General features: G+C 34.7%; 1 non-coding gene across 1 annotated transcript; it reads right to left on the bottom strand.

Annotated features, from left to right (window-relative positions):
- Positions 1-47,774: 47,774 nt before the first annotated feature.
- On the bottom strand, positions 47,775-47,881 carry LOC116154158 (U6 spliceosomal RNA). The gene has a single exon (XR_004138043.1). It is a non-coding gene; the product is annotated as a U6 spliceosomal RNA (small nuclear RNA).
- Positions 47,882-72,089: the final 24,208 nt, after the last annotated feature.

Raw genomic sequence — 72,089 nt, 5'->3', positions numbered from 1 at the left:
ACTGCTGGCACTGCCCAGCCTGCCCTGGCCTCAGCATTGCCAGGTTTTAAATTTATTTCAAACTGTTCTTCCCAAGTCTGCCTAATTTTTTTTTGTCCAAATAGCAGCAACTCGCAGTTAGTGAACAAAGCTTTAGGATTTTTTTTTTACTTACAGCTAAATTTAACTTTACCCATCCAATAAAAAAGAAATAAGGGAGCCTTTATTATCTCCCTGGATTTCTGGGTATGATACCACATCATAGAGAAGTGGTTATTAGAGACAATGGCCTACCAAGGTGAAGTTTGTAATAAAGCCTATTATGTGGTTTCACCATTGACACTAATGGAATGTAACAGTGATTTAGAATGATTTAATGGTTCCCAGGTTGTGCTCTAATAGTGCTCTTTATATTATGATGTATATCACAAAACCTAATGTGGCTGTTGTGATATATTGACAGTATTCATGCTGTTTCATTTTTTTAGAGGAATTTAAAAAACTGTCAAAGAGGAAAATTAATAGCTGCAACTGCTTTATTTTCAAGGGTTCTGTTTTTTAAATGTATGTGCATAAATTTAGATTTGGTGCCACTCTTAGGCTAATAAATTCATTTGCATTTTTATTCTGAGGTAATAAAGAAGCATGCATGTGTGTATGTTTGTGTGTGTATTTATGCATTGCATAGCTATATGTATATATTTATGTTTGAAATCCGACTTGGAGAAGACAGCACTGTCATTTTATACTATGTTTACAAAATGGTTCTATTAGATTAAAATGAAGGAAGAGTACTGAAGGAATCATAGTTTTATTATGTAAGATAAAATTACTCACTTTGAATTGTGAAGCAGAAAGCTAGGGGTTTTAGTACCACTTCACTAAGAAAACGAAAACAAAAACCCTTAGACAGCTATCACGTGAGCTCTGAGATTCCTAAGTAAAAAGAGAATAGAATTATTCAAAAAACCAGAAATGAGGCAGCAATGATGCTCTTAAAGCTTGTAAGCATCACGACAATGCTTGATCTTTCAGTATGCAGGCATATTTTACTTAAACAGAAGGTAGACAACATTGCAAAATTTGAACCTATTATTTGCTGAAAGTTGTCAAACTAGAGGGTTGTAGATAAAGAAGTAAAAAGAGGGAGGGTTTTCAAGAGCCTCCATGTTCCACCTCTCTAACATTTTGATCACTGCTTCTTAATATCTGTTCAGTTTGTTCTCCTTTCTTTGGATGTCCTACTCTCCTCATTTCCACATAGTATTCATTTCTTAAGAAATCTAAAAGACTTTCTATAAATCCTACTTAATTTATGAAATCATCTTCCTTTTCAGCCCATAGCAATTTTCATGTCTCTGATCTCCTTTTACAGTCAGTTAATATCCAGTTTAGTCATTTGCTGTTTTTTAAGTATATTTTAGGTAAACACATGATAAGCATTCAGCACATACTTTCTAGATATTTGAGAGACTGATGCAATTGCATACAACTTCACCCAACTCCACTGCTCTCCAACCAGATGATGCCTTCCTATAGAAAAGGAGGCTACCATATCACAGTGGTTGAGCATGAGAGGCCTTCAGAAACTGGATTACATCAAAAAAAATACTTGATCATGACAAAAGCTTTTTTATTAGAGAAAATATACTCCCAAATTATATACTTATTACAAACTTATAACACATAGAAAAATATTACTTTTAATTTTTACTTGAGGTACTTAATTTTCTTCATGTTACTACTGGCATTGTATCTTAAATCCAATCATAGATATAACTGAGTACATATATAACTTTTACCTTGAATTCCTCCCTCCACCTGTATAAATATTATTAGCTATGCATACATCATACGCACATGGGTATATATGTACCTATGCATGGAAGTTGACTTCTGTTAAGTCAGGAGCATTAACTATAAAAGAAACAGTGTATTTTCATTTAATACATATAAGGCAATATATTTATACAAATGTATGTTAACTTCAGGGCATTTTTAAACTATAACATTTGTAAGTGCATGACATTCAATAATGAACCAGTTATTAAATTAGGCTTATCTGAAACTTTTCATTTGAAACCTAATAGTTATGTATCTAATTGACCATCTTTGCCAAATCTGACAAATTTTAAAATAAATATATAGGAAAGAAATAAAAAGAAAACTGGAATAAATGGGAAGACATCCTATTCTTGGCTGGGGACATTGAATAATGCAAAGAAGCCAATTTTCCCCCGAATTAATGTATAATATAAATTTAGTATTAGATTAGATGAATTTTGGTGAGAAATCAACAAAATGATAGTAAAGTTCACCCAGAGATGTTAATACTAAAAAGATATTTTTAAATTCTAGAAATACTTTGAGAGAAAAAAGAAACCACTATCAAGACACAATAAAAAACAAATTTAATTACAACAGTTTATAAATAGCATTGGAATAGATAGAAAGTTTTAATCAAGTGGAGAGTTCACAAATAAGTTCAAATACACATTGGAATTTAGTGAATGACAAAGGTGACAATTTAAATCAGTAGAGAATAGTGTATTAATTGAGAAATAGTATTTGGACAACTAGCTAGCCACCTGGGGAAAAGATGAAACAATAAATGACTGCAATATATTTACTCTAAAATAAATCCCCTGGATCAAAGATTCAATTTTAAAAGTTGAAACCATAAGAAACCTAGAAGAGATTGTCAACTAATTAAAAAAAACAATAATTTGTGGTGATGTGAGTAGAGAAGATCACTGTAAATATAGGTAAAACCCTAAAACCATGAAGAAAGAAGATTGATAAATTTGGCCACACAAAATGAAAAACTCTTGTATGGCTAAAGAAAGGATATACTAAATCAAAGAGTAAACTAGAGGAAATATTTGCCATAGACAAAAATCTTGGTAAATATGTAAGAATTTTTTAGAAACAAATAAAATGATCAACCCAATGGGAAAAAAATGATCAAAGACAGGAATATACATCACAAAAAAATAGCAAAAATGGTAAAAAAAAAAAAAAAACTATGCTCAAAGTCAATAACAAAAGAAACGCATCACAGTAATAATGTGATTTTTTTTGTTTGCACTTAAAACTTTGATAGTTCTCAGTGTTGTCGAGGGTGTGAGGAGATGTGCATTCTATACTGCTGATATCAGTGCAATGTTTTAAGGTGACTTGCAAAATCTACTGATACTACCCAGTAAACATTAAAATGTGCTTATCTTCATCAGTAACCATAGAAATACAAATTAAAACAACAATGAAATACTGTTTATGCACAAAAGAATGACTAAAATTAGTAAGACTGTAACAATGCTGACTACTACTAAGATATAACACGGCAGAAATTCTCTTATCCTATTGGTGGGGACATACGCTGGTACAACCAGTTTGAAAAACTGGCATCATTTTCTCAATTTGACATACGCCTGATTTATGACCCAGCAATTCAACTCCTAATTACGCACACAACCAAAAAAGTTCCATACATGCATTGTGCTTAAAACTGCATTATTTGTAATATTCCCAAACTGGAAAAGTGTTCACCTGCTATAGAACCGATAAATTAATCAAGTGGTATTCATAAAATGAATACTGTACAACAATGACATGACACAACTACTGATATAGATAACTACAATGAAGAATCCGTCAAATCTAATGTTAAGTGAAAGAAGCCAGCTACAAAAGTGAGTTCATGTATATAAAGCATAAAAACCAAACAAAATTAAATTTCAAAGTTCAAAGTCAGAATACTGGTTAACTTTGGGAGAGAGGGGAAAAAAAAAAGGTGGCAGTGAGTAGTAATTGTCAAAGGTCCAGAGGATGTTGTTGGATGGCTGCCAATTTTGTACATCTTGGTCTTGACCTGTCTGGTGGTTACTCAGATGCTCATTTGTGGTCATTCTTTGAGCTATATATTTATATGTTGTGCAAATGATCTGAATGTGTGCTACACTTTGCAATAAAAAGTTTATGAAACAAGAAAGGGCAGGTTAAAGAAAAGAGTAAGAATAAAGAGATACCATTCATAATTTTTTAATGCTCAAAAAAAACTCTGTAGGTTATCATAATGGCCCTTAATAAGAATAGTAGCTTCTAAGCCAGTAGCTTAAGAACAGAAATATAAATATAGATAAACTGGTTAGCAGACTAATCATGTATTGATTTTCAACCTGATGGTACAATTCTGCCTTTCAAGGTGGAATCGTTCAAGTCACAGAAAATAATGTTTACTTTTTCATACACACAAGTTTTCTGCCGCCTTCTCCTCATACTTTAATTATAAGTATGGAAGAAACCCTGATAAATATACACAGACCAAACATTTTGGTGGCCAATAAGCTTGATGGCTTTTCACAGCTTTGTACCTTGGTGGCATTATGTTCACTCTCTGGGAGTTGTTCTGGGTATTAATCCCTGAAGAAAATTACAGGCCTGAGAAGAATAAAGATGTCCTGTGTACCTATTTAACCAATTCAATGTTTATTAAACTCCTAGTATATTCTGGTTACCCTCAGAAATGAGACAGAGTTTTTGATCTCACGGCTTTAGAGATCAGTGTAATAGATGAGCCCACAAAGTGTTTTGCTTACACTGCATGGCATGGTTACCTCTGCAGTCTTCTTATCTTTCCTCAAAATGAAAAACAGAATTTCAGTTTGGAAAAGAATAAGGTGGCTTTCCTCACATGGGGGAATTATGCCACCTTTGCTCCTGCTAGGGAAAAGAGGCAGTCTTCCTGGGCGAGTGTGGGCCCCTGAGCCAGAAAGAACTTGTTTCAAATACAGTCACTGGCTTTGTAACAGGGTGATTTTCCTAAGCCTCAGTAAGGACAGATTAACAAATGAAAATAAGGATCTCGCAACCCTGTGTCCATTAATTGGAGTTCTGTAGGCTGACTGGTGAGCTATACGTGTAACTTGAGTTACATTCAACAGTGTGCTGTAGCAACTTGCCTAGTGTCTCACTTTCCATGTTGTTGTGTAAGCTTTCTGAAATTAGGGATCACATCTTCTTCTTTATACTCCTTATAGAGCTTGGCATAACACCATGAGCAGAACTGAAATTCCATATTTGCTGAAGGAATGAAAATTTTCAACCACATATTGACTATGAGAAATGAAGATATATGCCCTTAATTCTCCTGAAGCTAAGGGAGAACCTACTCAATTAACACAAACTGAATGATGCTTTACTCACATTCGTTCTAGAGAAAACTAAGTATGTATTTAACAGCTGTCATTAGGAACATGAGGTTATTATACAAAAAATAAAAAGGGACACTGATTTTTGTAAGGAGCTGGTAGGAAGAAGTAAGTTTCAACTCACTCAGGAAAGTTGTAACACACTGTGTAACTACAAGATTTAGTTTCTGTTTTGCTTGTAGACTCGTTATTTCTTTAGAGTCACACTGCTTTTTACAGATACATGTGATGCTACATTTTAGAATTTTATAAAATATACCCTCACCTGAAATAGCTTAGCTCCTTGACGCTGGGACAAAGAAGGAGTAGACAAATTAAAGCCAAGGTCCTTTAAAGCCATGATTCTTTGACCTATTTGGTTTTCTCTTCTACCTGACCTCTTAGGAAGGCTTTGAAAACTTTAAACAGATAATTAGACAACTAGTGAAAGAACTCTAAAACTGTCCAACTATTCCTCTTATTCTAGGATGGTACATCATAATGAAGAGTACCAATGTTCTAGGTGACAAAGGTCACATATATATGACACGTAATAATCTATCATTGTGTGTTAATAGCACACCGTATCCCATCCTACTGTATTTGAACTTTCCATGAAAACAATAGCCTGTGGTGAAACAGCTTGTCGTGTATCCTAATGAAAAATAGCCCGATGGGATTCCTCCTGTATTCATTCCGCCCCTGAGGTCTGGGAATTCACTGAACACAAAAGGAAGATTTTCCTCTATCTTTTATATTCTGGCAAAAATTGTACACAAATTCAGAGTATTTCAAGTGGGCAAAGTAGAGAACATGGGTAGAATGGTTTTGAGAATACAACTATGCACTGGTTAATTACGGGCTGAATGGCCAAAAGGACAGGTTGACGGAGAGGGAAGGTCATTTGTTTTTGACACTAAAGTTATTCCAAACTTACAAGCAAACAGACGTTCATGGTTGTTTCTCATTTTGTATAGTACCTTCCCTGTGGTTAATGGGGCAGATTTCTACACAACAGAAATAGGCAAAATGCCTCCCCCACGTAACCTTAATGTTCTCTAAAGATAATAGTGAGTTCTCATCACCGGAGCTTTCTCGTGCCAAGGGTTCTATACAGCAGGTTTGGAAAAGGAAATGAGGGAATGACTGAGAAATACAAAGACTCTTTGTAAGATAATAAAATAGGATTTGAATAATTATGATCCCATTTTGATTTTTCAACTTTAGCATCTCTCTCTATGTGGGTCAATTTTCTAGTGCCTTAATTAGCAAAATCAAAATCACAAAAAATGGCAATTTCCTGCACTCTCTCTTAGGTTTTTTTTTTTTTCATTTGCAGCCTGTAGCAATAATTATATTTTCTAAATGCAAAACACCTCATTTAAAATGCAAGCTTCCCAGAAGCTGGCCAACTCTTACATGCTCAAAGTGGCAGAAACAAGTAAATCTTTTTTTCTGACATCTTCCCCTGTTAAAACTCCTTTTGGCACATGCACTGAATATGAAGCAACCACCATGTAAATAAATTTCTGTGTCAATATTTTTTATTGTAAAATATTTTACCCATTGGAGTAAAAGAAGAACAAGGGTTCACAAATCAGATTACTAGCACACTTCTAATTTATACCTTGCACGGATAACCTTTAAGCCTCAGCTGACCTCTTATTTATATATATATTATATATATATATTAGCTGGAAACAATTCATCAAGTAAGTTACCCCCTTTCCTTTCAAATCCACTTGCATTACTAAAAGGTTGAGTAAAGACCTCTGGGGAACAAGGGCAATTTTTGACATGGGTCTCAACAGATTAAACTATGCAGGGACAATACAGAATACATTGGAGCAATAACATTATCACATCATAGGCTGATTGAGAGGCATTTCCTTGCATTTCTGTCCTTTTACTATAAGCCAATAGTAGCCACAGGCATTTGACTGGAGAGCCTGGAGGATTGACAGGCCTGGCAGTCATTACACGCTGGATTGAATACTAGATTACTCCAAAGTGGCTGAGGGTCAGGGATCAGTGTGTTCCCTTTTGGCACTAAATGACTTTAATATCCTTACTGTATTAGTCAATTACTTTAAAGCTGCTGCTCTCTGAGCTCTCACTGCCCCCCTGCAGTTTACTATGGACATTTGAATTGCTCCCATACTTAACCCCCACATCTGCTTTTAGCTGTCAAAAGAACAGTGCATCAGTGGAGCTATTGACAATATGAAAAGAACTGAGATACTTGCTGGAGGTGTCAAGTGCCTCTTTCTTTTGGCTGCTTAGTTTAAAAAAAATTTAAAAAAAATAAAACCTAAATAACTCCGTTACAAAGGTGGTCCTCAAAGCAAAGGAACTCAGAGTCTTTTAATCTACTGGCATGTATAGTGACCAATAGGGAAAAAATGATGGAGTTGATTCTCTTTTTCACTACTTACGTCCTTAAATTATGCATCTTCTCTGTGGGTTTTTATTAATTTTTGTGAATATAACTGTGAAAGAGTGTGCACCTGAGTGAGGACCTGTATCAAAGTCTTTTTCATTTCACGCCGGTGCCAGTGATAGTGCAGAATTATACTGCACTTCTCAATTTATTGGTGCAACACAGTGAAGAATTTTATATCACAGCCACTGAACTTTTAAAAGGTCTGGTGTGGGCTGGTGTTAAACCAACATGTCTAGATTAAATATGGACTAAGCTGATTTGAAATTTAAAACTACTTGAAAGTCATGCCTTCAGTGTTTCAGAAAAAGTGATATGATCCCCACACAAGAGCACATCTGTTGAGCGGGCCCTGACTTTCATGGTCGTGTATGCGTGTGTAGAGTCTGCCTGCTTGTGAGTGAGAGCATATGTAAGTCACAGCACTGCAACGATAATGACATCAAAAACTGCTAAAAGATTTTTAAGAGCTATTCCACACAGAAAATTTTTAAAATGAGACAGAAAGTTACAGAAAGGTTAACACATTGCCATTAGCTTACTTATACCATAATCTGAAAAAAACACTGATTTCCTACATATAGGGCTTCTTTTCAGGAAGACTGATTTCAGTAAGATCAGATATTATTTGATTGAAAAGTACTCAGCTATTTTGCTAAGTTTCCATTACAGATTTTGAATTTTGTGTATACTGAATTATATATAGATATAGCAATTCTTCACAGCCTAAAATTTAAGTAAAAGCTTAATTTTCTAAAATAATGATTAAATAAGCAAACACAGTGGAAAATTTTTTACTTGTTTCTAAAAATTTGAACCCATAAGCTATGATTTCAGGGACTATCCATATCTCTTGCTTAGAAAACAATCTTCTCAGATACGAAAACTTACCACAAAACACAATGTCAGCAGAAACATAATATAGCAAACTCAAGTCAAAAATGGTAAAGAAATTGCAAGTTTAGATTGTATCCACATCATTAAAGACGACAGTTTTTGTCATCACAGTGGCATTTTTAGGGTGATATAAAGGGGAAATGGCATGAAATTATAAGAATTGGAACTGTTCTGTATTATTTGCTAAACATAAAGATTTTGACTCAATTGTTGAAAATGACATCAACCTGATCCTAAAGATATAAATATATCTTTAAACTTCTAAATAATACAGGACAGTTTCCAAATCTTATAATTCAAGCCATTTGCTCTTTAATTAAAATGTAGGATTTTTTAAATTAGCCTAAACTTTATGATCATAGATCTTATAAGTAAACATTGAATAAACTACGTATACTTGGGACTTTAAAAGCTGATATGACTCCTACCATAGAAAAGACAGACCAGAAGATAGTATTATGTATTTCTTTCCAGTGGACATCTATTAAAAGTATAAGTATTATTGTCTTGGGAAATTAATTTCAGGATTTTGCTCATTTAAAATTTAGACAGCAAAGGACCTTTAAAAACTTAATACCTCTTGGCAATCATGCATCATTAGCACTCTCTATTCATTTATATTTTGTTGTGCTTTGGGAATTGAGTATTCTGGGGAAGAAAGGTAGCCTGACAAGAAAGTGACTTGAGTCAGCCCCCTTGATAGCTGAAATGACAGAAGGTGAAGAACTGTAGCTGCAGCTGACAACTTCTTTAAAATGAATCACTTATAAATATTTACAATTCATAATTCAACAATAACTCTATGGGTAGCACATAAACAGACATATTTGATGGTTTGTTTGGAATCCTGATCATTACTGTTTTGATAGGAGTGTTGTTTCTGTTAGGAAATGTTTTTCACCAATTCATCTGGAAAAGTCTAGTCTTTCCCCTTTTCTAGTCTCATCATTATTTCTAATAGATAACTTCCTCCTGCAGTTTACTTATCACATTTTATTTCTGTAAGAAACATACTCTCCATTTACCAAAGGTTAACTTCCTCTTCCATACTGTCATGATGTTTAGGTGGCATTTAAATTGTATTTCCACTAGAATATATTACAAAGTAAATTGAGTAATTTTTTTGCAACACCATACCCTAGTTTGCTTTTAAACATAAGAATGATCATCACTGTAAGATCTGCAAAGTAAAATACCATGAACCGTCTCATGAAATACAAAAATCTACAATAATCTGTAAGTGTAGCATCTAATTTTCATTTTCACAAATTTCATTATTGCTTCCCTAACATAACAAGGAGGATTTAAATAACCAACGGGGATGTGGGGGTGTATACTCCTTTCTTTCTGACTTACTGAGTAATGAGGTAGACAATCCCCTAACCTATTAGGCCGTCAATTGTGGAGTGGGAGTGCAGCTAACTTTCATAGCATAGAAGAAGGCACATATCATTTATGACAGTGAAAAAGAAAACATGTAGAGTTAAAAATTTATGTGTTTTAACATCTTTACTCAGTAATCACACAGAAAATTAACTAATGACGACAGTCGTTGAGTTTCCTCTCTGTTCTATGTTCTAGTACAAAACGTGAGTATTTCATTCACATGTTCAGTACATTGTTCAGTATCTTCTGATTTTAGAAAGTAGAACATGAACAGGTTTTGAAACAGAGAATATAGTTACTAGAGAATAACTGGTATTAAAAATAGATTCCCTTTAAGCAGTGACAAAAGTTTACTTTTTAAGTAGCAGAAATAAGGGTGAGAGAGCTTTCTGATAATGTGACCTTTTCTTTAACAACTATGTCCGAATGTTTCCCAATTTTCTTACGAAAATGTGTGTGTGTATATGTGTGCATGTTAGTAATTCTGATACAAAGGAATTGACAGTTGTTTAGGGAAGTATCATTAGAATTATTTAAAGTGTCTTATTTCCTTTTGAATTTGCTTCATACATCAACAATAAAAAAAAAAAAAAACTACGGAATCTGCTTGTCAAGTTTCATACTTCAGTATGTAAACAACTCACTGACTGCCTTTGCATGAGAGTAGGGCTCATAATTTTCAGTCTGAAAATGACATATACAAATAAAGGAACTAAAGCATGGAAAGTAACATATTTTGGTCTTGTGACTAATGGTAACCTGGTGCTATTGAATTACTGAACTGTGTCTGAGAACTAATGAGAAAATTTTCCCAGGGGAATCTTTATCCAGTGCACTCGGAGAGCACCTCAGGGATCTATTCCGAGTCTGTCACCTTCCCCGTCTCATTGACACTCCACTTCTTTACCACCATTACACTGTGCAACCATTTCACTTCACACCTCACGATTAGAATATTAAAAGGAGAGAATACTATACTATATGACTTGTTCCAGATAGCAGATTTGTTTTTGACACTTAGAATAGAAATTGTCACCAGAGTATCAAAAAGACATGAGAGTCTCCAACTAAGTAGAACATTCTAAAGCTTAAAGCTACTTTTTTAATAGCTAATGAAAACTTTCAAGAAATCTCTTAATGGCACATAACTCATTTACTCAGAATTATTTAAGGGCTGAATAATTTTAACCCAAAAAGAATAACTGTACTTTTAAAGTAAAAAACTAAAAATGATTCTGCCATAGAAAAATAGCTTGGTTCATTATTATATTGATCTTTGGTGGTTATTGTTGTTTGATCTTATGCATACTTGAAAAGACAGAGTGGCATTCTTGCACTCATCAGTGGTTACATTAGCACTCTTACTGTAGTGAATAAAGACAATGTTATTACTTCTAGAACTAACAGTGACATACTTAACAGGATACTCCTACATTCTGACACAAAGGAACAAAGAAGTTGGAAAGATAAGACCATTTAAGAATGTATTCCACTACTACAAGGCTTTATATATATATTTATATATATATATATATATAAAATATATATATATATATTTATACGTATTTTGTTTTAGCAATAAATTAGAGTAATTCTCTTCTGAAAACTAGGAATTCTTTTTTATCAGAAGCAAAGTCCCTGCAACTAAAAAGACACAATTAGTGTTGATCTGTTATTTTGTCCTTTCCTAAAGCATGAATATTGCCCCCTGTGGTTAGGCTTCACTACATCCCTGTAGCAGAACAAGCATTAATATTTCCATTGCTGATGTCAGCTTTTAAATTAAGAGCATTATACATTCATGCAAAAGACCCTCCCAAGCACATTTTGGGTGGAATTTATTAGTTCTTCAATGACCTTTGAGTTACCTATACATTTTGCAAAATATACTTTGCACAATAAACTCCCTTTAATAATAATAGCACTCTACATTTACATTTGCCCCAAATTAGATCTCTACACTTCTTAACTGATTAAATTCATATGCTCACATGGCCAAATGCAGACAAATATTATTGAAGATAAAATTCTACAAAATCATAAACTTCTAGTCATTCCCTTCCATAACAAAGTTTCTTTTTTATGTAGCTTTAGATGCTTCATTATCGGAATTTGTTTGGGCTAGAAAAGAATGTTGTCCTGGTTTGGTCATTCAGATTTTCACTGTGAACATACATGCTGGAATTTGATATTTTAAATTTTCATTCCCGAATTGACCTGGTATATTGGTGTTTCCCTTTCAGAACCTTACTGCAGAGCATAAAGGAATTAAAGCAAATTTTAAAGCTCCTTGGTTTCCTCCCGGACACACCCAGAAAGATTGATCCATCTGACAAAGGTAATATTGAAAACATTTCAAGTTCAGAGGACAGTGGGAAGTTTAAATGCTTGAAATCTATTTGTAATGGTGGGCATCTTGGATAAAATTATCTATGAAGAACTATCCATCTTGAGGTAAGTTTATCAGTCCAATATAGTAAGTCCAGGGAAAAGGAAAGAGATGAATGAGACTTGCGTCCTGGTGTCATTCATGATTTCGGTGTTCATTGAGCATCTGTGTTTTTGCTAATTCTGATCCATTTGATGTCATATGCTGGGATAAGAGCTCATCTTATCTCTCTGTATCATGGATTTTTCTTTCCATCACAAAAAAGATGTAAGAGCTGAATTTTGGCTCTTTTTCTCTGTTATGAATTCTAAAGAGTTATTCTTTTGATGTGCAATGTAGGTGTGTTACCATGTCTGTTAATTTAATGTGACAGAAGTCAACAGAAAGAGAACCAGAAAGCTCTAATTTCTGATATAATATTTGTACTTAAGTACTCAAGTATTAAAGTGATATTTGCCTGGTTAGTTTAGTTTAGAATGCTTTTTCACACGGGTATCTTGCGCTTAAGCAGATGAAACCTTGTGACTCTTGAGTGGTAATGATTCAAAACATAATTCACATGAGGGAGTTAAACACACACTCATAATAAGCCTACATGAGCCGTCTGTTACAAGAGTTTCCTTCATTTTCTATGCCAGAGTCACAAAATAACTTCAAACTTTGTCTCAGAGATGAAATCAAAAGTCCACCTCACAAACATGAAAAGGGCATCTCTATGGATTTAAACCAAGACCTGATTATTCAGGAGCAGCTTATGTGGCTCGTGGCTAAGTCAAAGTTTGCTACTTCTGGGCATGTTTGACTATAGGGAACTCGCCCTCATTTTCATCCAGTAGCCTGTTCTGAAGGATGTGAAAAACACATAACTTCATTTTTACTCATGTGGTTTTGAATGGGCTGTTATTTGACTCATCTTCTTTAGAAGTGGGGAAAAAATAAGAAAGCTTTTGTATGTGCAGGGATGTGGGGATTTATTCTCTTTCTTCTCTTTCCCATTTCTTTTTCCCCTTGACAGAATTTCTAGTCTTTAAGCATTTGTAAGGTCTCTGCTTCATTCTTTCAAACCAATCCCTGATATATGGGTGGGGAGATGGGGATATACGGAACAGGAAACTGATTTCTATCCATAGACAGCTTAAAACCTAGGGGACTGCAGGGCACCACCTCACACAGAACATTTCAGCTGGAAGTGCTTCAACACAGCTTAGGCCGACAGCCAAGTGAATGGCTCTATCTGATGTCAGTCACTGAGGTGCACCACCCTACCCTGGCACACCCCTCTTCCTTGCATACATTCTTAAAGCCCAGTTTTTCCTTCTTAACTTTGTTGCACCTGAACCTCCTCCAGCCCATCTGCAACTTAAGTTTTTTATTTTGGTTCTAAACTACCTGTACAAATGAGACTCTTTCTGGGCAAACAATAAACAAGAGAGGCACTCATCTCATCCAAGATCCAGATCACATCAGAAAAGCCACTCAGTACAAACAATGAGAGAGACACAATGCTACGGAACTCAGCAGAATCAATTAGGAACAACTACAAAATGGTTTCTACAAAGGATAAAAATATGAGTCAGTAGAAAAGGTGTGTGAAAACTTTAAAAACCCTTTTGACTCAGGACTGAATTTATGCAAAAAGAGCTAATTTGAACTTCACTTATCAATCAGTTCAATTCACAGTAAGATAATATTATAAAAGGGAGGGTCACACTTTTCATTGCTGTAAGTTTCATTACTATAAGTTTCCATTGCTATAAGTACATGAGTACTCTTGGTATTTTATTTTTAATGTCAAAGAACCTAGCTGACAGTTTGAATCAGAGTCAATTTATTTCAGCAAATACTATAAATTGATACCTGTTTTATATTTCTGTTGTTTTGATAATCCGTGGCTGAACTGATTTCCCCACACTATACTCGTAACTTTAAAAGTGTCATTTGAGAACAGAGGGGTATTACTTTCTCATGATCTTATGCAGTTGAAGAAAAAATTCTTTGAGGTATTTCTGAAGAGATTTTCTTTTGGCTATGTCTATACAGTGTCTAAACAAACGGTGAAAAGTTGAAAAGTTCAGTCAATTCCCTTTGCTATTGGCTTTCTAGACACCAAATAAGAATTTAACTCAAAATGATATCTAACTTGTTCAATTAAAGTAACCTGTCATTTCAGTCCCATTAGTCAAAATCTTTGTGCACACTGTTAAAGTCTTCTCTACTCAAAGACTGTAGCAAATTTACACATAGTTAGAGCCCCTGTATGAAAGGTAACTTCAGTACTACATGAGCCTCAGTGTAGTACTTTTCCCTGTTTGATTTTCTTAGTTTCCTCCATAAAATCTTAATACAAAATAGAAAAATGCAGAGTAACTGGACATTTTTCCCTTTAGTTTTTGATGGAAGTTTAAATTTGGGGCTATTTTTTCTGTGCAGATCACCAAATATTTAAGAGCAAGTTGCTGAGAAATGTAGATAAATAAGAAACTCTATCTACAATGAGTTTTTTTTTTTTTTGTATGAGGTGGAGGGAGACTGCCTCTAAAAGACAATAATAAATATGTTAAAGGAAATTAACTCAAACAGAGGTACAAACAACATTTTGGGAGAAGTACTAAGAGAATAAGGAAAACAGTTTATGGAAGAACGAGCAGGAGAGCCCAGATTTAAGGGATGAGATTTAAAATTTAGGGAAAGAGCATTTACACTAAAGAAACAGGATAAGTAAAATATTAACTTCCATGAGCAAGTGAGAGTGCACTGGTATAGACTGTGGGGGGGTTTTAATGGATATTTCAGAGCCTAAAGGGGGACAATGCATAAAATGATTACAATTTGTAATTATTTACCATAGGCTCTGAAGCAAGATATTATATAATCTTTTATTGTCAACAAAAAAATCCAAGTTTAAAGCTAGCAGTGTGTGGCTAGTCAATTCAATTTCACTCTCAGGTACAGTGAAGTATTTGTGTGCTGTAAATCACTCACTGGGAAGTCAAACTTGCCTGACTCAAACGATGGTGAAAAAACTTCAAGTGCCATAGCTGCATAAAAGTACCTGTGTTAAAACTTGGTTGTCTCATGTACCTAAAGAAAAGGGAGAAAAATATTACTCCACCAAATATAAGTATAGATGCATTATCCATTGTTCTTTTTGACAGTAAGGATCAGGAAATGGATTTCCCACAGCTAAGGACTTTAGGGAGGAATCACTAACGGTTCTCATTACTATTCCCAAAGTGTTTCCAATTCTCTGTGGTTCTGCTGGTGTTCTGGGACCATTTTGCTGGACAGACTGAAAGCATGCTTCAGCAATGTGCTTCCTGAATTCAGCCCATCTTCTGAGATTCAATGAGGAGAACCAAGGCAACTAATTTCAATCTTGGAACAGTATCTAAATTGTGAAGTCTTTGTTTATACGATTCTGGGCACATAGTCAGAGATGGAGATGAAACTGAATCCTTCTCAAAAAGTCCATCAAAACATTTCTTTCATCTGTGTGTGTTACTTTGTTGAAGAGAAGTTTCCAACCACAAGGATCATACTACACATATTCTCTGCCAAGCTTTTTAAGTAAGTAGCATCCAGATCATGGGATTCAGTCGAAGTTTTTCAAATTTGTCACAATTGTTTTTAGGTTTCAAGTTGGCATTCTTTGGAATCTTCAGTGAATCAGAGGGCTCTATTGATGGGGTTCCAAAATACACTGTAGAAACATGATATCCTCTCAAGAGAGGGGACAAGCTGTCCATCTGATTTGGTGATCCAGTTTTATGGTAAGACTGGAAGACAGCACTACAGCAGGGATACAAAGTCAAAAACACCCTCTGGAGAATAACAGAAGTTTGTATGTGCTGGCTCTCACTTTTCCATTTGTTTTTTGTTTTGTCTATTGTACATATGTAATCTTTTCGTAATGACTTAATTGAGAGCTTGGATAATCACATACAACAAATTTAAATTTGATTTTTAGAAATCCCTTTCTCATTTAACTGTCTGCCTTAAGGATTTTCACATTTGCCCCTTTCCACAGGCTCCAATCTTCAATCATGGCACTTTCCTCTTCGTTCTCTTCTTTGCTTTCTTCACATTTTTTTTTCCTATCTTGTTTCACAGCAAATATTCCCTTTAACACTGTCAAATTCTTAAATAGAGAAGTTAAAAGAACTTTGTATTTTGCTATCCCAATCTAGATAATGAAAACTTAAGGTTTCCTCATTCTTTTTTTTCAGCTTTACTGAGGTATAGTCGACAAAAATTATATATATTTAAGGTGCACAATGTGATGATTTCATATATTCATATATAAATACACACTGTGAAATGATCACCACAATCAAGCTAATTAGCATTCATTACCTCAGATTGTTACCTTTTCTTTCTCTTCATTCCCTCACGTCCCCTCCATTCTGACAACCAATTTGCTCTCTGCATCTTAGTCTGTTTCTGTTTTGTTATGTTTGATCATTTGTTTTGTTTTTTAGATCAAGTCCAACCATACAGTATTTGTCCTTCTCTGTTTGACTTATTTCACTTAGCATAATACCCTTTAGGTCCATCAATGTTGTCACAAATTCTCATTCCTTTTCAAATAGGTCCTTCCAACTCATTTCCTACTAAGATAGACTTCATATATGTCTTGGTGATTTAGCCCAAAAAGAACTATAAAAAAACAATGTACCACTTTGGAAATTTTAAAGTTTTCATCTGAAACTTTTCATCATTTTAATAAGTTTAAGTAGTTGTATATTATGCAATTTCTAATATATTCTAAACACCACAGTTTAAATAGAGCTTACACCAATTTAAATTTAGAATAGGATAATTTATACTATAAGTAAATTATGAGAAGCACATTGGGAATGGTGGGAAAAGGACTTCTAAAAAATCTGCTCCTCCACAGAAGCAAGGAGCACACTGGCAAGATTACTGAAATCAACTTTTTCAGAACCTTGGAAATTTAACCAAAGGCTCACAATAATTTAAGGAGAAACTTATCAAAAAAAAAAAAATGACTGAATCTCAGTAAGAACTGAGCTTTGTGGCATTTAAATTTTCCCTGTTCCTACCCTCCTCTTCCCAGGTCCACAGTACACTTGAAAAACAACAGCCTCACAACTATGATGACTATAAAAATTAGCAACCTAGTAGCCAGCAGAACAGACAGATGGGTTTGGAGATCCCCAAAGCCCCATTCCCAGAAAAACATCACAAGTTGGAAGCTCCCTGAAAAAGCTCCATTTTTAGTTTATCTTTATTTGCTCTGATTCAAAGTTTGCCCTGTGCAAACAGCCATATTTGTAGAGCATTTGCTGAAAGTAACCAGTGGCGATTATTCAACATCAAAGCAGTGTGAGGTGGAGTACTAGTCATTGCTAAATAAGAGGATAAACAAACATCTTAAAAGGAAAATCTGGGGAATGATATTTCCACCAATGGTGCTAGAAATCCACCCTGAGCTATTCTTGAGAATCCAGAATGCCAAGCATATATGCAGAGCTGTGCACATTTCAAGGAAAATCTGAAAACACCCCAATCACCTCTACCTGATCTTGAGGCTTTCCCAAGTAGGAATAGAAGGCTAAGGCAGAGTTGCAGCCTGCCTATTGGAGCATTGAAGCATGCCTTCAAATACACAGAGAACCACTTGGCAAAGGCTAGGAGATTGATTAATTCAAGACATGTAAGATAGTCTCTGTCCCATGATGACCACTCAGCTTAGTGAGCATACAGTGCCTGTATGACAAAAAATAGACTTTACAAACTTAGTCCAGTCAAGTCACTAAACAATAACAACAAACAAGGATGCCAAGGAAATTCAATGAGGAAAGAATGGTCTTTTTTAAAATTGGTACTGAGCAACTAGAAATCCACATGCAAAAGAATGAAACTATACCTCTAATTCACACAATATAGAAAAATTGACTCGAAAATATGCCATAGATCTAAATGGAAGCACCAAAACTCTAAAATACTTAGAAGAAAACTTAGGAGAAATCTTTACAACCTTGAATTTGACAATGCTTTCTTAGATATGACACCAAAAGCACGGATGACCAAAAAAACTGATAAATTAGATTTCATCAAAATTAAAACTTTTGTGCTTCATAAGACTCCCTCAAGATGATAAAAAGACAACCCACAGAATGAGAGAACACTTTTGCAGACCATATACCTAATAGGGGACTTGTATCTAGGACAGACTCTTATAGGTCAACAAAAAAAGAGACAACCCAATTTAAAAGTGGCACAGGATTTAAATAGACATTTCTCCAAAGAAGGTACACAAATGGTCAATAAGTATATGAAAAGACACTCAGTATCATTAGTCATTAGGAAAATGAAAATCAAAACCATAATTAAAGATCAATTTATAACCACTGGGATAACTAAAATTAAAGAGACATTAACAAATTTTGGCAAGGATGTGAAGAAGTTGGCATTCTCCTACAATGCTGGTGGGATTGTCAAAGGTGCAATCTCAGTGAAAAACACTTCAGTTGTTTCTCAAAATATTAAATATATCAATACTACTTAACTCAACAATTCCACTCCTAGATATATACCCAAGAGAACTGAAAACAAATGTCCACACAAAAATTTGTACATGGATGTGCACAGCAGCATTATTAATAATAGTCCAAAAAGTGAAAATGGAACAAATGTCCATCAACTGAATAACAGAAAAAGAAAATGTGAGAAGCCATAAAATGAAATATTTGGCCGTAAGTATGGAGCTCTGATTCATGATGCAACATGGATGAACCTTGAAAAACTGCCAAATGAAAGAAGCCAATAACAAAGACCACAATGGGTAATCTAGTTTTTTTGTTGTTGCATAGCATCCTTTCCCATACTTTAAAATTATTTTATAAAATAAAAAATATAATTTGGATAATTCTATTTCTAGGAAATGTTCAGAATAGGCAAATCTGAAGAGACAGAAAGTAGATTAGTGGTTCCAAAGGGGAGAAGAAAATACAGGATGATGCTAAGGGGTATGATTTTTCTCTTTGGGGTAAAAATGTGCTAAAATTAGATAGTGGTTATGGTTGCACAACTCTGTGAAAATACTAAAAAGTGGACTGAATGCTAAAAAAGGAGAAATTTTATGATGTGAATCATGTCTCAAGAAAGCTGATACTGTAAAAAGTAAATTAACAGGCTTTTTTCATTAATAGTCAGAAATCAGTCACTCAATCAACCTTTTTTTGAGGCAGGGAGGGTGCTGTATGATCGATTTAGCATTCACTGATTAAAAGTGAGGCTGAATAATTTTACAAGTGTTTATTAGACATCTGCATTTATTCTGATCATCTGTTTACTCATTAGGTTTCTTTTCACATTGTTTATTTTATTGTAACTAATGTGTAAGAATTGTCCATATAATAACATCAGTCATTGATCAAACATATTGAGAATACTTTTCCAATTTGTGCCTTTCCTTTTTGTTTCTAGTATTGATTTATATACAATACTTCATAGTTCTCTACATTGAAATCAATTCATTTTTCTTTTATGATTTCTTATTTCATTTTTATAAAGACCTTGCTGTTGTAAATCACAGTAATATTTGCTTAATTCTTCTTGCTCTTTGCAGATTCACATGCTGTATTTAACTCTCTAACCAATCTGGACTATATTTTGAAGCTTTAAAGTATGATATGTCATTGAGAATGTAATTATGGTTAAAATAATTGTCCTAGCACTATTTTCACTGGCTTAAAATACTATTTTTATTATCATATATTAGTGTTTTCATTGATACTTAGGTTTGATGGCTAAATCTTCTACTCCTTGTACTGGTATCTCCCTATTAATTACTGTAATTTTACAATGTATTTTAACATTTAAAAGCCAACTACAACATTAAATAAGCTTTATCTTTATAGAGTTCTCTTCGCTATTCTCATAGATTTAAACTTACATATGAAATTTAGAATCATTTGATAAAGTTTTCCATTTTTTATAGGGATCTTGAGTCACATTATATAGTGTTAAAGTGGGAAGATCTCAAATTGTACAGCCTGAGACAATTTTAATCCTGTGTTATCCACTTAACCTCTAAAAATCTGTTTCTTCATCTACAATAATAATAACAGATTATCTTAACCAATAAGATCTGTTAAGTCTTAAAAAAGCATGCATACTTATACATGTATTACTTAACATAATAACTACTTCAGAGTAAAGCATTTAAGAAAAGTTATACAGTGTTACTTTAAAAATTTAACTGGATTTATTAATTATGTGGGGGGATAATCAGTGTCTTGGATTTAGTATGTTTCTATTTCAGGAAAACAATTATTGAAGTGTGTTCTTTTTCTTTCCAAATTTTATAGGGGTGTTTCAAACAAGTTTGGAACATATTTTCACCTTAAAATCTTACAAGTATTACCTATTTTCATTGCTTAGTGAATGAGAATATTTGCTATTGTACTAAGTAAACTTTTATAGTGATATATTGTAAACTTACTGATTTTGTAACTGATTACATTATTGATCTTGCTCATTAGGGTGAACATTTTTAATCAATTAATTTGAGTTTCTAAACAATTATGTGATTTCTAGCAATGATAATTTTATCTTTCTTTCCAATAATAACATCTAATTTTTGTCTTCCTTTATTGTATTATCTAGAACTTTCAGAACCATCTTGTATAATAGCAATAATTGACAACCTTATGTTATTCCAGTTCCTAATTTTAAGAAAAATGTATTCAATGTTTCAAAGTCCAATAAAATTCTGGTTATTGCTAGAACACATTTTGTCACAGTATTTTTGTATTACTTTGTGCCAATCTTTTTTTAGATAGTGATACTGCATTTCATCATTTTTTTAAATATGACAAAATGATTTTTTTGGAATTATTGACTGATTCAACAATTTACTAAAATTCATCTATTTTGATGCATCTTTGCATTCTTGAAATAAAATGTTACACCATAAACACTGAAATCAGACTTCCTATGTTCCAACACTGACTCTGAAACTTATTAACAATATAATTTAAGGCCTATTAACCTCAGTTTCTTCATCTACAAAAAGGGAATAATAAGGTTGCTTTCCTCATGGGATTGTTTTGAAGCTTGAAGTGTTAATACATATCATGATGATTTTTTTTTAATATTCTTTTGGGTTTTCTCTAAATTTTGTAATGGTTGTTTCTAGATTTGGAAGTACATTGTACCATCTGTTGTTGTATACTTCACTGGCCAGATTTTAGAACCATTTCAGGAGATCTTGCATTCTTTCAAATTTTCAAAGGTATCAGCATTAAATTGCACTTAATCCAGCAAATTTAATCTCAGCCATACATATTTTATATTCAGCCTTATTTTTAATTCTTATGTGCCTTCTTCATTTATTAGCTGTATTAGTTTCCTCTTATCACTGTAACAAACTGTCACAAGCTTAGCACCTTAAAACAACACAATTATATAACAACTGTATTGTATATATAAAAACATAATTTTTATATCTATTGTTTTATCATACATAACATCTAACTTATTCTATATATAATATATATGCATATAAGTGGGATAATTATATCAGAAGTCTAAGATGTGTGCACAGGCTTTGTTCTTTTTGCAGGCTCTCATGAGATCCATTTCCTTGCCTTTCCCACTTTAAGAAGCTGCTCCTATAGCTTGGCTCATGGCCCCTTTCTCCATGTTCAAAGCCAGCAGTTTAACATATTTTCTGTTCTCTAACTTCTGTTCAGTCCTTACATCTCTCTGACACTAACTCTACTGCCTCCCCCTTTTTAAGACTCTTGTGATTACCTTGGGCACACCTGGATAATTCAGGATATTCTCTCCCCTTTTCAAGATCCTTAACTTAATCACATATCCAAAGTCATTTTCACTATCTAAGATAACATACTCACAAATTCCAGGATTAGGATGTGGCATTTTGGGGAAGCCTATCAGATTGTACCAGATTAGCTATACTGCAGATCTGCATATTTTAGTTTTCTTCAAAGAACATTATCTTGGAACTACTTGTTTATTTCTTTATTTTTAAGTTATTCCTTGTATTTTTCTGCTTTCTTCAACTCCAGTTATTTTCATTTGTCCAACTGTTTAAGTTAATATGTATTTATTTTATTTTTCTTATTTTTAAATGTAGGCATTTACATCTTGAATTTTTGTCTGATTACAGTTTTGGATGCACACCATACACTTTGTCTTATGATGCTCCCATTGTCATTTTAACAACTGATAATCTCAGGCTTGACATTCTCCTTGATCTTAGCATTATTCAGGAGAGAATTCTTTTTAGTGCAACTGACATTTTAAATTTCCACTTTTTAATTAATTTCTGGTTTTAACTGCATTGTGTTAAGATAACATCCTAGATACTTCATGCATTTTGAGATCTTTTTTAAGTTGCATCTGTGGCTTAATAAGTAACCAGCTTATATAAATTCAATTGTTATTTTTTGAAAGATTATATGATATTAATTTGCATTATTAACTTTATTTTATATCTACTATAGGGTTTATTTATCTTTGTCTCCTTTGTATAGTCTGTTACACTGCCACGGATTAAGAAATATGGTCATACTGTATAGGAGCACTGATACTGTTCTCAGAGAAGTTCTAAAAATTTTAGGTAAAAATTGAAACAAATATAAAAGTGGAAACAATTAAATATACATTTGTGGACCATAAAAATTAACTGCTTACGTGTATACTTCATTGATTTTTTTGTACATGTGCCTACCAAAGTACATTTAGGGAAAAGTGAAGCTTAAATTTAAAAGCATAAATAGATATTCTTTTCCTAATATGTCTATTTAATCTGTCTTGCTTTCTACCTATCTTTTGACCTTTTGAAAAAGCTTCTGACTTTGCCCATCCATAGTGGCATTAAAATCAACAAACAGTGACACTTATGGTATTAGCATTATAAAAACATGAACTTGCTTACGAAAGATAATTGCTGTCCCAACAAAAGTGCAATGTTGGTTTTAGCTAGCTTTTCTTTAACCTTCTGGATTTCAGCAGAGAGGTGATACTGAAACCATGTCTGCAAGTTCTAAACGAAATGAGTTTGATGGTGTCAGCTTAACTGGAGCCAAAATAATCCTACAGTATATGTTTATAGTCTCTGTTTTATACATGTCTAGAGCACAGGAACTATTGAAGTCAAATTACTTCTCACCCCTGGAGAGTGTAGTCCTTCAATGTCATGACAAAGGTCACTGGCAGGTCACTGTAGAGAAGACAGCTTCTGGATATCAGAGTCCAGTTTCTAAAACCTGTCAATTTTTCACTTTTACAAAAAAACAATTGTAAAAATATTTTCATAAGAAAAGGAACCCACACACATATATTTGTGCAGGTTTCCATGTTCAAATTTAAATACTTATTTTCTAAGTGTGTACAGAAAATTGTAAGTTGTACTTGAGAAATACTGCTGTATTTGGAAGCATTTTTCACTTTGAATTACATGAAATATGATTAGAAATAAGAAAACTTCACTTACGTATCAATGTTAAAAAATCATAGCTTTGCCCCAGTTAACAGTGAGCTTTATTGACAGGTGCCAGAAGCTGGTGAATCAAGTGTGAGGAATATAGTCCCCAGTTTAGAAGAACATTTTTCAAATCATTCAGCATACATAAAGGACATTTATTTTTATTTAAAGTGGTCATTACTTTAATTTTAAATTTCATTTCTTATCCTGCTCTCCACCCCACCCTTTTTGAGCAAAATGATCTTTCCAGAATGATATTCTTTAAAGGTAAGTATTATAAAGGTAAATTACTCAAAAGGGTTTTCTAGCCTAAATATGACAAATTTCATTTTAATGTTCAAGTTGCTGGTATCTGTAAATAATAAGTATGTGACCTAATGGTCCACCATCAGGATTGATCAACTGATCTATGTGATGTCTTGCTGCTGTTGCTATACTGACATCTGCAGGCTTCTGAAGTTGGGAACAATTGTTTAATTTGTGTGTAGCGCTGCTGGCCATTGTAGGGTAAAATAAAAGAGTTTATAGTCATTAAGGATTTGCACACTTTAAGAGTTACTGATGAGCTAAGATTCCTTTTTATTCTATATATACTCTATATATAGTAATTAACATATTCTATATGTTTTGAAGAATGGTTTCAAAACCAGTACTGGTTATTTTTGATTACTATATAACTTTCTTGTCCAACAAACCTACTTATGATGAAAAATCTCCCTTTAAAATTAATACTTTAAAAATACTCTGACTCTGATTCTATCCCATGTGCAGGTTAGTTCTATTTTTCCACCTGTTACTACTTAAGAAGCACTTTGACTTGCAAGTTAGGGAATCACCTGCAGACTTAACTGAAACTCATTAAATAAGTAAGATTATGGATTCTGAAATCAAATATTGTAACTAGTAAATAAGTTTTCTGAAATATCTATGCTGAATTCAATTTTATCAGGTAGAATTGTACATTACCTGTAAAAAGAAATCAGTCTGTTCTTCCCAGCTTAAGTCTTCTTACCCCACCATAGTTTGTTTCCAACATTTGTTTTTGCCCACTATAACTTCCCAATTAGTCTCTGACACTTCTTTTATACATTTGTAACTCATGGTCCAGTCTGGTTGATTTGCAGAGCAGTGCTCCAAACTTTATTTATGTTAGCAACAAAAGTATGTTGAACTGCAGCTCCATGTATGCCTATTTGTGGCTTAGCAAGTGACAAAATGCAGAATACTTAAAAATTTGGTTCTGGAAATGTATTTTTTGTCTGGTTTATGTTTTCCTTTGCTTTCCTTGCATTTACTGATTTTAGAAACTATTCCATCCGTATCCTATAGCTACACAGACAATTTTCTTAAAGAGATGTGGGGGATATTCAAGCAGTTTCCAGCTCTCCTTAAAGTTGTAAAATCATTTATGAAATAAACTTTTACTAATGCATCTTTGAAAATTGAATTGTGCTATGTTCTGCTACCTTCCCTCCATCTGCAAAACTACAGATCATACTGATTCTGTCATAGTTCATCTCTTCCTGGCTGCTGACAACTGAATCCTGTGTCCTAGAATTTAAATAGTCCAAAACTTTCATTATAAGCCACTACCATTTCAAATAGTGTATGTTTTAGCATTGACGTTAATAGTGTTTTGATTAGTTCAGCCAAAAAATGTACTTTTATATGAAATTTACATTTAAAGCTAGGGCAAAAGAGTGTCTTTAATCTATTATCTTGAGAATTTTGGCAAGAATAATTGGGAAATTTGGGAAAATTGTAATATTGACTAGGTACTGGAGAATCTTAAGGAATCACTTTTAATGTTTTATGTGTGTCCAGTTATGCTTCTAATAGGTCCTTATCTTATAGAGATACATGCTGAACTGTTTCCCGATGAAATTATATAATGTCTGGAATTTGCTTCAAAATATTCCAGTGGTAGTGTTGGGGTGGGGCAAGAAGTGGTTGGTGAAAATATCGAGGAAACAACACTGTCCTCAAAAACCTATGGGGGTGAATACCTGGAGGTTCACTATATTACTCTTTCTTTTTATGTTTGATTTTTTTCCAACAAAACTTTGAAAATAACAGTAATTAATTCACAGCTCTTCACAATCATTCAACTGAACCACCATCTCAAATCTGGGTCACTGAGGATCTTCCTGATCTATATATATATTTTTTTAATTCAAAAACTTATACACTGTAGATCTGGCCAGTTCCACACCCACCAATGAGCCTGCCTGTTCTCTCTTCTACTACATAATGCAGCATTTGATTTCCCAAATACACTGTACCATTCTGTTTCATGACTACACAGCTTAGCATGTCTCATTCCACCCCCTATTCCATTAATCTACTTCTCTTGTTCCTTCAAAAGTGAGGCTGGATATCACTTCTAAAAAAAAAAAAATTGATTTAGCTAAAACCTCAAAAAAATTAGCTAGTTATGCATTCCATTCTCTTTGTGTTACAGCTCTACTTTGTACTTTTTTTTATTGTTATACTTAATCACACACTGTATTTTATCAGTTTACACATATCTCACTGAAAGTAAGATTTTACTAAGTGTGCATAATGCATGAATCTTATTTCTAATTACATTTACTTCCTTACTGTTATTTATTCTCCCCTTCATCATTCTTACCTGTTTTTTTTTTTTTTCATGTCATGCTATTACAATGTATTTTTAAAGGTTGTTTTAAATTATTTTTGGTACATTTTGGAGTATGTATAAATGAGCCAACAAATAATCTTCCTTACTAATTATAAAACTCTTAAGGACTAACACCTCTTATTGATTTTTGTATACCCAGTAATACAGTTGTGTTCAGTTGAACTGAAACAACAAACAAACAAACAAACAAAAGATTTAAAAAAACAGTAATGTGTTTACTATAAAAGAAGAAAGACTTAGAAGGGAGACTGCTAGAATTATACAATTTGGAAAATGCTCTAAAATAAATTTAAAACTTTATTTTTGCATTTTACATTCTTCTAATGTATAAAGTTGTTACTTTTTAATACAAGATACTGGATGTACTTTTTGATTTGGGGCCTAGTTATTATCACCATTCATTATTCATTCATTGCAAATACATAGAATTCTTGTTGCCTTGCCCTAAAAAAACAACTATTTAATAGTTGTAGTGCTGGACCAAAGTACATATTACTTCATAGGTTTGTTTGTTTTTGATAAATCATAAGTTATCATGAGGATACATCTGGACACATGCTAACTCACAAACATATTTACAAAGCCAAGTATAGTTTTCATTTTAAACAACACATAGACTTTTATTTATAATGGTGAAATTAATCAACATACAAAAAGTAATGGGAGTGCTGAAGACAATTCTGCTCTTAAGTGTTTTCATATAATTTCAATTCCATTTTTTTGTTTTGTTTTGTTTTGCATTCTTTTTTATTGAAATATTGTTGAAGTACGATTTTATGTTTCAGGTGTACTGCTTAGTAATTTGACATGCATATGTTATGAAATGATCACCACAGTAAGTCTAATAACTATCTGTCCCCATACAAAGGTATCACCATATTATTGACCATATTCTTTACTCCTATGTATATGACACCCCCATAGCTTATTTATTTTACAATTAGTAGTTTGTACCTCTGGGTCCCCTTCACCTATTTCGTCCTTCCCATGTCCCTCCCCTCTGCAACACCACCCATTTGTTCTCTGTATATGTGATTCTGTTTTCATTTTGTTTTGTTCGTTTAGTTTTTTAGATTCACATACAAAAATAAACTCAAAATGAATTAAAGACTTAAATGTAAAATCTGAAACCATAAAACTCCTAGAAGAAAACAGGCAGGATGCTCTCTGAAATTGGGTATTTTTTTGGATCAGTCTCCGCAGGCAAGGGAAACAAAAGCAAAAATAAGCAATGTCACTACATCAAATTAAAAAGCTTTTGCAACGAGAAGGAAAAAAATCAACAAAACAATAAGGCAGCCTACTAAATGGATGAAGGTATCTGTAAATGATATATCTGATAAGGCGATAATATTCAAAATATATGCATAAAACTTAATATCAAAAAATAACAACCTGATTAAAAATGGACAGAGGACCTGAATAGACATTCTTCCAAAGAAGACATGCAGATGGCCACCAGACACACGAAAAGATTTTTAGCATCACTAATTATCAGGGAAATAGAAATTAAAACCACAATGAGATACCTCTTCACACCTGTCAGACTAGCTATCATCAGAAAGACCACAAATAACAAGTATTGGTGAGACTGGGAAGAAAAGAGAACCCTCATGTGCTGCTGGTGGGGTTGTAAATTGGTGTAGCCACTGTGGAAAACAGTATGGAGGTTCCTCAAAAAATTAAAAACAGAACTTCCATATGATTCAGCAATTTCACTTCTGGGTATTCACTTGAAGAAAACAAAACACTAATTCAAAAAGGTACAAGCACACCAATGTTCACAGCAGCATTATTTACAATAGTCAAGATATGGAAGCAACCCAAATGTCCATCAACAGATGAATGGATAGAGATGTGATATATACACACACACATAATGGAATATTAATCATCCATAAAAAAACTTCCTATTTGTGACAATATGGATGGATATAGAAGGTATTATGTTAAGTGAAGTAAGTCAGAAAGAAAGACAAATACCATATGATCTTACTTGTATGTGGAATCTAAAAATCAATTCCCTTTAAATAGTATTCCTGGATTATGAACAATTACAACTGTGAGGTATAAAATCTAAGCAACTTTATTAAAATTCATAAATTTTCAGAATAGGAGAATGCCATATGCAAATATTTTAATATAGTAGATCTTTATGGTAGCATTTAGTCTAAAATTCAGTAGAGTTATTAGATCATATTTAGGGTGTTAAACTGTCACAGGCACTTGTATAAATACCAACTGGAATAGACAAAACTTAGCTATAGAAAGGAATGGAAATATTACTATAATCCTCCTGTCCATGAAATTTACTTTTATACTAACAGTCTTTAACCATGAATGTAAATGGAAGCAATAGGTAGGCTTTATCACTGATAAGATCAAGGCACCTTAGGACTAAACAACTGAAGACCAGTTCAAAAACAGGTGTCCATGAGCTGCCCCCTCCCTTCCTTACCACTACTGTACAGGGATACTGCTGTGGCTTTCAGATCAGAAATTAATGAGGGAATCAAAAACTCCAGTATAAGAAATCATGTGGCAAGTTCAAGTTTCTCTCTCAAAACTGTTCCCAACTCCTTCCACAACATTATCATGGAGGTGGACCTGGGTAAGACCAAGGCGGCTCCCTTTATGCTCTGCTTCCCTCCTAAACTGGTTAGGAGTGGAATGTAGTAACAATAATAAGGACAATCATAACATTTTATTTCCAGTTTACTGCTGCCAGACACTCAGCTAAATCGAATTTTTATAGTCAGTCCCTTGTAATTAATTTGTGTGATTTCAGATTGCAAGGCTTTATCTGAATCTTTGTTTCTTGACTTTTCATAAGTATTGTTTGAATTAAAATCCTGAGGCTGGACAATAAACAAAAAATAGTTTGTTTTAATTTTCTTGGACAAATAACAGTTTCAGACAAAATAATATTTTTCTTCTACATTGAATTCAAAACCTAAGCCAAGACATTTTGAAAGTTAAAGCATTCTTTAGTAATTTATGTACATTTTTATATGAGAGACAAGGTATGATTTTATCATCACAACCTCAGATGTGCAGAATTATATTATTTTTTCTTTCTTTATAACTTAGCTCAAGGCCCTCCATTTTTACATAATCCTGTCACTTTAAGGTACACTCAGCCACTTTCAGTTTTAATTTGCGATTTTAATTTGCCTTTTCCCATGTTTCATCCCATCTTTCCATGAGTGATTCAAACCCCACAAGGTTGGGAAGAGTTAACTTGCCCATCACCATCCTCCAACTTGCTCGAATTTGCACAATTCCCATAGAGGCATTCATTTTTGGCATCCAATCCTACTGCATCCATGCCCTCCAGTCACCAGGGTCATGAACTTTCTTTTCATTAAATCCCAACCAGAAACCCCTTCTGGTTCATTGGAGAATGCTCAGCTACTTCTGTGGCTCTTCCCCAACTCACAACAGGTCTAGAACCTGTATATAATCTCTCATGTACCATACTATATCCAAGGGATTTTGTATGGCTAGCTAAGGCCAATTTAAAAAAGTAAAAAAGAAACTTAAAAAAGTAAAAACAAACAGGTAAACTGACAATATACTGTATTTAGTTCATATACTCAAATACTTATAGAAAATCTATTTTAATTTTGGAAAGAAATTCAGGTCCAAAAGAAACCTTAAGAAATCCCAAAATGAGTTTATTTTTAGTATATCTTGATTCCAGATTTAAGGATGACTTTTTTTATAGCTTGTTTGACTTTTTTTTTTTTAATGCATGTTTTGGTGATTCATTAGAATCTTAATCACCCCTCCTACCCACCACCTACTGAAAAAAAAAAGAAAAAATCCCATAAGGTTTTTCCCTTGAGGTGGTATGGGATACTCATATATGGATGCAGTTAAAATCTCAAGAGAGCATGTTCCAAGGTCTTTATAAAGACAATATGATTGTTAGGGATAAAATTCAGAAGTAATATTAATTAGGATTATGGTAACCTGTGTGATGTTTGACTAATGTCCAGTTATATCTTACCATCTTAAACTTGAGAATAAGTAATTTTTATTTTAAATTGGATTTGCTCAAATTCACTTGATAAGTTAAACATTTTACAAATCTATTTATTCTGTTTATGCTGAATCTGAGTATCAGTCTACTTCTCAGGCTAATGCTGGATAGCAAGCTAATGTTCAGCAAGATATCATTCTATTATAACGAGCTAATTATAACAGAAGCAACTTCTCTTTTCCCTTCTAAAAGTATAGTTGGATTCATCCACAATCTGTCTCCACACAAATATGACCACCACTGCCACTATATGCACAGTGAACCACCTGTGTTAAGGGACCAGGATCTCAGGTATGCTATTTATTCTAAACACAATGCATTTCTTTGTCCAGTAAGAGATCAGAGCATGTTCCTGCTAATTTAACCTTAATGGAAATTTATCCTACCAACACGTGTGACCATTTAATTCTTTACCTTATTTTGACTGAGGTCAGAACAGCTTTACTAAGTGATCAAGTTTTCCTATGCTTTGGTCTAAAATGTGGGGGGAAAAAAGACTGTCTAAGAGCACACATCCAAAGTATTTGTAAATGCTGATAATCATTTTTTAATAAATGAGATAATTTTATAAGTGAAAGGCTCTGTATTATTACAACTTAGACCATCTTTATCTAGGGGGAAAAACCTTTTGTGTTATATCCATTAGACCATATAAGTCAGCAAAATATGTCTAAGGTTTTTTTAGCTGATTTGAAACAATTCAGCTGTGTCAGATGGAAAGGTCATAAAAGAGTTTCACATTCTGAGTGACTATGTGATTGGTGAGTTAGAAGAAAAAAGTATTATACTGACATTCACAGTATGTTTTCATATTTACATTTTTGCCTTATAATAGTTCCTTTTTTCCCATTTCTTGTGCTTTACGATAAAATGCAAAATGGAAAAAAAATCTGTGAATCACAAGCCATGTGTTCTACCTACACCATTAACTAGTTGTCAAATCTGTGATAAGCCTATTAACTTCTTTGAGCTTCATTTTTCTTTATGTTTCATTTAAAACATTAGTAATATGAAAACTCCTTTCCTTTCTTTAAGATAATATACTTGACATCTTTGAGCTCCTGAATAAAAAGAAAGGACTATATTGAAGAAATAGCCTCCAGGTTTAGATAAATATTCAGATAGTTTCTGGATGGGGTATCTACATTACAAGAGCAGATAAATAATAATAAACCTGATTTGTTAGCTGACTGAATTAAATGATGGATTCAGTTCAGTAGAATGGTCCCTAATTTACCAAGATGGAACTTGTGTATCCCCAGAAATAAGGATAGAATTCAAAAGATACTTTAACATTCACCTTAGATATAGCAATAAATGCTGTATCTTAATAAAACACCATTACTCATATAACAGGGAGAAATAATAAAAGGCATAATTGAAGACAAATAGTTAGAGTTCATTGATATGTATACACTGGGCTATTTTTTTTTACCTATAAATCAAGAAAAAAAAATGTATTGCCTGTCCAAATTTTTATTTGATAAAACTCTAATCCATCTTGTCTTTCTATTGTAAAGGGGGAACTCCTCTCCTTCCGCTAGAATAATATCAAAAAGAAGCAATGTCAAAGCACAGAAAGAGCAGCAGTGGAAATATCAGTTTCGGCTAAAGCATAATAATAGAAAACAGTACATCCTAGGTGAGAATTAGATTGGGTAGAGCTTGAGAGAGGCTGTATGAAGTGTATTTGGGAGAATTTACTACGTGTTATAAGCACTTAACACATATTAATGCAATTAATCCTCACGCTCAGTAAGATAGAGTGATTACTACTCCCACCCCTGAGGCACTGTAACCCTTTTACAGATGGGTTAAAAACTGTGGTTCAAAACACAAAATTTTTAAATTGCTTACTCACTCCAAAATGACTACATCTATCCTTTCAGATGTTTTTCATGTTTCCCTCTTGTATCCCCATAGTATCTGCTTAATTATTAATTATAATACAAAAATTAATTTTTGTAAATCACTAAGTATTTTTATTTCTCCATATTTATATATTTATATATATATATATCCTTCATAGAATTTTAGAGCAATTTTCCAGCAAGTCACAAGTCATTGTTCTATCATAATCATACAGATTGAAGTCATTTTAATGAGCCTCAATCTCTAACTTCTAAAATGGACATCACATTTATAAGAATTTATGTAAAGAATCAGACTGGTATAGAATGCTGTAATTAGGTGTATAATAAGAGCATCACAATTTGCAATGCATCCTACAGAGGAATAGCCGCCTACTACGATTTAACTAGGATTGGGCAAATGTGCAGCCCTCAGCGCCATTTATGAATTAATCAGGTGCACAAGCACCTCTTAGGAGCCTTCATACCGAGTGAGGAAACCTCCTAAGGGACATCATATTAAAACAGCACTACAAAACTCATTAGTAGAAACTACATCTTCCTTTTTTAATTTAAATATATAATAGAAAAAGAAACAACCTCTTTCAATCTATCACTGGACTTGAATTAGGGTCACTGCAATGCAGAAATGACTAAAGTTTTTTGTTTAGTTTCTGAATAAATGCATATTTTATATCCATGCAATTCCAAAACTAAAAGAAATATGAAAAAAGGCACTTTGATGTAGCTAATATGTTATCTAAAACACACATACCTTACAAATTTGTAAACAGAGGCACACATAAATGCCTTATTTTATTTCATCCTGAAGGCAACATAAAATATGTGTGGTTAAAAATGATCCTCTGGCTTAATTCAGGCCAATGCCAATGTCAGATGACTTAACTATTACCAGCTTTGAAACTGAACCAAAAAAATAGGCGAAGTTGTAAAAAGTCACTATTTTTTTAGCTTAGCTATTACAGAAATACTTTTTAATGCTTTCAGGCAGAGCAGGTAATATAAAATTTCCAATACTGACTTCAACTTCAAACAAGAATACACTTTAGGAGTTATTAGCACTCTGCAAAGTGTGTTAAGTCTGACATTCATGATGTCTCTGTTATTAAATAGATACTGGTATGTAATGATTTTCTTATAAAACTTAATAATGATAATGACCTTTCCTTTAGGAATTGGGTTTCCATGCTAAAAACACAGGTAAATATATAGAATTTGATGCCAGACACAGACTGTAACAGAATGTTGAGTTTTTATAAAGAGAGAATTTAAAATGCATTTCTTACCTTGGACTTTGAACACTGGTGTGCCATCATGGCCATCAAATGTATGTATTTCAGTGCATAGTGACTATAATTAGTGTTACACTCAATTTATTACCTGATTCATTGTCCTTATGCCCCATTGCATCATCCTACCGTAGTGATTTGCACACCAGAGAATCCTATTAAGGGAAGAGCAGCTGATGATACATATTTTCTTCATGTCATCTTATTCTGTTTAAAAAGTAGTATTCAGCCAAATTTTTATGACCACACAGAAGCTAAGAGCTTACAAAGATGATGCTACAATCCTTAACCTTGTTCACAATCCAAGATTAAGGCTTACTCCAATATGATGTAATTCGTGATTCAAAGGTTCACTTAGTATTATTTTGTATTCCTCCAAAGCCAGAAATTCTTATAAGCAAAACTAATCATATCATTATATATTTCATTCAATATTCAGATGTGTGAAATAACCATTAATGGCTACCATTTTTTGGCCCTGAAGCAGTAAATTGTTTTATATGTTAAGTTGTAAGTTCATCAAGGGCCAAAGAAGGGAAATCAATTATAAAATGATCATATTTGTACATATCAAGAACAAGGAAAATGTAACACTCAAAAACACTTCCTCAGTATTAGAAAGGTTAAAAGTTCTTCTCTAAGCCTGTAATACTGGTTTGTGCTATATAACTAATACTTCACCTTAACTCCAATAACTTGTGCAAGTTGACTTTTATACAAGTAGAAATTAGTGATCAATAATAAGAAATCCATGCATCAGTTGTTTAAGTGTTTTACAAGGTATGAAAATTGAGCCCAAGTAGACGGAGACCAACTCAAATTTAGCTCTTGTTCTTGCTACCCATATTAATTCCCACAATCTTTTGAACCATCTATTCCCTTAACTAGAATGTTTTGAGTCCTATTAATGTGTTCGTGCAGGTATTTTGCACAGCATAAAATGCTGTATAGATAACAAGCTATTATTTGAATGTCCGTTTCTTTTGTAGATTATTCTCTATCACTAGTAAAATTCACACTCAAATATATTTTAACACTGTGTTGACTCAGTCTGAATTAGTTTGCACATGGAGAGTCTTACTCAATTGACAAAAAATTATTTTTCTTTTCATATAGCCTATAATGATAGACTGGACAGAAAGGAATTTAACTGCAGGAATATTGTTAGAAGACATGTCTAAAGTAGGATCACCTGGAAAATAAACACTAAAATATGTTTTTTATCTTGCTCAGTAAGGACTCAACCATATGGGGCTTTGAGAGAGCCATGGGAGTGAATGAGTGTGCAATAGACAAGAATCTCTAGTTTTTAGCATTCGCTGAAGACTAATAAGCTGTGTTACCTTGACAGTTAACCATTTCCCAACTCTGAGCCTCAGTTACCTCGTATGTAAAATAAGGCTTTAATCAGAATCAGGAATTTTTAAACTATTATCCTTAGAAACTCAGGAATCTATGGCATAACTCAGAAGCCACTGAGAGGTAACCAAATGCAGCATGGGCAAAGATCCAGGCCTTCTGCTCCATTTCAATAACATTAATTTTTATTCTATTTTGAGGTTCTCATGATTTTATTTGAAAAAAATTAAAATGGTGTGGAGTGACAATGCTGTTAAAAAATCAAAACCACTGTTTCTACATGATCTCTGAGTTTCATTCACAGTTTTAAAATGCTACACTTTTTTTTAACATTAGAATAACCATCTGTTATCTAAAGAGTAATAAATACTCTCATCTAATTATTTACTTAAACAAACACTTATATGGTGACTCCTATGTGCCTGTTTCTGTTTTGACTACTTCATAAATAATAGCTCACTACTCTTCATAACAGCCTTATAAGACTGATATCATATACTGATCCCTGTTTTGCAAATGAGGAAAACAAAGGCACAAAGAGGTTACTGTCCAAGGTCACAGGGATAGCAACTGGTGGAACTAGGCTTGAACCCAGGCTGCTGGCTCTGGAATCCACTGTGATTAATCCTTACGTTGTTCTGCCTCACATATTTCAAACATATTAGTGATATATGAGTGATACAAAAGTGGATTGCGGGTTAATATTCTTAAGCAAGTCTTTAAAGATTAAGAAATATAAGAGCTTTTTATCTTTTCTCAACAAAGTTAAAATTCGACTTTTCTAACGTAAAATAATGAAACAAGACTTTTGTAGAACTTCAAATACAAGAATATAACCATCATTAAGGTTTGATGCTCTCATGGGCAGATTAACACAAATGAGTAAATATTCATTTTATTTATATGAACCACTTTTAGAGGAGATTTCTGCCTGAAGCAGAGTCAAAGCTACTGTTAACCACGAACTATTCTTGGTGATTAACCCAAAAACATACCCCATTAGCACAGACAATAAGATTCACTGGTAATAAGTAATATTTAATTCCTATCCCAATTTTTTAATTCAAAGTTCACCATATTTGAGTTTTAAGGCGCTTCATGTTTATGATATGTAGGTGGGTTTTTACATACAAATATAAATTTAAAAGTGGGTGAATAGATACAAAATGATAAATCATCCTCTTACTAGGAAATATGTGTATGTATTCTGTCTTTTGACTGTTTACTAAGCATATGGTACTCATGAAACTGATGTTTATGAAGCTTTCTGAAAATATTAAAGACTGTATTTTAGAGAATATTGGTATATTGCTTGAAAGTAGACATTGAGTGTTAATACTCTCAATTCTTTAATAAATGAAAATAGAGAAACAATTATCTACTATTCTAAAAAGAACTAGGGATAAACTATAGACAGGTTATTTTAAGAGGCCCTTTTAAATTGTGGATCTGAGAAAGAATATCCTTTATTGTAAATTGCCAATTATTTTTAACAACTGAGGTTTCCTCAATTGTGGTAACAAATAATGTTAGGAGAATAAACTCACAGTGTGTCCCCTTTTGCTTTTTTCACAAATTGCTGTAACTTTTTTGACAAACTGTGGCAAAATGTTAATTGTAGAATTTTAGGATTAATGAATTTATTATCAATTAATGTTTTTCACGGAAACAATCCATAAAATACACTGAGTCTGGTTAAGTGAGCAAAGTACATAAACTTTCACTTAGTTTGAAATTTGGTGTAGCAACTCTTGACTACTTAGAATTATCTTTATTAATAGGCCCAGAGATGTGGAAAGGAAGGTTAAATGTGGGAAGGAAGGGTAAGTAGAAATATTAAAATTATTGGTTATGACTAGATGTTCACTATTGATGATTTTATTATCCATACTACAACTACTTTGCTATTGCAAGAATTTTTTATGTCATCTATACTGGTGAGTCTTTACACAATAGTGAAGAGATAGATGATCTTACAGAAGGGAGCATATTAATATACATTTTATAATTTTCTTACACTGTTATCATAAGTTGTTAAGCCTTACTTAATTATTCTGACACTTCAGAAAACCCTTCTACTTCATCTTCACAAAGAACATTTTTAAGTTAACATACAACACATTTAAGAAATCAGCTTAATAAGGAGAACACATACTATCAAAGCATTTGACAATAATGTTATATTTTAAAGTCTCTACTAAAAAGATGGCCTCTTATCTCTAAATCTTTCTTCCAGGATTACTTGTTTCAATTATTTACCTATTCATTAATTCTTTTATTCATTTCCATCTTTTCCCCAAGAGGTTTCAAAACTCTTTACTAAAAAGATAAATCAAACAAAAATTATATAGGAGAAATAAAAGGGGGAAATTAGGGCTAAAAACAGGAAAGCAAGCATTCCGACATTAAGGATTAACACTGTTGCTGTAATTGAGCATAAAACCCACATTTAAGTTTCCTGGCAGGCAAGGTAAAAAAATACAAAGCAGCAAGTTACAAATCTCTCAGAGAAAAGAAAACATAGCTACAATTTGCTCTGAAAAAACAAAGCTTTTCCAAGTAGCAAACTTTGAGAAAAATGATTCATGTGAGGCAGTGTTTTGCAAATTGTAAGTCAGCCCATGAAATAACGTCGCTGATCCAGACCAAAACTTCTTTAAATTGAAATTTAATCCAGTCAGTTTTTGTTATTTATAGCAGTTATATTTCTACAGAGTCCCTGCAAACGCTAAATTAGCAAATACTGAATCACTGCCCCTGGGGAAATACAGGATTAGGTACCTGTGAGCCTCTGGCCACATTTTTGTAAACCTATCAATACATAACCCTGTTTTATGTGTGTTTCTGTTTAAAAGACACCTTATTTAATACATATTGTTGATTCATTAGCATTGAACTCATGGCCAACAGCACTATAACTCATGCCTGAACTAAGTTTATCTAACATACATATTTTCTCAGTAAGGCACATCACAGCCCTCTTGTGCTTAGAAGCACTAAACAGTGCTTCAGCACTATGCTGGGGGCCATTTAAAACAGCAAAATTGCCACAAAAAGCACAACAATATGAAAAACTTTAACAGTATAAGTAAAACAAGAAAGCAGTGCATCTCACCATGTTTGACCACAGCTGGTACGTGCCTGTCTGGTGACGCAAACTTTTCACCATGCTGCATACCTTACAAATGATTGTGAAAGTACTATGAGTATTGATTTTGGTCTTAACAAACTTTAGGGTTAAGGCAAATCTGCAAATATAGAGTCTACCAATAATGAAGACTGACTGTATACTGGAAGTGGATGGAGAGGAATAAAGCAGAAAAAAAAAATTAGAGCTCATCCCAGGCAGTTAGGATAAATATTATTTCATGAAAGATTTTTCAGAGCTAATATGGATTCTGATATTGATGTATGCATAAAAATCCATGTTCATAGATACACAAAATCACCATGAGAAAATCCTTACTATGAATTTTTTTCATGTTTAGAAATCACTGGAATAGAGATTATACAGTGGACAATTCAATAGCAAATTCTGAAACAATTTCATTGACTAGTTTTTCTGAGGAGTCTTTACTCGTAAAGACCCATTAGGAAACATTTCAAGAATCCATAGGAGAGTTAATGAGGGCCTCTTTTAGGGCTGTGACCATGGAAAAGAAGAGAATAAGGCAGATGTGAGGCTACTGAAAACATGGGATAATTCTCGTTGACTGAATGTGGAGTGCAGGAAGGGTGATGAAGAGACAGGGATAATTTAGAAAGGGAAATCTAAACTAGTTGAGAATTGTGATTCTACTTTTGAAGAAAGAAAATATGTAAGTAAAAGTTTTTTTGGTTTTTGTTTGTTTAAGGAAAAGATATTAAGAAAATGAAAGAAATGAAGTAGAAGATTTAAAAAGATTAAGTAATATAGCTAAAATCTTTTTATTTCTTTCACACTCTTCTAAAAGTGTAAATAAATAATTAACGTAACTTTTTAAAATATTATAAATATGCTAAAGAAAAGCATTTTTGCTATAACATGTCTAGCATGTTGCAAAGACCCAAGAGATGTGAGCCACCTGTAAAGTGGTGTGCCAGCCATGTCAGTTGGGGGTTGGGAGATGGTATATCACAAAAAGAAAAAAAAAATCATGTCAGGGTTTAAGAAAATAAAAATATTATTTCTATTTTTTAGCTCAGAAGAAGTGAGGTACCATGAGGAAGGGTGAGAAAACTATAGAAATAAAATAGGAGTACCTGAGGCAATGAAAATCAAGTTGCATTTATAGTGATATGGGGAAGTACCAATGAATCCCCCATCTGTTCAAGGTCAAATCACACTGCTGGCTTCTTCAGAATATCCCAAGATGTTTTCCAAGAACTTTAGAAATTATGAAGCTTCAGTGTAAGAAATTCTACCCCAATCAGTTCTTTTATTTTCTTCATTTCTTTTCTTTTTTCCTTCCTCCCAGACCAATTTGCTAACAGAAAATAAAGTGCTTTAAGAACAACATGTTGCTTTTCAATGTCTAAATCCCCGCATGTATTATGTCTTCATCCCATAACATGTTTTGAATCTGCTATGAGTTGCCAGGGATAAAGGCTCTCACTGTTTATTATTTTCCTTCAGTTACTATGAGATTTTTGTCTCAGTTTGTGTCCCTGGGTTTTTGCGTCTAAGTCACCTCAAAAAAGCAAAGCATGTAATAACCTTTAATGAAAGAGAATGTGAAAATGAATATATGTATGTATACTCATGACTGGGACACTGCTGTACACCAGAAACTGAAACAGTGTAACTGACTGTACTTCAATTAAAAAAAAAGCAAAGCACATTCCCTCTGGCCACCAAAACCATATGGATGACAAACATCCAAAAGGTATAATTACAGTTCTACTGTTAAGACTCTGATGCATTTTGAGATGTAAATATAAATCTCACGGAGTTTCAGTTTACAAGACTCTTAAAATTTGTTAAGAGTTTTGGTTACAATTAAACACACCCAAAACATTTTTTGTATAACAGTACTAACATTAATTGTGTGTCTGAAGCTAAATTATGAGCTTCATTTAGAGCTACTGAATGTAGATACTATGAAGATAATATTAGTAAGACTTTAAATATTTTCTCTTGGGATAAAGAATTTTATCAAATAAGGTAAACACAAAAATTCTAGGCCTTAGTGAGATTCTCCATGCTTGTGAATTTTAGATCAATTAAAAAGACAGCAATTTGTTCAGTAGTTTATGGTAGTTAAAGAAAACACAGATAAACTTACTTCAACGTTTCAAAGTCTGGATTCCATGATATACTGAATCATAGTAACAATATCCCTTGTTTTTACCTTTTATAATTTTTATTATCAACTATCACTGAATTATTGAAAACAAAAGGTCTTATTTCATTTCTGTCTAACGAAAATCTATTGTTTTCATCCCATATTAGAAATATACTCAAATTTCATACCTCATTTTGTTGAAAATTCTGTAAAGCAAAGGAGAACTTAAACAAAAATCAAATATCCTCCAATATAGGAATAACAGGGAATTTTATTTTTCATTTTTTCCTGTGCTCTGTGTCGGTCCTAACCAACACCCAGCTCCCTGCTCACCCTGATCCCAACCTTCTGCCCTCATCTCTTAGTACCTAAGATTGGCTTTGTCTGTTCTTAACATTGAAATCACACCTTAATATTATTAGACAGATTTATTTAATAAAAACCACATTATTTCTAAATGACATTCCCCTTTTCAGAAGTTTAAATAATCTGCCAGAAATGTACCCCAGCACTGACCTTGTTTTCTTTAGTAGAGTACAAGCTTTCAATAAAACAATCTGACAGTCAACAGCAAAAAGCTGTTTGTCTCACCTTAATATATAATTGCAAGGATAAGTATCATTCTTCTTTATATGGACATATTTATATAAGCACATAGACGTGGGGGTTGTTGGTTAGTACAAAAACATATCCAAATGCTCCTTACATTCAAATCCAGCTAGTTATGGTTTGTTTTGATCTTTGAAAACATGTTTGAAAGTTCTGTGGGCTTACTTCACATATTATTTCCAGTTAAACTTTAATACAAACCGACTTTTTCCCTCTACGTAGCTACTCTGCAACTGCCGTCGGACAGCAGGAGCTCTGCACATAGACTCACAGTAACAGTGGCCTCTAGAAGGATGTGATTTCTAGCCCATTCAGTCTCCTGCAGAAAAGCCCAGATTGTATTTCAAACCAAAATAAAAGTTTCTTTGGAAATGATTCTTTATTCCCCACCTTTACTACCTACTAGAACAAGTAATCAATCAAGACGGGAAATGGATATTCAACATTAGATTTGTAACCAAAATGTGAATGTTCCAACAAAGAGTATGTATGCTTGTATTCCAAAGAAATATGGGAATGGGTGGGTAAGCACTTTAGAAACCTCCCTCAAAGAAATCCTATGAAAGTAAGAGATGATAAAATCACTTTTCCCTCCAGTGAATGGATTATCCAATATCTAAATTTCTTCTGGGCATTTATTTAGTTCATGAACTTAATCTGTCACATTTGATGTCAAGGTTGCTTAAAATGCTTTTGCATTCTTGCCATTTGCTGAAGGCCTACCAACCTTTCAAGACTCAGTAAAAACAACATTTTACTTTGAAATGTTCACAGGTTACACAAACACATTTAGGTATTCTTCTGTAATTCTGCTTTCAGAACAGCGTTTCCTAAACTTTAATATTTAACTTTGCGCACAGCACAGCATCCAGTATCTATTGTTGAATATATTTGGGCATATAAAATAGGACTGTTCGTTAATTATTTTAAAATGAAAATCTCCACTCAGTGAACTCTAGGTTCTATTTTACACCACCCCTCCATGAATCTTCCTCACCATTCAAGTCAAAACAGTTTTCTTCTTCTCTGAGTTCTGTTATACGCCCAACTCATTTGTTGTTCCCCTTGTTCCGTATTGCATGCCACTCTTCAGGACCTCATATTTTCTATCAAAAAGAATGAAAATTTCTGAAAGGCAGGAAGAGTCCAGCATGGCCCAGAGTCTAGTCCATTGTCTGCAGTAATGGCTCTGCACTGAGAAGAGATTCACCCAAAAGTTCTTGAGTAAAGGCTATCTATCCTGGCCTGATACTAGAAGGCTTTAAGTTTTTTCAAACTTAATTCTGGTGTCAGACTAAAGTCTTTATCATCCTTGAATACCAGTGACCCGCTAAATATGTCAATGACCAAAACACCCTTCAAACAGGGGGAAATCTTCTTTCCCATTCACATCATCTCTAAAAATATCATAATGCGTCTATAGTGTTCATTTAGTAGGTGCTTCCAATGTGAATTTAAGGTATGCTCAGCTTCTCCATGTCAAAACTTTAATAAACTAGCCAAAACCTTAAAACAGAATAACAGGGAAATATAGGTTGTGGTTTATTTTGGAGGAATTGCCATTAGCCTTACTACAAGGCTAATCTTCAAACATGACTCTAAAGAAAAGGTCAGCAGCCTGAACTCAAACAGAAAAGGTTGTTAACAGATGAATGCAATGATGAGGGCTCTCGTGGGTGGGTCAGCTCCGTGACTTTTGACCACCTCAAAAACACAAGCTGTGAAAACACAAGCATTCCTTCATTTTACTTATCATTTGGATCCTAAGCTCCGATTCACTTTTTTTCAAAACTTATTTTGGAGCCAACAGCGATTGGTAAGTGAAAGGCTACCTGGGGCTGATTGTCAGCAGCAGCAGGGCCCCGCATCGAGGAGAATTATGGCTCTTGTTCACAAGAGCATGTTTATAATACATCTGAAATTGCCTGGCAGAGGGTCTTTGAGGAGACTGCAGAGCAAGGGTGGAAAGAGATAAGAAAATGGCTTGAAAAAGACACTCTAGTGATTTAGAAAGTTCTTTGGGGGGATATTTTCCCTCTCTATTCAGTCTTTTCCATTATCAACTCGATTTTATTTAGTATCTGTATATGAAGTTTAATACTTGCTTTTAAATTTTTTTCTAACTAAATAACTGTGTGCAAGGTCCAGATGATTCTTAGCAGTCACACACTTTGCATTTAATGCCCATTTAGTTACCTGGGGACAACTTGCCTCAGACACCTGGACTTGATGTGGCAACCCTTTACAAGCCACTACCTGACCAGGCCTGAGGAGTGAAACAGTGTGGCAGGCTCAGACAGACCTGGGGTGTGCTACTCCTCAACTACTAACTGTGTGACGTTGTGAAGGACACTTACCTTCTCTGAGCTTGGGCGGCAGAACTAGAAAAGGCCTGGGAGGGGAAGGTGTGACAAGTATTAAAATACAAGTGCCACAAATTACATTTCAGGACTACTTTTAAACTATTCTCACCAAAAAGCATCTTCACAATAGACAAATTTTCAATTCTCACGATGTGGTCACTTACAAATGAAGATTACATATTATTCAACATATTATCACATAGTTCTTTCTGTTTGAAGGGGCCAAAGTCTAGATATAACGTGTAACCCCACTAAATTCTATTCCTGAGAACAAAGGGTAATTTCTGCTCAGCAATCCTCGGTGGGTATGTAAATGAATGCTGCTGAGATATTCAGAAGCTGATACCAATACAAAGTGAAGTGTAATAATCTAAATGTGCCATTGCTTTCCCCTGCTACTAATTACTTGCTTTAGGCTTTTTTCACCAGTATTTTGTCTCCCTGCCTTTACTGTACAGACTGAATGGACACCCAACTACATAGGATCACTACAATTTCTTAACACAACTTTCAAGCCTTGTTATTATTTTATTGGCTTGTTTGCTACTCTGGCTGTGACCACTTAGCAGAATTGGCTAAAGTGCAAAACGGCCCAAATCACAGTTTGTATGGGCTAAATAACTCTTTGTTCCATGGAAATAGAAATCACTCTGACAACAGGGAGCACATTCATTGGTTAAAAGGAAGATCAAAACTACTGCATCTCAGAAGGTATGGTCACCCAAAGACTAACAGATAACCGCTGATTTACTAAAAAGTTAGACGGCACAAAATAAAATTGAATTGTCTCTATGACGCTTGGTAGTATCTTCCCTCCGCATGAAATAATTCTTTCCATTGTTAAGTACAGCCACTCTACCTCCACCCCTGTTTCCTCAGAAAGACTCAGACGTACTGATCAAACTTAAAGGCAAGTCCAAAGGATGTTTACCGTGCTTACTCAGAGACAGCCTCTCCTTTTGGACACAAAGGCCTCGTGTCTAGCAAAAGCTCGCTAGGTAGCTTACCCTTCTATCAGAACAAGTTCTGAACTTGAGAGGCTCTTCAGGCTCTCTTGATAATTAGTTCCTTATAGACCTGCTCCTCCAACACTAATTTAATAGACATAAATCCAAAGATTTATTCAGCTTATGCTTGAGCCATACTTGAAGCCACCAATCATTAACCATACAGGTAACTGAGAATAATTTTCCTGTTACTTATTTTACAGGGATTCAATATGATTTTGTACCAAAATAATCTGTTTTCGAATGACTCCCACTACATAAGTGATGATAGCAGACGAGGACACGGAGATGTATGAAAACCCAGAGCAGCCACCCCAACTCATCCTTTCCCTCACAACCACCTCCCCTTCATTTCAAGAAAAACAACTTGAAAACTGGACTAAATCATTCTAATCAGAGTCACATTCTCCAAATTATGCATGAGTGTCAGAAATTAGGAGAATTAAAAGAATAAATGAAATTTGGGGAAGCACCTAAATATTAGTATCAACTTACAATTTGTATTATTAATGAAGCAATATAGAACAGAATAATAGAATTTTACAAATATTAATAAACATTGCACCCTGAACACTATGTCTACAACTGTGCTAATAAGCAACATTCCTTACTCTTTCTCATTTACTCCTCACAACAATAATTGACAGGTGCTATTATTATACAGCTTCATTTTATAGTAGAGAAAAATGAGTCTTGGGAAAGGTTAAATAATTAACCCAAAGTCAACCAAATATTAAATGGAATAGCTAGGATTCAGATACAGGTCTCTAGCCAACTCCAGAGATTTTGATCTCTATTCTTTGCTCCCATTTTCATTGATTCATTCATTCTTTTTATTCTTTCAAAAAAATATTTACTGAACATCATCAAGGTGAGTTTTGGAGTTGACATTCTGATGTAGACCAGAAATGAGAAAGATAGTTCCTATCTTTAAAAAAATTTATACTTACCTGGCCTACTATCTTTAAAGGACTCAACATGTAAGAAGTGTATCTGAACAATGATATAATTATCCTTGGTTGCATAATAACTTAATTTTTTTCCACTTGACGAACACTAACATCTTGGAAGAGATCCAGAAGGACTAGCAAAGACCCTCCCCCAAAATTATTCTGAATATAGATGCAAAGGAGAAGCAATGGAGGGTAATCCAGAATCAAATTGTGCATGCCCTGAATGGCTGGGTAAGTGCACAACAATTTATGAAGCAGCCTCAGTTTCTGAGAAAGGGAATTCCGTATTTAATAATGCTAGCTAAAATATAAAATAATTCAAAATTGACTGTTCTATCTTTGTGAAAACATTTGTGGGAATAATCTAGAAGACAGGATGGTATCAGACAAAGAACATAAACTATGGAGTCAAAAAAAATCTGTGTTTGAATCCTGGCTGATCCATGTTCTGGGCAAAATATTTAAATTCTCTGAAACTGTTCTCACATCAGTAAACTAGAGATGATAATAATGTTATCCATCTTAAAGGAGTGCTGTGAAATAATCAAGAAATACTCTACACCAGAGAGAGACTCAGTACACGGTATAGCTTTTAGCACTGCTCTATCTTATGTCCTTTTATCCTCAGGAATAGCATGATATATAGGTCCCCTTGTCTTCTCTCCTTACTGTAGGTGAATTCCTCCTAAAGCCGCATATTTGGTCAATGAAAAAAAACTTTATGATAAAAATAAAATGAATTAATTCTAGGACACATGAGGTATTATTCTCCTCTGAGAGACTATTCAAACTCAAACTCAACTCCAAAACACCTATTATCATATTCAGAAAATAGGTTTTTTTTCTCTTCTATTTTTTAAAACCAACCTTATGGAGGTATAATTTAACATACAGTAAAATTTATATTTTTTTGTGTATAGTTCTATGACTTCTGACAAACACATATAGTCATATAACCACCAAAATCAAAATACAAACTGTTTCACCACCCCCAAATTTCCTCATGCCTATTTGTGGTCCATCCCTCACAACACCCAAAGCCCCTGGCAATTCTGATTTGTATTTCTGTGCCAATAGTTCTGCCTTCTCAGAATGTCATAACAGAACCATCACGTGTTATAAAGTAGTCTTTCAAACTTGGCTTTCCTTACTGAACATAATGCACTGAGATTCATCCATGTGATTGCATGTACCAGTAGTTGTCCTTTTATTTTACAGTATTTCATTGTAAGGATGCACCATAGTTTGTCCACTTGAAGGACATTTTGATCTTTACAGTTTGGGGCAATTATGAATAAAGCCAATACAAACTTTCACTTGCAAGTATTTGTGTGAATGCAAGTTTTTTTTTTTAACAATATAACATTTTTTATTGATTTATAATCATTTTACAGTGTTGTGTCAAATTCCAGTGTAGAACACGATTTTTCAGTTACACATGAACATATATATATTCATTGTCACATTTTTTCCTCTGTGTGCTACCATAAGATCTTGTGTATATTTCCCTGTGCTATACAGAATAGATAAACAAGATTATACTGGAATGTAAGTTTTCATTTCTCATAGGTTTTCAAATTCATACTAGGTAAGTATCTAGATTTGGAACTGTCAGATTGAATGGTAAATGTAGCTTTACTTTATGAGAAACTGCCAAATGGCTTTCTATAGTAGCTGTATAATTCTGCGTTTGCACCAGTAATATATCAGAATTTCAGTTGTTTCACATCTCCAACAGTACTTTTAAAAAGAGGCATTCTAATAGGTGTGAAGTGATATCTCATGATGGTTTCAATTTGCATTTCACAAATGACAGCTAACTTAAGTTTGGCCAGCACTCTGCCCTCCCTGTTGTTAAATGTTTTTCATAACACACCTTCACCCTGTAGACAAAAAATGTTGCCTGCCATTTCAGTAAACAAAGGATGTTACTGTCATAAAACCATCAGCCACTGCAGCCACCCCAACAGTGTACCCTGAAGGGAATTCAAGATGGAGAAAAAAAGGATACTGCCCCTAGGCAGTTAAGAAGTATATCAAAAGAAAAATTTCAGTAAGCCCAGAATCTTGCATAGTCTCATACATAGAAAAGCACTAAAATCATTAACTTGAGATGTGTTTTTTGTGAGTAGCAGTAATTTTTTGATGTTGGACTACATTTTTTTTTTTCAGCGAAACTCCTCAATATCCTGGCTCCTTCCTTACCTCTTTGGAACAGTCCCTCAGAGCTGTCTGAGGCTGCTACCCAGGCTACAGTCCTCAATAGGTCCCTAAGTAAAATACACCTTTCAACTTTAAGGTTGTGCTGTTTTTTTTTTCAGTCAACAATGCCTTCTCATAATTTAAGGTAATGGGAAATACATTAAGATAATGTAAACCTTTGTGAGACAGACAATATCCCACTGCAGTACTCAACCACACCTCAATATTTGTGTGCACAGCTTTTACTATACAATTTTGCCATTCTTTCTACGCTGCTGTGTAGTTTTCTTCTGATTTTTTTTTACATCTGGGAACATTATATTTCCCAACTAGCTTGAGTCTTCAAAAAGACAGTAAGTTAATGATCTCTATATTAAACTTTTTTTTTTTAAATATGGAACACTTCGTGCATTTCCATGTCATCCTTGTGCCAGGGCCATGCTAGTCTTCTCTGTATTGTTCTAATTTTAGTGTATGTGCTGCTGAAGTGAGCACTATCTTAAATTTGTATTATACTAAGAGCCTTACCCCACAAATGCTTGTGAAGTGAACTGAGAGCATTTAAGTCACAACTTTGTCCTGTCCTTCTCCAAGCTAAACGTCACCACTTGCTGATAGTCAAAAATGAACAGAAGACAAAGAAGGAAGTATTAAGGGCATGGAAACATTTGAGAGCCTAAGAGGCGACTGGTGAGAACTCTAAAGAAAGATGAAGAGAAAATGCAAAGTGAAGTATTATACAAAGTAAACTAAAAAGCACAAGCAAAAGTAAGAGGCATTAGAAAAATAAGCAAAGAGAATATTGAAAAATATAAGAAAAGGAAATAATTCAACATATTACAGGGTAGGACTGAAGAAAAGAAATATGACAAAAATACTTATACGCGAATACATCTATTTTGTTGATAATATTTATTTTCTTGGTCTATAAGTTAAATATTTTTAAGTTAAATCAACCCTTCTGATTAAGATGTAGAATGATAAGTAATATATTATTTGCTACATTTCTGGGGATAATGCTTAAACAGATTTTTTTCTATTAACAAATCACCTGAACTTTTATGAAAATTGAAAACATTAATACAGACTCAAAACAGCCAAGATACTAACATGTAAGTGAGACCGAGGAGATGACAGGAGAGACCTAGTGACCCCCTGATGACCATCATCATAGTACTATGGCTTCAAATACTAGTGAACACTGACAGCAACCCTTCCACTACTCTGAACTCTGTGTATTCAACTGCTCACACAGTATCTCCCTTTGAATATCTGATAATATGTCTAAATTTTTTCATGGTCAAAACAGGAGTCCTTACATGCTCTTCACATCTGCTCTAACTCCAGTTTCCTCCAACTCAGTCAATGACAACTCTAGTCTTCCACTTGCCAAAACCTTAGTCAGTCTTCACTTTTTCTTAAAACCACTCTATTCCATCAACAAGGCCAAAAAGCTGCACTTTCAAAATATACCCAGAATCCTACCACTTCTTATCTCAATAATCAAAGCTACCATCCTCTCACCAGAATTACTGCAACGGCCTTCTAACTGGTTGCCCTATTTTCACCCTTGTTTCTCTGGGCTTATCTCTTACTAATTCCTGTCTGGCTCATTCTTTTCTACCCACATGCCTTCCTTCCTCTTGGATCATGCCAAGCAAGCTCCCCTCATTGGCCCTTGGTACTTTGTCTTTACTGTCTCTGAAATGTCTTCCCCCCAGATACATACATGCATCTTTCCATCCTTCCTTTCAATCTCTGCTCAAAGGACATCTTCCTTCTCACAAAGGCTTTCTCTGACCATTCTGCAGTTTTCTGCCATCCAAATTATTGATTTACTTTTCTCAAGAGCACTTGCACTAACCAACATTTTTATGTATTTGTTTACTATTTATTCTATCATCATCTGGGTCCCCCAACTAGAACCTAAACTCCATGAGGGATTTAGCCTACTTTGTTCACTTGAATTCCTAGTGCCCAAAAGAATGAGTAGCTCACAGAATGAGGCAATATGGATTTGTTAAACAAATGAATGATTGATTTAGGATCCTAAAGTAAGGTCACAGCAAGTAGCAAGTGGTGGAGTGGGTATATTAATCCAGCACTTCAACTCCAGATCAGTGCCTTAATCATTCTGCTCTACTAATCTTGGGAATTAGAAGACATAATTTAGGTCAATTTTCCATGACAACATTTGATACATGGTAATTACTGAATAAGTGACAAATATCTTTTTTTTTCCAGGACTTTCTCAACTTCAGTCCCCTCAAAGGTTGGTAAAAGGAGATGAAATCTGTCAACAGTCATATTCTACTTGGTATTTCCCCAAGTTTTAGTAAAGTGGGGTCTCTACAAGTCATCTGTCACAACATACATATAGTGTCCTTTCCTTCCTGATGCTGAATATGAGGGAATAAAAGGTATAGAATACACCAAGAGACAAAGAACATGATAGACAGACAGACAGACAGACAAAAAGAAAATCCCATATATCCCTTAGATAGATAGATAGATAGATAGATAGATAGATAGATAGATAGATATAGATCTACCAAGCATGGGTTGCTATCATTGAACAAGCAAATTTCAGATTCCCTTGGCCTGACTTGAAAGTTCAACAAAATTACATGCCCAGAGCCAAGGCAATGTTGTCTTCAGTTCTGTCTCTTTCCTCAGTGTCCCGATTTTTTCTTCATCCACACTACTGAATGTTTAGTGGGTTCCAGTCAAGGTCAGCAGCAGATGGACAACTGGAACTACTCAGAAATTAACAATATGTAGGTTTTAATACACAAAGAAATTTTTGAAGTAATTTTCTGATCTACAACCTTGGAAATCCCAGATAAAAGCAATGGGTCTCGAATGTGTATGCAGAACCCTGAGGTATGGTATAGGAAATCTACTGGGTAGACAAGAAAATATTAGAACTGCTATGTATTTTTATTTCTAATAAAATAAGAAACACTCAGTTTCCATGATAATTAATCCATGGTCCTACCGTAGTAGTATATATAATTTACACATGAACCTTCATATATTGGAGTGCAAGGTAAAATTATTTTACTGCTAGTATTACAGGATCAGGACAGATTCAATTATATCAGTTTTCTTTCTCTGAGTAACTGATTACCACAAACTTAACAGCTTTAAAAAAAAAACCCACACATGTATTATCATGCAGTTTCCATGGGTCATGAGTACTGGCATGGTTTAGCTGTTCCCTTATCTGCAGCCTCAACTATAGAAGAATTCTGCTTCCAAGCTCACTCAAGGCTTCTGAAAGAATTTGTTTCCTTGTAGTTTTACGACTGAGGGAGGATCTCAGATCCTAGAAGCCATCCTGCCACATAGCCTTCTCCACAGGCAGTTCACATATGGCTGTTTGCTTCTTCACAACCAAAAGGAAACTCTCTCTAGCTCTAGTCTACAAAGGCAAAGTTTCATTTAATAAAATGCAATCACAAGAGTGACAACCCATCATCTTTGCCACATTCTATTGTTTAGGAACAAGCTATAGGTTCCAACTGTACTCAAGGGGAGGGGATTATACAAGGATATGGAACACTGGAGACCACATTACCGTGGGTCTTCCATGGAGACCACTTAAAAGGAAATCCAAAGATCTTTGTAGTCTCAAAATACCTGGATTTATTTTAATTTTTTAAAAACCTAGCTAAAATATGCCTTTCCTCCTGAAAAATTCATTGCATCAATCCAGTTCAACTCTGGTTACTTCCTAAATTGCATTTATTGATCAATTATATCCTAATTTCAGACTGTATAAAGTCGTACTCTTTCATGGATGCTAACAAGTGTGTTTATGAAATCTTGGGACATCAGGAGAAGTCAACTTCTCTTCTAAATAATACCATTGTCAGAGAAGGTAACATTTTTTATCCTTCCTCACTCACTAAACATACTCTAGTCTGGAAGTGGAAATTCTACATCTTACATAAGACAAAATAGAGACAGAGAGACAATGTAATGTGGCTGAAACACAAAGCAGTAGTCACTGATGGAATAAGGATTAAACTTTAACATTTGCAATCCTTTATCCTTTGTTCAATCCATTAGGTCTTACTGTTTCTAATTAACTAGAAGAAATCTTTAAAGGAAAAAATGATCTTCAAAATAAAAATGAAAGCTTTAAGAATGCAGTCAGCACTAAAAGCTTCCAGTGTAACTACCATCTGGATGAATAATTCCATCTGGAGAGGTGGGGCTTCTTTTATTTTTAAATTTTCAGGGTGGGTCTTACAGGGTGGGCCATTACCTTTGTATAAAACTATGCATTAAAGAGTCTAGCTCCCCTGGGTCAGAATTCTCAAGAGAATGGGAAATCAAGCTCAATTTACCAGTGAGTTCTATGCTGTTGCTTAAGCCTCAGAAGCAACGCTTTGAAGTTAATTCAATAGTTGTTTTCAATCTAGTCTGAAAAAGTTTAAAAATAAATTTTAGGTTATATATTAATGCAACTTGATCTGTAATTAATCAATAGAACTCAATTTGTTTGACAACAAAAGCAAATGAATTCATTCTATTCCATCAATTTCTTGACCTTTTCCCTTCATATAATCAGAAGAAAAAAACTGATGAAAAAATAATAAATTGTATACAACAGATAGGCATGACTTGTACCATGCCAAGGCAAAGAATTTGAGTAATTTACTGCCAACTAAAAATTGGCACTTGCCATCTGCTTCTGCAAAGATTGAATCACGAGCTGATGCAGCCACTGACCTACAACACTCCCTGAAAGGAGTTCAGGGTGGAGATCAGGAATGAGGCACTCTGCTCTGGGAAAACTGCAGAAGAGGCCTCCTGATAGTTATAGATTTTCAGGAGATTTTATGAGTCCAAGTTCTTGTGTCTCCTCATATCTAGAAAAGCACTAAAATCATTAATGGTGACATCTGCTCCTCGTGACTAGCAGCAAGCCTCTGCCTAAGTATGTGCTTGACTGCATGCACTCCTTTCACTGAAATCACATATAACACCAAGTTCCCCACCTGCCTCTTCAGAGTCCTCAGAGCCATTTGAGATGCTGTCTCCCGGGCTAAAGTACTCATTTTGCCCCAAATAAAACTTAACCCACAACTCTCACATTGTGTGATTTTATTTCAGTCGACATTACTGAATATGGTCCCTTTCCCAAAACAAAAACAGATGATTGCAAATGCTATGAGAATGTATGTCTGAGGCTTCAATAAAATGTTCACATTACTCAAGAAAAATGGTAAAAATTCTGTCATTGCCTATGTAGAAGATTCTCCCTGGTCCTCAGTCACTGAACTCTAATATCCACAAACATCTGCCTCGGACTCCAGCAGGCAGTTCCTCTCTGCTGTGTGCAAACAGCATGACACAAGAGAAGCTGTGAAGACACAGGGATTACGAATACTAATAGGTGCTGATCAATGAGAAAGAGTGAAATTCTTTACCTCCTTCCTTTTGGTAGATAACAGCAATACAAAGAGCAATATCAGCTCTTTTGTTACAGGCAAATCTCTGACCTGCTGTTGCCACATTGGGTCTGTTTTAAAACTTATCGTCATTTCCATCCACATAAAGCAAAGAATACTAAAGGAAGTTTGCCATTTCTCACTTGATTGGTTATCGAAGAACAAAGTGAATTTCTTCAGTATCACAAGGTCCACATGGTGAACACCAAGAGATCTTTTCAGGAAAACAGAGTGTTGTTAAGTCCTTTGTTACATTACGAGCACATTTTAAAATAATAAAAATGATCTTTAATCCTGATTTAACATAATTCCTAATAAATTCAAACATATATTTGTTCCTCTTTGAATTTTAATGTCAGTATTTTGTAAGTGAAATACCAGTATTTTTCTAATTGGTCCTCAGCTGATTTTTTTAATCATCAACTCTATGATACATTTTGGGAGCTCAGTGTAGGGAGTATACACACATTGCATTCTGTCGGGTTTGTTTTTTTTTTTTTAAGTCCTCCTTAATGAATTCTTAATTACATTATTCAAAAGATCCATTATTCAGCATTCATCTCACTGCTAAATGAAAGTCTACCTGACATGTGAATGAAATGAGTCTAAATGCTTTGCATGCCACCTAGGGATTCTGAATAGACTTTTAGCTTTGCGGCAGTAACAGACTTCATTTCTGTTTTAAATTTGTATGGATTGTTTTTAGAGATGGGTAGCTCTGCAATAGTCTACCAATCTGAGCACCACTTGACTTCCAGTGTGTTCTCAGACTTACCTAGGGCCAGAAAAATGCAAACAAGGTCAGATGATAGCGGAAAGTAGAAGAAATGCCAGACAAGATTTTAGATGACAAAGATTTTAGATGAATACATGCAACGCCTAAAACACGGATTTCAGATGTGGAGACTGAACTTCCTGAGAGTTCATTGTAAACTTCCCCCGTCATTTCTTTATCAAGAAAAAAAAACAACAAAAAACAAAAAACCCAGGGCTAAGTAGTAGCAAGAGAAATTCACAGACCCTTCAAAGATAACAAGATTTTTTTTTTTAAAAAAAAAACATAGTTTCATTGTTTTCAAGAGACTAACACACAATGCTGGAGGTAAGAAATAGTCTCAGGCTTTATGCCTTTCTTATAGTTATATATATGTAAAAATGAACCATAGTTACCACCCTACTTATCAAGCAGTCCCCGAATCTCCAAATGATACCCCAAGAAGTATCTACCAAGAAGATAAGGTGGAGTATAGGATAGTTCTGACTGGGCTCCAGGACTCCCTCTGATTCTGCATAATATAAACAAACCTGCTGGAGATTGTAGGCTTAGTAAAAGCAATATTCATATTCTAAAGAACTGAAAGCACCAAATTCAGAATTCTTGCTCTCTCTAGCCCCAGCTTCAGAAAAATAAATAAATAAGTAACAAGAGCATCTAAAAGACAAGTCTTCTTTTGTTTAGCTAGGCTTGGTTTTGTTTTGATTTTTCTAGTGTAAGAAACATGGCTGAAGACACTGTTACCTGTTTTGCTAGGTTTGGGGTCTGTCTGTGTGCACGTGTGTGTAAGAGCAAGTCACATTCAGCTATGCAGAGCTGAGTGACTAAATGACTTCATACCCTTGCATCTAACACTGAGGTGACAAAAACATTAATGAAATCTTTTGGATCTCCAAAAATATTCTTAGAGAAAGCACAAGTTAATAGTTTATGATTCAGGACTCTCTTTAAAGATAGAAAGAAATACGCCTGGGCAGAAAAACAATACATTTTTCTTCCATGATTGTTTTTATAATAACTGCCATTGAAGCCAAAATTGGAGAACAAATTGTTCTGCAATTGCTGTACAGAGTAATGAAAGCACATAGAGGAGAAATTTCAACATAAAATTCCTCCAAACACAGGAGGGTTGCTATACCTTCAGGGTAAGATATACGTTAACATTAACTGAATATCCTGAAAATCAATGATAAGTATACACATTTTTAAAGTCAATGTCTACACATTTTTAAACAGAAAAAAGTGGCAGTCTATAATAAAATAACAAGATGTATTAAAGAAATGGAACATTATTAATTTAGTAGACAACATAAATGGGGACTTCTTTCCAATTTTTGATTAAATTCAAAGTTAAAGATTTTGATTAAGACAATCAAAGTTTAATATTATTCCATCAATGGAGGATCCAATCTTAAAATATATTTCTGATGGGCCAGAGGTGACACTAAAGGTGTGGTCTTGGAGCCTCTCAGACTCTAATCCCCTAACTGATTGGAAAGAGAGAAAGGGTTAAGATCTTTAGAATCAGCCTGTGTACCTCTTGCTAGAAAACAATGCCCACTTTAAACTGGTCAGGCATTAGTTAGTGAAACACCTGGTATTTTCTAGCAGGAATGCAAGACTTCCTAGCTTAAAAAAACAAAAAAACAAAAAAACCCAGCATCCTTTAGACTACATATGAAATATCATAGGAAAGCCCACATTAATCCTCTCCTGTGATGGGCAATATGTGTGAGTTTAGTTCCTAAGGACTGTAGTCACCCACTCTCACACAATAGGTAGTACCAGTTAGCATCTTCTGCTGAGGCCCCCAGTTAACACCAGCTCTTAGGATTAGGAACAAAGCAAAAGGCAAAATCAATGGAAGACTTCTGGTGTGAGTTAAGCTAGAGACTTTGAAAATTAATCAAATGAGTCTAAACATAACAAACAAATTTGCATAAGGATGAAACCAGTAGGTAACTTAATAGAGCATCTGGGTACTTTCAGCTCCTGAGCCAATGAAATCAAGGTCAGAACAAGTTCTGTTTTCAAAGTTGGTGCTGCATTTGTTAGGAAATAAATTCCATGGTAAAAAATAGGATTCTCTGTCATGAGCGCCTCTTTCATTTTACAGAAGAAAACATAGATCAGACTTCTCTCCCAGGGAGGGCTTGTCCCCACAGACTGGCTAGACTGTTTTATGTCTTAGCTGCCTCTATTCCAATGCAGGTGGAAAACAGACCTTAAAATAATAGAAGCAGACAAAGAACTTGCCAAGCTACAGCCCACAACATGCCTGTTTGTAGAAAATAAAAGGTGAGTTTAGGGGGAAATCCAGACTGTTTAAGTGTGCTGAGGCAATGAGTAACCCCTGTCTTGGTGTCTGGCAGTTTACAAGGCTCTGCACAATTATTTTTTCATCTGTACTGCAAAAATCCATATTTATCTCTGCTACTGCCAGGAAAAAATATTCTAGTGAAGCTTATGAATAATATTTAAAAGTGAAAGAAGTAACAACTATTTAATTATCTTGTTTCCTACAGTTATAAAAATCAGTGTTACTTAAAATCCCAAAAGCTCCTTTCCTACTTTCCTTCAGAGCCATTGTAAACATCAACTATTGTTTACCAGATGTAACTTATTACTTTGGAAATGTCATTCTATTATATTTAAATGAGGTAATTTGCAATTCCCTGTACCATTCATAGCTGTCTCTTTCTGAACCCCTTTAAAAGAAAATTCATGAAATAATAATACAATGTGTTTTTTACACATTGTGACAATTTCACTTATTTTTAACCAATTCAGGCTGCATTTTAACCTTTTGATTGTTTACCTTTTAAGTATCTATTAGGTAGAGTAACTGCACTATAGAATGTTTTAACTCTCTGTACTGATAATGATAAACAGGATTAAGAAAGAAAATGAGACTCCTTTTAAAAGGGCATTTCTTCACAACATGATTAATGTTTTTTCCTTGTTCAAAATCATAGCAATTTCCTATCTGTCCCTTTCATTTCAATTAAAAAATCCTTAGTGTTTCACATGAGGAGAGGTTTCTTTTATTTCTTTTTTAAATTTGTGCCAACAGCGAGCATTTGAATTTCCTTCTAATTTGATAATGTTGGCCTACAACAGGCTGGTGTACAGCAAACTAACTTCGAAGATCACTTCTTATTTTTGGCAGCAATTATTCTAAATTGACATATTCCTATATTTAAGGCAGTTAAAATTATTTCAAATAGACTAAATATGTTTAATTAAATGACTTTCCAGATTGTTTCTCAATCTCAATCTCACCACTCTGTGTAGCACCAGGGTACTTGCAATCCCTTAAAAATGTCTACTATTCATTCTGAAATTTCTTATGAACTCACTAGGAGTGAGAGTTTCTCACAGTCATTAATGTGTTAAAGGAGATGTACTAGAGGCAATCTTTAAAGTTTAAACTTAGAATTATTGATGGCTATAAAAGCACTAGCTCAAAACCACCTAACCGTCTTAGCTGGTTAAAAGAGTATAATCCTCTCAGTTATTAGAAGACCTTTGAAGTGAAACACAGAAACTCAGCCCTTCTGCCTGTTTTTTTTTTTCTTTTTTCTTTTTTTTTAATTTTCCTAGACTATAGTCTAAATCACAGGGCAGTGCGGGCTCAACCCCATCTGCGTGGTAAGCAGCAAATTACTTTACTTGAACTTTGCTCCAGTCAGGACATTTTAGGGCTTATAAATCTTGAATCCATCTAAGTTCACCTTAAATTAGCCTTGCAAAAACACACACTAAACTCCAGTTGTCAGCCTGGTGGCTTTTGGCCAGATGCCACTCAGCAGCTAAAACACTGACTGTCATCTTCTCTCTCTTTTTTTGTCTTAGATACAATTTTTAAGGGAAAAAAAAAGAATATGCTGTGGAGAACAACAATAGCTGAATAATGGTACTGTTAGCAGGTAGATTTTACATTTAAAATATATGTGATGAAAACAGAGGGCTAGGCAGTCTGGCTGTGTGTACAATAATGCCATCTACGGCACAGGAATCTGGGACTGGGCCAGGGATTTGGCTAAGCCGTGCCAAGATATAACAGATTTTTCAATTTTCCAGCAAATAGAAACAAAATACTAGTTTCAGAAGGTGTATTCAACAAACACTTCCCAATGTGTTTCTGATTTGTGGTCAGAATGTTTTTACTGCTGGTGCCCTGCACTTTTGAGACATTTATTTCCTAAAAGAAAGATTCCTTTCTATAAACCTCAACTGTCTGTTTTTCAAAGCAATTTAAAATCAAACACACAAATAAAATTCTTAACATATGGAACCCTTCATATAGGGCCTTACGTATTCAGAGTTAAAATTGTTTTATAAACTGTAATGCTTTGCAGATGAAAATACAGAGAGGATGACTGTTTTTAGCACTAATGCTTTTTGACAGCGTTAAACCTTGTTTTAGTAATTGACATCAAAATGTTTGGTGGTTTTAAATGAACCATTAATAAAAATGGCATGTTTTAAGTTTTTTAGAAATTGTGCTTAATACTGTGAAGTGGGATAAAATTGCAAATGTAATACTGTATTTTTATTATTAAAAAAAATTCTTTAACAAAACAACCTCATTCTACCCCCATGTCTCTAGAGGAACTTCTGAAGCTCAAAGGGAGAAACCATTTCCTTTCATATATCCTCAGAAAATCTATAGAAATGGACCTTTTTCCAGTTCCCAGTTTGGATAAAGACAAAATAACTAAACAAAACAAAAACAAAAACAAAATTGGCATGTTCTGCCTCTAGGACTTTAAAAGCCTGCTGAATCCAAAAGAATCCCGTGGAACCACGAAAATGTAACAGAAGGTCTCTACCATGAACTGGGAAGTACATGTTAGAAGACATGAATTTTGGTACTACCTCTGTCACAAATGTGGCATCCAGAAAACCATACAAAATTCTCTGAGCCTCAACAAACCTATCTGCAAAATGGGAATAGTAATATTTACACTACCAAAGTAGAAAGACTATTGGGACAGCTCATAAAATACTTTGGGTGAAAAATCTTTGTAGCAAAAGGCAAAATTATTCGGTTCCACTTAATTCAACAAGCATTTACTAAGCAACTATTAGCGCTCATCCATAATGTATGGAAGAGAAGAAATGGACATGGAAGTTACAGATCTTATCCTTGTGGAAATTATAAAGAATCAATTGAATGAAGATAGAAAATGGGATGATGTTGGGGCTAGACAGGCATTTGGTTCAGAGAGAACAATCTGAGAAATGAAATGAAGGTAGGAAATCAGCAAAACCTGTTTCTGGCACTTCAAATGATCCAGCACTGCAACGTGAGGATTGACTGGTAAACAGAAACAAATATGTTTGGGCTGATAGTATGTAAAGGAACACTGTAAAAGGTTGTCATTCTTTTGTTCATTCAACAAATATTTACTGATTGTCTGTCATGGGCTATACTAGTAAGTAGGTAAACAGAGGTAGAACAGAGACCTACAGGATAGGCCCCAACTTCACTTACTGAGTCTCGAATTAGAGATTTTGGACCTGATTAAGAGAGAATTAACAAGTGTAATTTACAATTTACCGAGACCATTCTGCCATTCGTGTAGGAGGAGGGTTCCAAGGGATGAGAAATGGAGAATTATGTTGCTGCACGAGCCTTTCTTTCCACTGCCTCTGGGTCTCTTCCTGCCCCCTTCTTACTTGGATCTTAAGCTTGTGATTATGTTAATGAGAACAACAAGGAGACAAATCTGCCACAGTGGATGTGATAAAGACGACAAAGAGGATTTGCTTTGGAAAGGGCTAGAACTGTTAGGTAGCTCTACAGGAGGGAGGGGAGAAGCAAGGTATTAAGAAGTATTGGGTTATATTTTGAGAAGTTCAAGTTAGCAACTCAGGTAAGGGCAAGGACAAAATTTGAGGGTGAGTAGCTGCCATCACGGAAAGAATACTGAGAACAGAAGAGATGAAAAATAAATTATCACATAGAATGAAGAAATGCAAACAGTCTCCCTGATTATTCTTGAAATTTTACCAGAAAAACAAAGGAATACTGTGGAGGCGATGCTGAGGTTGGAATTTTGACTTGCGGGAAAACATACAGCTCAGGAATTATTTTTCAGACTGAGACCCAGAAGTATGTGTTCACTGAAATGAAAAGAAAGACCAAAAAATGTCCTTAAGACTTTACATCAGTCAACAAACACTGAGGTACTTCAGAGATACAAACAGGATCCTGTTCTCAAGAAGCCTGCATTTTAATAGGACTGGTAGATGTAACATGTTTGTAAAAATACAAAATAATTGCAAGTACTATTAAGTAAACAAAACAGGAAAGTAAGAGACTCCTCTAGCTAAAGTAGTTGGAGAAGACTTCTCTGAAGACATGCTTCCTGAACTAAGTGTTGAATGATAGGAAGCTACAGACAGCAAAACATCCCACATAGAAGGACAAAGGCTGAGATAGGAGAACCTTAAAATACTGAATATTTGAGGAACACAAGGAAGGCTTATATGACCAGAATGTACTGAATAAGAGAGAAAACAGAAGAAAATGAGGTCAAAGATGCAGGCAACGGGCCGACAGTACAATCTCAGAGGCCATAAAAAGAGTTTGGATTTCCTTCTGGCTATGTGATTCATTAGAGGGTTTTAGGTGAGAAATGACATCTATTTTATGCTTTAGAAAGATAACTCTGGCTGCTATGTGGATAAGCTTTTGATGTGGTGGTTAGGGAGGCGCGTAGGGATTGTGGAAACAGAGCAAACGGTCAAGAGGCCATTCAGTCAGTACACGCTGCTGGTGACTCCAAGAACGAGCATGTGTTTGATGAGGGAGGAGGAGGTATGAGGTCGGGAAGCCAGAGTTTCGTGTTGGCCATGACAAATCGATATGCCTGTTAGACATTCATATGAGATTACAACCAGAGGGGAAGATCTGGAGAGAGATATAAATTTGAACATCATCTGCACAGCGATGTTATTTGAAGCCAGATACAGAAAGAGAAAGGAGAAGGTGAAGAACAGAGCCCTGGGCAATTCTAACATGTAGAGTCTTGGTGGAGAAAGAGAAACAAGGGAAGAAAATCGAGGAAAAGCCACCTTTGAGTTAAAAAAAAATGCATTGAATAAAGGAGTAGTCAAATAGTTAATATACTAGTGAGAGGTCAGTAAAAATAAAAATAAAAAACAAAAATTACCAGTTTGGCAAGATGAAATTGGTAACTTTGATAAAAGTCATTTAATACTTTGATGGGGATGAATGAAGCAGGCTGAGGGGATGGCAGAAAAAGTAGTGACATCGAATATAATTCTCTAATTAAAAGGGGTTTTCCTCCATTCTAAGGGAAATTCTTCCCCTTAACATGTCCCTGGATGCCATCCCCCCTCATCTTCTCTTGGACTTTGTTCCTGAAGTATTCCCCTTTCACTTCTGGAACTTCTCATTGTTATAATTAAACTTATCATTACAATTAAACCTTCCTATCAGCAGAATGTGGCTTAATTTTCACCAACGTTAAAATATTTCCATTAATCCTACCTCCCCATTCTAGCCACTGTCCAAATTTTCTGCATTCCTTCACATCCAAATTATAAGCTAAAAATTATTTTTTTTTAAAAATTAACACTAAATTTATCAAGAAATTAGAGTTATCCTTAGAAGGACGGCAGAAACATGATCTCCTAGAGGCTTTGTATCCACCATGGGAGTCACGCAGGCCACAGAACAACTGGAATAGATTAACAGTCAGCATAAACACGAGATCAGGAATTCACAGGGATCACCATGCCTGAGATCAGACCAAAAACAATGCACTTCATGATTAGAACATACGCTGAAATTCTGTAGGACTGGCAGGCATCAAAGGCAGAGGAATGTTGGCACCTGAAGTAAGCATCCAAAAGACCCAGCACTGGATATTATTCCTGGATTCAAGGCCATCAGAATCTCCATTATGATGGCGGACTGTCCTGCAGTAATTATCATCGGGGTAGAGAATGTCTGAAACTCCTGTGTTAAATTCCTAACTATGTACCAACCAACAAGAAAAATGTTTCACCTTTAAAAAAAAAAAATCAGTTTTGAAAGACAATCATGGTGACCCAAACACCAGGGAATCAGAATAGTCTGAAGCAGAGCCTTCTGTGAGGATTTGTAGTAAAAAACTGAACAGTCTTGTCTTTCATTTTAAAACTGATTAATCCTTAGTTTTCTTGCTACCGCTGAATTTTGTTAATCAGCATTATGGAGGGAAAAAAGACAACCACAGCTCCCCTCGAGAATGGAAATGGAATCCTTGAATCCAGGTATGCTCTAGCCCCTCAACAGGAGGGTTTGTAGTATAAATAGTCAGGTGTCTTAGTCCTTTCTAGCTGCTACAGCAAAGTATTATCAACTCAATGGGCTCACAAACAGAAGTGTATTTCTCACAGTCTTGGAGGCTGGGAGTCTAGGATCAGAGTGTCAGCGTGGTCAGGTTCTGCTGAGAACACTCTTCCAAACTGCAGACTGTTGACTTCTTGTGACTTCACATTGTGAAAAGACAGCAAGAGAGCTCTCTGGAGTCCTTTTACAAGGGTACTCACCCCCTCATGACGGCTCCACCCTCATGACCTAATAATTACCTCCCAAAGGCCTCACTTCCTATACCAACACTGGGGGGTTAAAATTTCAATACTGGAATTTGGGGAGGACCCAAACATTCAGTTCATTGCATCAGATTTTTCATTCTTCGCTAGGACCCCTCCCCTCCCTGCAACCAAACTAAGATGAGTTTGGAGAATGAGCCTAGCAATTTTCTTCGAGTGTGGCAGAGTAGGTCACAAGCAGGATGGCAATGACTACAAGTCTAACTCTGGCCCTTCCCAGATATGGGAAGGCCCATAGAGACTGCCTGTAGGTACATCACTGTGACAGAGGCACACTGCATAGCTAACTGAAACATCAGGAAAAAATGACTCAGTGAATGAATCTTATCCCTAGCAGAGACCTATTAAATCAAACCACTGGCGTATTAGCCAGCCAATGGACTGACAGGAATTTGGAAGAATACAAGGCAGATTTAGGCAGTCCCTCCATAGACACCAAAAGTAATGCCATTTGACCCATATAAGGAAGTAGGCAGGATGTGTGACCCAATACAATGTGTGGGGAATGACAGGATGCTGACAGTTGAGAATGACAGGATCTTCCAAATAGCAGGAATAGGTGTGTGGCCCTTCATCAGTTCTCTAGAGGAAAATGTGACACTCTTAACAAACTAACACTTTCCTTGCTCTGCTCTACTTCCCTGATTTCTCCTTTTGCTCTAACTTCTAAGGAAGAGTCTGTGTCTTCCTGTATAGCACCAGGGCCTTATGAAGGACAATCAGAATAACCATCAAAAGGATTGTCTTAATAAAAGAAGCTAGAATGTTTAAAAGATTTACATTGGAAAGAGGAGGAATCACAAGAAAGAAAAAAGATATAATAAAGTTTAGCTTTGGGAAGGGGTACAGTAGAAGCAGCAGCTGTCATCCACATGGAGGGTGGAGCAAAGAGGCAGAGATAGGGTGGGGAAATTTAAAGTACAATCACTGCTCATCAGTAATGTACTTCCTCCCTTTGGGTATTTTTTAAGAGCTAGATTAAAGATTAGAATTTCTTTTGATTCTAGTTTTCCTTTAGATGTTATTTCTTCAAATGTGATTCCACGTGGGGGTGGGGTAAGGCCCCAATGTTATCTGGGTTATAGTTTTTGACAATCCAAGCAAGATAAAATAAGGGCCTAAACTAGGTGGTGACATTGGTGATTTTGAGAATGGGATAGAATGAAGAAATATTCAGAATATAGAATTAACAGGATAATTGCCTTGGGCATTAAAGGGAGAAGAGGAAGAAATCATCTAGGATGTTTACCAGGCTTAGCTGATTGGGTCAGCAAGAAAGCCAACAACTACAGGGGTTAGGGAAGGAAAACAATAACCTACTTTGAAGATAACTAAAATCAGCAATGGGGTATCAGTGTTTGGAGATCAAGGCAGAGTTAGAGCCACAGATTCTCCTGCACGCAGGTGGGTAATAAACTTGTGGGAGGAGATGAGATTTTCTACAGCAGATAAATCAGTCAAGATCCCAAGAGCATATTAAGATTGTAAAATTGGCCAATCATTAATGGAAAATCTAAAATGTCATCCACAACTGATGTTCTTCAGATAATACAGCAATGTGAAAATGGAGGGGAAAAAATATCAACTAGTAACATAAACCGCAGCTGCTACACACTTCACTTCTATAGCAGGTCACAAGGCGTGTGCTGATAATCAAAGCAACTCTGCCATGATTCTGTGCTCTCCTTACCCTCTGCCAGTCCCCTTAGCCAACAGGGCTTGACTCTGATGGAGTAATCCATACCTTCATTCCTATAGATTCTGAGCCATAGGTGGCCATGCATTCCTTTGACTAGCACATTTTCCAAGGACTGTTTGGTAAGGAATTAAGTATCAAGAGGTACCCCAGTGATAACTGTGAGTTCTAAATACTAGTCCCTTTTCCTCTATTCTGGAACAGCAACCTAATTTCCTCCTGGTAAGTGTGATAAATCACCCAGAGCATTACTGTGATCTTCACCTTCTCTACCTAATGGTTCAGCAGCATGAGAAACTCAAAATGCCTGGGGAATAGTCTCAGCTTCCAATTTATTGGAAACACGATGATGTTTTCTCATGAAACATCCCTCTCTTAGGCACTATGACCTTCAAATTCATTGACCCATACTCTTGGAGGCAGGATGCAAAAATTCTTCTAGTGCATTAATTAAGACTAATTGAGGGGCCACTCCCACTCCTGGGCCTTCACTCTCAGATCTATTCATTCCATCTACAGAGCCTAAATTTGCAGTGACTGCTGTTTTAAGGCATAGGTCTCATCCGACAGAAATACCACCCTTCTCTCACAAGGTGGTTTCTAAGTGTTTGCACTATATCTGAGGCTTTAGTAGGCTGTTTCACTGTTTTGTCAAGCCAGCTGCTTCTGGATGCGGCCTGTGGTAAAAATCAGTAAATTCTGAGGTTGTGGGACCACTCTCAAGAAATGTAGCCCTAGGCAAACAAGGTATATACAGAAGAAAATTACAGTTGGTAAGTCATTCTACAAATTCATGAATTACGCTGCTTGTGGAAGCACTGCAGGCCTTGAAGGCAAATTCCTAACCAGAATAAGTTGGACACTCAGCAGTGACAGTAGCCAAATCAGCCTTGGCAGGAAACCTAGGCATAGCCTCTACCCCTGATGCTATAGTCATTTTACACATGATACACTGAGCAAGCACTGAGTACCTAAAGAAAGAAAACTGTTATCTATCGGTAGGTCATCTTACCTAACTACTGAGAGCCTCTTCTGTAATATATTACCTCTGCTGAGCACTACACGAAATACAAATATTGTCACACTCTGTACCTTTCCAGAATTGTCATCCCACATACCCATTCCCGAGATTGTTTCCAATTTTTCAACTTTCCATTAAAAACAGTTTTCTTTCCAAGTCCCTGACAAGCCAAGTAACTTGTTAGTCACTACCAACACTATCAGTGTGGATCTGTTTCTCAAGTCATCTCTCCTCCCACATGCAATGGATAACTAGATGGATATATTAAGATGTTTTCTCTTCACCTTGAGTGGGATTGTAGTACACTATCTATCCAGTTCCTTCCATTCTTGCTCTGAAAAATGGTGTCTGTGCATCGGAATAAGCAGGACTGACCATTACCCAGTCACCAGAGAGTAATATTATAAATTAAATGTTAAAAACTAGAATATTCTAAGCCAGTCCTGGAATTATGTTTTCTTTGCCAGGATAAGAAATGAAATTTTAACTGAGACATAAAAGAATTATGTTTAGGGACTTCTTAAAAATGAGTCCTTCTCCAAAAAAGTTAAGTGTAAAAGGAAGAGAACTTTTTTGCCTCTAAATACTGTTGTATGCATGTGACTACTGAATCTATAACAAATCTCTTGGGAAAATAAAGGATACTAGCTTAAGAGTACAATCTGACAAACTGAGGATGGAACAGCAGGAAGATGGAAAGAACCTGGTTCCCAGAGAGTGGCTGCTGAGCCACTGAGTTAACCATTCTTAGCACAGTTAAATGTAAGAGTAACTCTAGACTCTTTGCTACCACCACTGCATCAGCACCATCTGGGATTTCATTAGAATTAGAATCTCTAGCTCTATCCAGTTCTACTTAATCAGAATCTGCATTTCAACAAGATTCCCAAGTGATTCATAAGCACATTAAAACCTGAGAAACATTTTCCAAGACAAAATTTTTGGATGTAGTTATCAGCACATGGAATTGACCAGAAGAAAACAGACTGAAAGCTTATTAAATTCTGAAGGGAAATGTATTCCCATTGGGTTTTCTATTACTTGCTATTGCAGACACATTGATACAGGAGGGATAGTTTTTGAATGGAAAAAGTTTAAACATATTTACAATCTCTTTTTTTCTTTTTTGGTATCATCAATACATTTGGATTATACAATATGAAAACTATAAGCATTAGCATTCAGATTTTGAGCACTGAAATTCTTAAGATGAGGAAACAAGTGTAGAGGCTTTGGAACATACAATATTTTAAAAACTGCTTAAGAAGACAATAAAGTAAATATCACATGAAAGGGGACATGATTAACAAACGAAAGCAATTCAATGTCATGGTCAGGCACTACCCATGTACTAGGGATAAAAAATATGAATGTCATAATCCTTGGATTAAGGAAACACAGTCTCAGTCCAGGTAAACCAAGTCACAGATTAAAATAAGTAGGCCCAAACAAAGGATACACTTTTGATAGTCTTTGGCACATACACCCCCCCAACAGTAAGCATAAGTGTCACAGTGGACTTTTTTTTTTTTTTTTTTTTTGCCTTTCCAGCATACATTCTCCTTCTGCTAACAGCACCACAAACTTCGTTTGAGATGCCACACTCCACCATTATCCATGCATAGGGTTCATGTTAAGCTACACCACTGCTCCAGGGTAGAAGCGTGAGATACAGGCTTAGTCAAGCAGAGCTCCTGTAATACACCACAGTATTGTTTCCAGGTATCAACTCCATCCAATTCCCACAAGAAGAGTACATGTATATGCCTTTGCCATAGTAGCTGAGGTGTTGCCCTATGTGTGGAATGTACTAGAGTGGAAGAAATCATTGTCTAGAGTTGTAAGTCTGGGAAACAAGAAAAATGATTCCACTTGTAGTGACAGAAATGTCAGTAAGTGAACAGCATTTGGGAAGCAAGATGAAGAATTCAATTTTAGATAATGAGATTTAATTTAAAATCATTATTTCTTTTCAATTATAAAAGCAATGCTTGGTTTTATAGATAATTTTGAGTATCAGGGAAAATGGAAGGAAGACATTTAAAACAAGCCTGTTAACATTTTGATATATTTCCTTCTAAACTTCTTTTCCCCCTCACACATAAATATATAAAACCAAAGTGGGATCATATTTTATACACATTGTTGGATCTTACTATTTTCACTTAACACTATAAATATTTCAATGTAGAAGACAAACACATACAAAAAAAAAAAATCCCTGAATATCTAACTCTCCATTCATTAACAGATTTCTTACTATTTTACAGTTACAAATATAACTATAATAAAAATATTTACTGAAACCTGGATATATGTCTCATAATTTCTTAAGATAAAAGTCTAGAAATGGAATGATCAGGCCACAGAGTATGCACTACCTTAAGACAATGTAGGTATGCACAGTGATTTCTCAAGATCTTTGAGGTAAAATGTCGTAAGAATACAGGTATGTGCCTATTTCCTCACAGTAAATACTTTCTCAAAAATGACATATACATAGACACACACACACACACACACAAACACATATCAAATTAAGGAAAACTGAGAAACTCCTTTAATCTCTGACATAACAGTGGAAGGGTAAGCTTTCTGTCAGGGGACAGCAGAAAATCAGAGCGATGAGTTTTCTTTCTGGACTAAGCGGTCACTAGAAGCAGAAGGCCGGTGCAGTGGGGTTTCTAACAAGAAAGCAGAGAAACGCTACTCAACGATATGTAGAGAATATGAAGCCAGAAAAGAGGGCATTTCTTTGAAAACCGAGAGTAAACTTTCTCTCAAGAAAAAAAAAATTTTTACTCTAAAACCTAGGAGGTTAAACAATCTTACTCAATCTCAAGAGGCTATTACGTCTATAAAACTATACCATGTAGCAACGAAAAAGATTGTAAAACATGCAACCACCGTTAACTCAGTGAAAAGATACAAAGGAGAGACTGAACCTCACATTGGACAGAGCAGGAAATCAAATTAACGAGCTGAAGAACACCCCAAGACAGCAACTTGTAATTTATGAAGAAGTGAAAACCAAGAAAATAAGTATTAAGAGCGCCTCACCAACGGCTTGGCCGGCGGTCCCAGCTCGAAGTTTCCACGAAAGCCGAGGCCGTGGCGCGGTGCATGCTGGGCCGGCGGTGGGTGGGGCCTGGGCTCCAGTCACAGCGGCGTCCACGGGCTTCTCACTTCTGGCTCTGGGCTGCCCTGCATTTCCTTGCATCTGTGGTCTACGGAGACGAAGAGTGCAAGTTTGGAGACGGCGGTATGTTGGGAAGCTCAGGTTTGCCTCTTTGGAATTTCCCCTGGATCCAAGAAGTCGGTTCTGGCCACAGAAAAGAATGAGATTGCAGCATTAAATTCTCAGAATCTGGGAAGCTAATTTGGTGCTGTGTTGACAAGGGCTCGGCAGAAAGGGATGTGGATGCCCTGCTGTTCCCATTGCTGCATTCGGTGGAGGCCAGATCATGTGTTGGGGGAATAACATCGGGGGCTGAAGTGGGAGATTATTTTGGACAGTGGCAGTTTCTAGGCACTTCGGGCTGGTGGGCTTGAGGTTCTGAAGACCACGTTTGCCCTCCATCACCTCTTCGGTGGGCACCTAAAGTAACCAAAAAAAGAAGAAAAAGGGGAAGGAGAGAAATATTAGCATTACAGAGAACTGATCTAGATGATTCATTACTTATATAATAGGAATCTTAGATATTAATAAACCAATAAACCAACAAAACAGACTCTGGAAAAAATTAACGTTTTTATTTAGAAAATATATCCTTCTTTAGCTGGAAGTGGGAGAATGTTTACAGTCAACTGAGAAATAATTGAATACATACATCCACATCATACAGTAATTTAATTTTGAAAGAGTCAAATAATGGGGGAAAATACTGCTAAAAGAAAATATACAACACTGAGAATATGTTAGTCTTGTCGACTTCATGATTTATCTTGATTCAGTATAGTTAATATTTTCTGAAAACTACCTTTCTTTTCATATTTTGAATAATTTTTGCTTAGAACCCATATCTGGTGTCATGTCCCTCAAAGCATTGTCGTTTTCTTGTATTTGGGTTTTATGTCTTTATTAAGTTTGTTAAAGATTGTTTATTCCTCCCCTTTTCAAATACTCCTACCTCCTGTATATGTTGAATCGTAGTGGTGATAGTGGGTACCTTTATCTTTTTCTGAACTTCAAACATAATTCTGCAAGATTGAAACATTAAATGTATTGTTTAACATAAAGTTTTCTCTATGGGCTTTTGCTTAATTCAGTTTATTGGGGCTCCTGTGAAATGACTATTTGTCTATTGCTCATTTTTCTATTGAATTGTTTATCTTGTTCTAATTAACTTCTAGGGGTTTTTTGAATATCCTGCATGCAAATCATTTCTCAGTGATATAGCTTGGAAATATCTTCTATTTGTAACTTATCTTTTTACTGTCTTCCTTGTATAATCTGATGAAAATAAGTAGAATTCTGATGTAGTTTGTTAACTTCCTCTTTCCTGTTTTGCTTTATGTTTTATTTATCTTGCTTAAGCAATGCTTCCATATCCCAAGATCATCAGTTATTTTGTCCTTTGCCATAATTTACCACTTATATTTAATCCACTTGAAATTTTTTTTTGCATTATCAGTGAGGTAAGGGCCAAATTTTATTCTTCCAGATGAATAAACCAATTGTCACAGAATCATTTGCTGAAAACTCAGGCTTTCCCCTAATTGATCTGAAAGGTCATTCTACAATATTACGACATAAAAATTCAATGTTTAACATTGTGTGATATTTGCTATAGGTAACCTGGTATTTTTTTTTTTTAATCTGGTATGTATTTTTGATCAGGGTTAAGGAAATTCCCTTCTATGTCTAGGTTACAGATCTTTATCATGAAAGTACTTTATCAAAAACGTATTTTACATCTTTTGAGGTTAACATATGGTTTTTCACCTTTTAACATTTAATGTGATAAATTACAAACGTTGTTTTTAAAAAAATATTAAAGCAAACTTGAATTGCCTGGACAAACTCCACTTTGTCTTTCTTGCTCTGTCTCTCTTCCTATCTCTCTTTTTCCCCTCCTCCCTCCCTCTTGCTGTTTGTTTACATTATTTGAATTTAATGCCTATGATTTTGTTTAGGAGTTTACATCTATGTTTATGTTTGAAATTGGCTCATAATTTTCTTTCTCATTTTTGTTAGGCTCTGCCAGGATTAAGTCAGCTTCATAAAATGAATTAGGAAATATTCTCTATTTTAAAATATCTTTGGAAGAGTTGGTGTAAAATTATTACATCAATTCATTGAATGTTTGGAAGAACTTATTAGTAAAATTGTTTAGGCCTGAAATTTTCTTTGTGGAACAATTTTAAACTACACATTTAAACCTGTTGAAGGCTATATAGATTTTTACACATCCATTTCTATCCATTCTCATGTACCTTCTCACCATTTACTTTGGTGAGCTATATTTGTGTAGGAATTTGTCCTTTCATATAAGTTTTCAAATTTCTTGTCATAAAGATGTTTCTAGTTTTCTTCTTATCTTTTTATCACTTTATTTTTTGTACCCCGTATGTCCCTTTTTACATTATACTAAAGTTGTTTTTGCATCTCTCTCTTCATCTAGAGATTTTCCAGAGGTTTGTGATTTTTACTTTTTTGGGAGAGGGAAAAAGGCAATATGTTGCTTGGTTGATTCTTTGTTTGGATTCGTTGATTTTTTTTCCTTCCTTCAGTTTACTACTATTCCTTCTTTAACATGAGTGGATAATTTGCTCATTATCAGCCTTTCTTATTCTCTAATTTAAGCATTTTAAGGCTATGACTATTCTTCTAAATACTGCTTACCTGCATTCTGTAAGTTTTAAGGGGTAGTATTTTCATTATTGTTATTCATTATTATTTTTCTTATTTCCATTATAATATTGCCTTTGCTCTATGATTTATTTAGATATGCAATTTATAGCAATTTATAATTTCACAACATATTGGAGCTATTAAGTCATCTTTTTCAGCACACACAAAAGCAAGTTTCCATGCTCTGCTTAACTTTCTAGCTTTCTGCCTTCCCTCAATATTTGGATTTTTTTATTATTATTATACAAATTCACTGAAACACCCAAGACAACTTTTCAAATATTTTATATCCAGGACTTTAGATTGTTTTCAGAGGGATAGTCAATCATATTATACATTTCTTATTTTGTGGTATAGATACTTTAAAATTTTAAATTATTTTCAGTGTAAAATGTGTATTTTGTGATAACATGCTGGCATAGTTTGCTGTGTACTATTGCTATATTTTATAACTTTTCCATAAAAATAAGGCATTTAGTTTGAAGAAAATAAGAAATTCAGAAAATCTTTGTCTAAATAATGATAGATTTTTTTGGATGATTGTATTTGATTGTTTAAAGCTAGCAAGTCATTGGAATCACCAAAAAGCCCATTATAATAGAAAAATAAATATTGTTGAAAAAAAATTCTAAGCCCACAATGGAGCTGCTCCTGCTCAGGGTACCACATCAACAAACTGAAAGTTAGATAACTTTTGTGTCTCTGTGACTCCTCCACTTAATCAGAAGTGCAGTATATTCAGTCAGCCAGCTCCCAAAGCCAATCCAATCCTGGGACAAGAAGCCAACTCTGGGCCTTCTCACCTCAAGCAAGGTTAACTATATGGCCCCAGCTAATCAGATACTTTTTTGTTTCTTCTTATTATTTATCCTATAAAAGCTTCTTGCCCCCTGCCTTATTTTGCAGTCTTCCAAAAGGAGACTGTCTACTTCATGAAATGTTAAATAAACTTTGTTTATATCACCTAAATTGTCTTCTTTAATCATTTATTAACAATTATCTACAAAAAAAAATTTGTTTTATGAGAAATGTAGGTCTTACGACTTCAGAAAATAGATTTTTTTAAATAGTTGGGACTGTTTTTAAGATTGATGGCATGCTTAATATTAAAAACAAATCCCTTTTATATTTAAAAAATAATACAGAAAGCAAAATAGAAAATATTGAAATACTGATTTTTAATTTAAAATTAACATTCAGAAAAATGACAAAATGTTCATGTCAATTATACTCATGTATGAGAGAAAATATCTTGAAAAAT

Source organism: Camelus dromedarius, chromosome 7, assembly GCF_036321535.1.
Source record: "Camelus dromedarius isolate mCamDro1 chromosome 7, mCamDro1.pat, whole genome shotgun sequence".
In the NCBI taxonomy this organism is placed as follows: domain Eukaryota; kingdom Metazoa; phylum Chordata; class Mammalia; order Artiodactyla; family Camelidae; genus Camelus; species Camelus dromedarius.
The sequence above is the reverse complement of the archived record's forward strand: the minus strand, read 5'-3'. Positions and strand labels throughout refer to the sequence as shown.